Genomic DNA, 72,089 nt, shown 5'->3' on the forward strand with positions numbered 1-72,089 from the left:
CTTTCCTTTTTTTGAAATAGGGTCTCGCTGTGTTGCCCAAGCTGGTCTCAAAACGCTGGGCTGAAAGTATCCTCCCATCTCAGCTTCCCGAGTATCTGGCATGACATGCCAAAACTGTTTTTCTGTTATTGCTTCTGCTATTGATGATGAGTATCTTTGTTTTGTTCAGTTTCTCTAGATATATCTGAATGTAGATTTGTTTTTACTTATCTAACACATGGATTGGTATGATTCTATCTGTGTGGAAATCTAAAGTTTTGTGTCTTTGAATATTTCCTCTATTTTATTTTATTTATTTTATTTTTTGAGACAGTGTCACTCTGTCACCCAGCTGGAGTGCTGTGGTATAATATCAGCTCACTGAAACATCTGCCTCCTAGGTTCAAGCAATTCTTGTGCCTCAGTCTCTCAAGTAGCTGGAATTACAGGGGCGTGCCACCACACCTGGCTAATTTTTTGTATTTTTAGTAGATATGGGGTTTTCCCATGTTGCCCAGGCTGGTCTTGAACACCTAGCCTCAAGTGATCCACCTGCCTCGACCTCTCAAAGTGCTAAGAAAACAGGCGTGAGCCACTGCACTTGGCCTCCTCTCACATCTTTTATATTTACTTCTTTTCAGCCATCTATTAAATATCTATTGGGTTTGCTTATTCTTTCCTTCACAACCTCGAATTTTCTCAAAGTTTTCATATGTCATTCCAGGTAAGTTTCACAGATAAAGCTTCCAGCACAAATTAACTTTTTAGCTGTATTTAATATGGTGTTTAAACCAATCATCGAATTTTAAATTTCAGTATTTTTTTTCTAGATGTTCTATTCTTCAGAGTGAGCTGTTATTTTATTAAGGTTTCTATTGCATTTTTGTTTCTTTCATTAATATTTGTATAGTATCATCTTTCAAATTATTTGTCTCGTTATTATAAGTCTATTTTATTGTATAGTTTGTGATTATTTTTATTATGAATTCATTTTCTATTAGAGTTGATTCATTCACTCTTCCCACCCTAAATCCCTTGGAATAAGACATGGATGGTTAATGCTAAAGGCCCGAATGAAGAAAAGCTTTCCTATTTTGATGGCAGTTTTATCTTAATTTCTCAGTTTGAGATAACCATATTTTGAACAATATAAATTCAAACTCCACATACTTGTATGGTATAGGCTTTGCATTTTAGTTTATTTTCAAATGACTTTATTTTTTTCTTCCATACAGAGTCCCAGGCAGAGATAGGTCCCCATCTACTTCCCTGAGCTACTAGTTTTCTAGAGTGATAATGGATCCAGACTACAAAGGTTCCATCTTTATGCTCCCTGCCTCACCCCAGATTCAAGATTTTTTCTCTTTTATCCCTACATGACCATTAAAATAACAATCACTGTGTGTTAGGGCCTAAATCTAATAGGATCCTACTTGACCCCAAGGATAGGAGCTTGGTTACTTACAACTCTGGCTGTGAGTTTCTTATTTTTATTTCCTAGCATTGATTTTTTTTCTTTTTAGCTTGCTTAATTTTTTTTCTTAATTATATCTTTGTATTCTGTGCTTACATTGAGGTGGAGCTGCTCAGTCATCTTTGATGTGGCACTAATGCTCCTATTTTAATTCATGACCTCTGCTAATGATATGGTAACATTTTAAAATTGTTATTTTAAAAGCTTATGTGCTCTAAATTTTAGGGCCCTAGGATAAACTTCTGATTTTCCACAGACTAGCTGCAATTCTATTTCTTGTACCTTGAGAGGACTCCCAGAGGAATTATCTTAAAAATCAACATGCAGTGCCAGAAGTGAGAGAATTCTACATGATGTGAGGGAAATGTGTTCATTAGGGACACTGGTTGAAATCTATTGTGACTTTAGATTCTATCCTACCTCAAAGATTTGAAAATATGAAAAAAATGTAGGAAAATATTATCAAATGTCTATGTGGTAGAATTAAAGGAGTTTAGCAGCTTAGTTTTAGTATCAGGGCATAAAAACGGCTTAATATCTAACATGAGTTGCCGGTTAGCACAAAAGTTAGGAGCACGAGCTCTGAAGGACTTTTCCTGTGTTAATTCCAGCTCCCTCATGCGGCATTTGTGTGACTTTTGATGTGTTTTTTAACTTCTCTATATTTCAGTTTTCTCATCATGAGCATTTGAATAATAATGGTGTATTAGTCTGTTCTCACACTGCTATAAAGACAAACCTGAGATTGGGTAATTTACAAAGAAAATAGTTCTAATGGGCTCACATTTCTGTGGACTCTACAGACTTCTGCTTCTGGGGACATCTCAGAAAACCTACAATAATGGCAGAAAGTTGAGGGAAAGCAAGCACATCTTCACATGGCTGGCTGAAGAAAGAGAGAGTAAAGGGGGAAACGCTACACCCTTTCAAACAACCAGATCTCGTGAGATCTGACTCATTACGATGAGAATAGCAAGGGGGGAAGTCCGCCCCCGTGAGGCAATCACCTCCCACCCGGTCCCTCCCCTGAAACTGGAGATTACAGTCAACATGAGACTTGGGTGGGGACACAGAGCTAAACCATATTAAATGGCAAGCTTCTCAAAGAGTTGTTACGTTGAATTTATATAGCTAAAGTTCTTTGAGCAATCCTTTGCACATACTAATTAACTTTCAGGTGTTAGCTATTCTTATTACAACTTCTATGGATACTGTTAACTTAGTGGTTTCCCAAATATTCCACGGAAGAATATTTTTAAAAATCAAAGAAGGGCCTGGCATAAAGTGTCCAATGTTTTAGTTTTAGTTAAAAAATAATTACTACCATCTGTTACCCAGTGTATGAGAGAAATACTTTAAGATATAAAAGTCAGAAAAAACTCAAAAGTCGTTGAACATGAATTAAATCATTCATCACTGACCTAATTCAATAGAACATAATGCCCCCTCTGCACTCCATAGCCTATAGAACAATTGAAGAAGTTGGGGGCTAGTAAAAGCAATACAAGAATTATTAAGGAATTAGAAAATAAAATAGAAATATTAAGTAAAGCACATGGAATTTAATTTTTACTTTAGCCTGGAAAGAATATGGTTGAAGATCAATATAATGACTATTTTAAACTATAAATAGGTATTACTACATGTTGAGTCGAGGTAGCTATTTCTTGAAAGATTCAAAGTTGATTGGAATTTAACCTTCAGAGGAACTGAACTATCCATTACCATTCACGCACACATCTATTGAACTCTGTTGGTTATAACCTCTGTGAAGATACTAGGCCAGGCTGCTGGAGCACACGCAGCAATTACAGATTTGGATGAAATGATTGCTTCCTACTTTCATGGTGCTTCTATTTATCCATTAGGGACACTGACAAGTGCACACATTCTAGTAATAGAATGCATTGTAAAAGAAGCACTCTGCAAATGAGATCACAGAAGGAAAAGAACCTTTCAACTGAAGCAGTTAGAGTAAAATGCCTCTTGACATTTCAGATCCATGAGCCCCTTAACATTGGTAGAAAGGTATAAAAGTCAGCGCTGAATGAGTATTCAGCAGGTAAGGCATGTTTGCTAAACCATAGGAAGAATTAATTTGTTGGCAACATAGTGAGATAATAAGAAAGTATGGGAATATAAATTTGAAAAGACAGATTGGAGCCAGATTACATGTTGGATAAACTTTTAATACCTTAAACCTGGGAGAACCTTTTATTATTATTTTTGTCTAACTTCAAAAACGTCATTTAAAAACTCCAAATAAAATAGCATACTGTATTTTACCTAAACAATAATAGAAAATGGACTACCTGAAAATATCTTAATGTTTGACATTGAATATATACATAGTCATTGTAATGATATATATGGCTACATATATATTCAATGTATATGTTCAATGTACATTAAATATATATTGACAATATATAAATATATATTCTATATATGTATTCAATATATGTTCAATTATATATTCAATATATTCTATATGTGTTTGACATTGAATATATATTTCCATTTTATAGATATATGTATAGCCATTATATATATGTGTATATATATATAAAAAACATAAATATACGGCCAAATAAATGGCATATATAGATATAAAATGGCAATGGCCACATAAGTGGCCATTATACATATATACATAATGGCAAATGACATATATATGCCATTCATATAAATATAAATGGCAAATATATATATTATATTACATTATATGTAATTATGTAAATATGGTTATATATATTCAATGCAAACATTAGATTTATATATATAATTCTATGTGTGTCTATATATATGTATGTATAAAATGGCCTCTATAATCTTAAGAATTGAGAACACTTTTCACCTTCCAGCAATTAGCATTGACCGAGTTAGAAAATAAAAATACTATATCTTATCTGACAATCCTTTTAACAGTATACTTTGACTCTGTCTGTTCTGCATTTATAGCTCTGTCTGTTTTAAATTAATGCATTCATTGGTTGAAATTTTTAAAAATAGCTTTTCTTTGGTTTTATAAGATATAAGCAACTCGAACAAATTGATGTTTTGTCCTTTTGTTTTGGTTTTGAGTGGAGAGTATATCAAGGATTTGCCTTATAAATACATAAATCATCTCTATTTTACATCAAAATTCTCTATCTTAAAATTAGTGTACTCATGTTTAAAAAGCAACAAACTATGCAAAAGCATATGTGGTGAAAATTAAACTCTTTCCCACAGAAACAACTGCTTTTATTAGTTTGCGATCTTTGCATCATTATTTGCATATTCCATTAAATGCATGTACAGTAGTTCCCCTTTATTGATGGTTTTGCTTTCTGTGATTTCAGTTCAATGTCCAAATATATTACAGCATTTTGAGAGAAACTGAGAAAGAACATAGTCACATGACTATTTTTTACAGTATATTTTTATAGTTTTTCTATTTTATGATTGTTAATATTTTACTCTACCTAATTTATAAATTAAACTTTATCATAGGTATGTAAGTACAGGAAAAAAACACATAGGATATACAGGGGTCAGTGTTATCCAAAGTTTCAGGCATCCACTGCAGTGTCTTGGAAAGTACCCCTGGAAGATAGGGATACTGCTGTATGTATATACATATATATACACGCACATATATACATACACACACAGATGCATATACATACACACACACACACACACACACACACACACACACACACATGTTTTTTTTTTTTTTTTTGAGACTGAGTCTTGCTCAGTCACCCAGGCTGGAGTGCAGTGGTATGATCTCGGCTCACTGCAACCTCCGCCTCCCGGGTTCAGGTGATTCTCCTGCCTCAGCCTCCCAAGTAGCTGAGATTATAGGCGTGAGCCAGTGCGCCCAGCTAATTTTTGTATTTTTAGTATAGAAGAAGTTTCACCATGTTGAGCAGGCTGGTCTTGAACTCCTGATGTGAGATGATTCGCATGCCTCATCCTCCTGAAGTGTTGGGAGTACAGGCGTGAGCCACCATGCCCAGCCTTACTCTACATATCTTTGCATACATAGGAGCATATTATATACATTCTTCTGCACCTTGCTTTTTTATTTAACATATCTTGGAAATTATTCCATATAAACGCATTAAAGCACTACATTATTATTTTAATTGCTATATCATATTTTATTGTTTTGATGTACCTTAACTTATTTGAACAGTCACCTAATGAGAAACATACAATGGCCTCTCCCCAGTGTTTGTTTTGTGTATACAATTGAAATAATGGCTATAAAACTTTTGCTTGCTATCTTCAGTTAATATTTTTATAATCATGTCCCCACATTACTCCACAAATCAAGATGCCATTTCCATGTTTTACAAGTTCACAGTTTAGCTTCAGGGATAGCATGAACAGCCTGGGGAAACCGCTGTGCATTGATTGCCTACGATGTGCCATCCCACCTTCTCACCATCCAGAGGTAGAGTATGCTGTATGGAAGGCACAGCAGTGACCTGACCATGAAGATACTGCCTGCATGTCTCTCAGTAGCTTAGAGAGAACTGGTTTTTTGTCTTCCATTAAGATTTAGAAAGGGCAAAACACCGGATCACACTCCCGTAGTTTGCAAGCAGCAAAGCCCAGGTTCCAGAGCACAGTCTGATTTTAAAACACATTCTCATTGATAATAGGATGTCTCTGATTCCAATATTAGATAGAAGGGGGAAATGTTGTAAATAGCAAATACTATATATACACAAAATAAGATTCTCTATAAAAAGGACTCCCAATACCTATAATTTGCTGACCTTTGGCTACAGAAATAAAAACAATTTCTTTACAGGCCAGATAATTGTGATTATATCTCTGTCTCTGGAAGGATTCTGCCTCTATAATTTCAACAATTGCAAACAAACAAAAAACTTGCTTATCTGCCCCTCCCCACCCTAACATCGCTCTGAAGGTTTCTTATTAATATTTCAGGATGGATTATACTTCATCTTTCAAAGAGGAAATCAATCTCCATTTATCAAATATATAATAAATATAAAACAATTATAAAAACAATTCATTTTTATTTAGAGAAAGAAAACAGAGAGTGTCTGAGTATATTTTTTTAAACATCATACTTTAAGGAGGTTTAAGAGGCCGATAACTTGCTTCTATAAAACTTTCACTTGTAAATTTGGGTAATTAATTGGATTTTAAAGATTTCACTATAGAGAGTGAAGTCAGACTGGCATGAAAAGAATACTTACTTTAAATTAAGAAAATCATGAATGCGCAAGGGGAGGTGTACTTTTTTTCTATGCACAATTACACAATATTAAAATAGAAGAGAAACAGATCATGTAGTAATTCTCTCTCATCATATGGACAAGGAAACCAAGGCATGGTGATGGTAGATACTTTTGTTTGTTTGTTTGTTTTCTGAGACAGAGTTTTGCTCTGTTGCCCAGGCTGGAGTGCAGTGGCGCAATCTTGGCTCACTGCAAGCTCTGCCTCCCAGGTTCACGCCATTTTCCTGGCTCAGCCTCCCAGGTGGCTGGGACTACAGGCACCCGCCACCACACCCGGCAATTTTTTTGTATTTTTAGTAGAGACGGATTTTCACCTTGTTAGCCAGGATGGTCTCGATCTCCTGACCTCGTGATCCACCCGCCTCAACCTCCCAAACTGCTGGGATTACAGGCATGAGCCATCGTGCCTGGCCCATGGTAAATACTTTTTTAACATAGCTAACTAGTTAGCATCAAGGCTAGTATTCAGGGCTTCTGTTGCCTTTGAATGAAAAGTTTTATGCAAGAGCACTTCATACATTTCAGAAATTGTTTTTTAAACTTCTGTTCCCTGTATTCCTGTAACCCCTAAGATTTAGGTAAGTTTTTCTTAGTCAACACAGTTAAAGCTGACCTGTATGCAGTTGAATAGATCACAACACTGATTTGAAATTATCGTTTTGAAGGTTGAAATAACTGGACCATGAACTGGCTGGTGATATTTTAGCCAATATAATGACCAAATCAGCTATCAATCATTATGGCAGTTAAGAAAACTAGGCATGATGAGGAATATCACATGATTATAGTGCAATTTTGAACAGTGATGAAATAGATATAATGTGGGACTGCCATGCCATGAAGGATTTGAAATAAGATTTATACATATACATATCATTTTCTCATAGTGCTTAAATAGAGACTTGCTAACAAGCTGATGGTACAGGACTTGTTCACTGTTCCTTAAATTAGAGGAGTCTGTGAAAGAGTTATTTTTAACAGCTATGGTAAAATGAGAACATTAAACTTCAGAAAATCTGGATATAAATCTGGATTCTGCCATTTATAGGTCTTTTGACCTTGAAAAAGTCATTAAATGCAGCTGTAATTTTCTCTTTTTAAAAAATGGTGATAGTGCATTGGGTTTTTGAAAGGATTAAACAAAATGTATATGTATACATATAAACAAGTATGTACACTATGAGAACATTATATGTATATATATAATTATATATATAATGCATTGCAAAACAACTTAGAAAAGACAAGTGTTGTTATAGGTGGTAGTTAGTTCTGGTTAAATTTATGTGATACTATCAGATTATTAGTAAATGATTAGAAAATATTTATAGATGATTTAGTTTTTTCTGGGCTAGTGATTCTCAAAGCATAGGCCCAGATCTCTGAGGAACCCTGATGTATGTTTAAGGAGTCCTTGAGGTCCAAAACCACTTTTATATCAATACTTTTGTTATTTACTTTTTTTCATTGGGTTGAAACTTGCTTGCAGTGCTAGAGCCTTAGTAGTCTTGACTTTTTAGCATGAATCAACAGCACCAAACTTTGCTAGAAATCATTGTGTTCTTCATTTTGGGCAAAGATGATACACTTTCAATTAAAAAATAATAATAATAATGTTATTGCTCTTTGAAGAAGCAACTACTTTAATTAAATGTTTTCTCTTAGTTATGTATGTTTTTAATACTTTATGTGACAAAATGGGAAGTGCCCATAAAGAACTTGTGCTACACACTGAAGTACTAACTGTGGTGGCTACTTTGAGGTAAAGGAGTTGTGTGATTCAGTATGAGCTGAAATAGCCCCTTTTATACAAATATCTACTTGAATATCTACAACAAGTGAAACAACTCACAGTGTTTGTTGTCAATGATAAGATTTTAACGTTCAAGGAGAATTAGAATTTTGGAGAATTTATACCTGCCACCATGAGCATGACAGATTGCCAATACTTAATGATATTTCTGATAAGATCCTAGAAGTTATATTAATACATGTGATTATTGTTTGATACTAGATAATGAAATGTATCAAAATTTGCATAACTCAGTGAACCAATATTTAATAGAAGACCAATTCATGATGCTACAAAATTATACATGGGTCAAAGATCCATTAAAAATTCAAGATAGATGACAGATTTTAACCTAAGAGTGAAGTATTCATTGATATGGTTTCTCATTCCCTGTTGCAACTAACTTTTAAGAAATGACTACTTTTTGGTGTTTGGTGTATCAAAGAAGAATATCTACAATTAACTGAGAAGTTTGCTAAAATGTCCTTCATTTTTTTCAATTATATATTTGTGGAAATGTGTATTTTCTTCATAACCACAACCCAAATAACATATTGCAACACTAAATGTAACATCAGATATTAAAATTCAGCATCTTGTATTAAGCCATGTTAAAAAGATTCGCTAAAGTATAATACAGTGACATTTTCCTTGCTTTTTTATTTTGAAAAATATCATTGTTTTAGTATAGTATACTGTTTATGTTAACATTTAATGTGTTTATAGTTGTTATTTTAAATTAATTGAGGAATAATTTTAAAATATAATTTATGTTTTATTTTATAATATGATAGATGTTATTAACTATAATCTGCATAAACAAAAGCTGTTATAATCTCAGTGATTTTTAATAGTGTAAAGTAGTCTGTTCTAAGCTGTCATTGCTAAGGATAGTTGAACCACCACACGGTTACCAAATGGAATTACAATAGAAAGTTTATGATTTCTTTAGGTAGCATTTTGAATTGTAACTGAATTCCCAAAGACCTTCCATATGTGCATAAGAATGAACAAAATGTCTAACTGTAAGATTGTGTATACCTTCCTTAGTAGATTTTCATATTGTTTACTACTTTAACAGTTTGTTTACCTTCTCTGTCTAGCTCACCTTTATAGTCATAAAGCTTCTACAAAAGTGCATGACACAAAATAGAGGCTCCACGCATCTGTGTTGCATTGTTTTATATATAGAGAGATATATAATATCTATATCTATATCTATATCTATATATATCTCATAGCTTGTATGATGATATGGGAAGATGCCAGTGAATGAATATATATCATGTACATGTAATTCATGATTGTTGTACATTTTGCTGTTTGAAAATGGGAGAAATAGTTTTATTTTATAGCTACTTGATCAGTAAAGCTTCATGAAAGAGGTCAGATTTCTAAAGTAAAGGGCACTTTTCAGCATTAATAGCAATGAAAAGAACAGGTTAGGAGACAGTATAAAATATTCAAAATGATAAATAGTTTAGTGAAGGAGGAAGAAGGTAAATTCATTTAGAAAGAGAACTAAGGAGTGAAGAACACAGTCATTGATTGAAGATGTGAAACTGACTGAGCTGAGATGTGATTACCTATATGAACAAACGGAGAGTGAGTAGTACCTTCAGAGGAAACTGTGAAGTTCGTTGGGTGATATTTTAAAATTTAGGGCAGGAAGCCCTTCCCACATTACAGCTGACTAACCTAGCCCACTGTCTTGGAAGATTAATCAAAATCAGAAAATTAGAAAAAAATGTTTTTCTGAGAGGCTGTCCATTTCAAGTTGGGTCCTGAAATTGAGGCTTGCCTACTAGTGTCAGAATGTCCAATAGGTGAGACAGTAGTCAATCGGTGAATATTTTACTGAAAAAAAAATTGAAGTGGATGTAGGTAAGTCCTTGTAGAGAGAAAAGCGGGAGGGGTGTCTGATTTATGTCTCAGGTGTCTGGGAAAGAATGTAGTCTAGTTTGATGAAGATAGTAGTTGAAATAAAAATAAGAATTTTTTACTGTTTTCTTAACAGCTACCTAGATGAGTATCATTATACTTAGCAATTTTCAGTGTATTTAGAAATAAGACTATTATAAAAAAGATTTTGAATGATTATTTAAAATTATTTTACAGTAACAATTGGTAACACAAAGTAGGTATGACATATAAAATCTTGCTCCAATTAATTTTTAAGTAATTAGTATTTAAAAGGAACTCTTAAGACAAATAATTAAATACACATTAATTTAATTCTATCATGTCATTGTAATCATCATAGAATATGTTTTCCTCATGATTGAAGTAAAATATTCCATATGATCTCAAAATTACTGAAATATTAGCAAGTCTTTCCATTTATTCCTGGAATGGCCTTTTCTATGAATTATAAAAGGATCAGACTAAGTATTTAAATATAAAAATTAAACCTGTGTTTTTATTTAATTATAGAGACTATCAGGTGATACCAAAAGTGAGAATAATTTTTATTTGATCCTATGCTTTGGGGATTTTTTCTATCTTCTACTTTGATTTCTTCATTTCTTGGGATATATATATATGTATATATATATCTCAAACATCCATTTTTACCATCAAACACATTTGGTCATGTATACGTACACAAATACATATACCATATAAGTACACACACATTTTCTATTCTTAATTGAAAGAATTTGTAGTTATGAACTGTTAATTGTTCTCTAAGTAGCAATGATGTATATACAATTTAAAATCTGAGAGGAAAGCAATTATATCTGTATCTATCTATCCACATATAGATATAAATATCTTTATATGGCCTCTAGAATTAATACTCCAGTCACATGTCATTTTGTATCTTCAATTAGAGCACCTACTACTGGCTTTCCTTTCTTCTGCTTGAGATTGACATCATATAAGTATCTATATGTATATAGATATGTCTCTATCTATATCCATCTACATATCTTCCTATAGTTGAGAATAAATTATCCTATTTTGTATATCTATCCTGTTTATATATATTTTATATATTTATATAGTTCATATATAATTACTTAAATAAATATGTTTATTTTTATAATTTTATATATTCAAAGATATATACATGTATATTCTTATAGGTCTAGAAATTTCCCCTTCATTATTTGGGTAGAAGAAAATGTAATCAAAACAGTGCTGTTGATTATTTCCTTCTTAGTAAAAGTGAAAACATTAAACTGACTTTAAAGGTCAAGTGATGAATGTGCGTGTGTTCTAAATGTTGTGGCCTAAGTCTTACAATTCTGAGTGCTTTATAAATACGGCAAAGCCCTCAGCTACCCTACTAAAAAGACCAACAAAACACGTTAATGTTAAATTCAGCAGGGCTCAAGTTCTCAGTTTAACACACATGGGGCTCCACTGCTCTAATTTATACAGGACAAGGACTTACTGGCCCTGGAATGCCCCGCCCTGTTTTCTGGGTGTTGTTCCTCTGGCTAACAACCTTACTAGTTAGTATAACAGTGGCTACATAAGGTATGGTGGGAAAAATGTAATGATAATGTGCATTTTGACCAGTTAGTAAAAAATCCTCTAATAGAAACAGAAAGACAACACAGAGAAATTGCCCTGAACTTATGTCATCTTGCTATTTTCCTATGCAAGGGGCACAAATAGGCTTGCTCCCTTCTCAAATTTGGATGAGACACTTCAATTTTAAGTGGGCATTTTAGTGTGTTTTTGGTTTTGGTTTTGATTTACTGGCTTAAAATATGTACCCAGTTGTATTCCTACAAAGAAGGAAGAGATAATAGTCAATAAATATGAACCATATCTACAAAACACTGATAAGAAATTTTACGTGCTTTTCTGTGTGGATGCTAAAACAATATCATTAATATTATTTTGGATAGAATTTTCACTCCTGCTGTTTAGAAAGCAAATGAGCTAATGCTATAATTTCTCTTCTTGATCGAGGTTCATCAGTGTGTCGATTCCCAAAACTGCATGGTAAGTACATGCACAAACGTAATCAACCAAATCATTAGCATTTATTAAAGAAGACGGTTTCAAATTGATGGGCAGTGCTGAAGAAACGTATAAATGTAAATCTTTTCCTTTCTAAATTTTATTTGAATGACAACCAAAATATATTCTTTGAATATGACCAAATGTATACTTACTTTTTAAAAATAAAATGATCAACACCATCTATTGGAAAAAAATATCGTTTTGAAGCCTAATCAATTGAATTTCACATTTATATGAAACAGCAAACATATGTTAAAAATGATGCAGTCATGTCTTTGTTTCACATGTATAAACAACATTGTTTCAAACTAATATATCAGTCTCTAATCTTTGTTTGCATTTTGTTTTAAAGTTGATGGTTACACTTCGTCATCAGATGTTATCATTAGGACCCTAGAAAAAGAGTTCCATGTAAATATTGTTTCTAATTCTGATAGTAATCAGAGATTACTATTATTATTAGATCAAGGCAACTTTATGTTAGTTATCATGCTTCCATCTTTTTCACATAAAAGAGTAAATATAAAAGTACAATATTGCCAGATAGTGGCAATACTCTTGTTTTTCAGTACAGAGGTACTTAGTACCAAACTATCTAATAGTTTATTTTCCTTAAAAGTTCGATTGTGGAATACAAGCATATAGTTTCCCAAAAAGTCATAATTTACATTTTTCTTCTCAGATTTAAAACTCAGTTACTAAGAAAAATAGCTAAAACCCTACTTTAAAATGTGCTACATTGTGATTTATTAATATCATACCAGTGTACACTATGGAAAGATTATTATACATAGTTTTACAAGTTTATGGAAGCTTATAAAGTATGACTCCTCATTCTACATATTTGCTGGTATGTTTTTCAAAAAAAAAGTCTAGCATCTTTCATGAAACATTCTCCAATTTTTTTTCCGTATACAATTAAACTTTACCTCAACCTAGAGTAAGACTTACCTGTCAGTTGCTTATGGTAGTTACTACAAGTTCATAGTTCCTTGCAATATACCATAAGAAAATGTCTTTATGAAAAATTCAGTCTACATGTTATCATTTACTCTATTTACATTTTAAAAAATAGAATAAAAAGAAAAACCACTATTAAATGTCCATTGTAAGTTTGTTAGTTCTAATATGTTTTATTGCTCCCCACTAGTGAAATGTTCTAGAGAGAAAAAGGGATGGCAAGAAGTGAGAGTTTGTTAATAGGTCATAGATTTAGGCTCTGTTTACAGAAATCTGAAACACTGGGGTAATGCATGAAAAATTAAGTTATGCACAAATGTTTCCGATTACTCACTTGTTTGGCATCACATAGGGTGGACCAAGCATGGAAATTAAAGTCTACATTTTTCACCCCATTGTTGGCTGTGTTGTAGAAATGACCTTACAGGTCATATTGCTGAATTTAAAAGTTTGCTTACAGTAAGTATAACTATTCCTATTTTACCATTTCAGAATCAAGCAAAACTCAGGATTAACTCAGTCAATCCATGGAGGCTTAATAGAATGAGGCATTTGAAATATTCCAAGAATGGGCATGAGCAGATCAGTGAGGATGACTCAGAATGGTGTAACTGCATTATTTTGTGAGTAAAGAGCTACCTTGGTCCTCCTCCAACCTTTAGAAGCTTTAAAAAATGAGTGTGAACTTTCATGAGGTTAATGCATTTTGAACATACCAGAAAGATCAAACCTTAGCCCACACGTGAGAATTAATTTTCTTACAGCTTCAACTACTTAAAGACACCTCTTGTGATATATGGACTCTAGAATTAATGCTCCAGTCCCATGTCATTTTGTACCTTCAACTAGAACACCTACAACTGGCTTTGCCCGTCTTCTGCTTGAGACTGACATCATATAATGAAAGATGAAGGAGCCAATACGCTTCTTAAGAAGCAAGTAGTCATGAGACTTCACCTGCCATCACAGATAGAGAGAGAAAAAAAGGGGAGGGGGTAGTTAGCAATTTCAAGAGCCACAATTTACCATGGAAGCCTCTACTTAATATTCCGCTTGATCTGCCAAGTTTATAGCCTGGCAAATCTGAATACAAATGTCGATGCAAATGAGGATTCATTATTCTTACAAGGTCTTTGTGTTGAAGCTTAATGTAACTTGGTTCCTATGGTTGCTCAGGGAACGTAGATTGCAAGACAGAAAAAATGATGAAAAGAACAAAAATGGAAAGGAAAATAATAGAAATAGAAGGAAGTGCTTAAAATGCACTTTAGCTTGAAATATGAGGATGCATAGGAACAAAGCATTGTCATTACAATCTCTGCTTATTGCCAGTCCTGGTATTTACTTCTCATCAGCAACAGAGGAGTTAACCACTCAAGAACATTCTACACAGACAGAAAACATAACAAGTCTCCTTTTACTGATTATAACACATTGTTCCCATTATAAAACCAATTCTTCAAATTGCCAAATTTTTTACCATTCTTTTATAATTACAGAGCTCATGGGCTGGTGGGACCTACACATTCCGATCTCTAAGAAGACTGCAAATGCATTAAAAAACCCCACCCAGCAATTCCCTTTCTTTCATATGGATTTATTGCAAATAATTCAGAATCAACATGTTAAGAAAGCTAAAATTAATAAACTACACATTGAAAAATCACAACACTTTAGCATCATTCATTTATTGTTTACCATAACCCATTGCACACAAAGGTTGCAAAATCTCCAAGTTAGAGGAAATCCTGAGAGGCTGCAAAATTATGATTATATCTCATATACCACAGTATATTGTTCCGATGAATCTTTTGCATGGTTAGCTGTTGTTTACATATAAATACCTTCTCCGGAAATAAAAAATGTACTGAAGGTAACAGGAGCTGCAAAGCTTAGCAGATCCGATGATCCCAAGATCATGCAGTAAGGCTTGCTTCTTCATCCATAAATAAAGCACATTTGCATCCATTCAGTCAAATTAGCTCCATTAAAAAGGTGGTTATAATTAGCTCCTTTTTCTGGTTCACGGGTAAAATTCTTGCATGCCTGCTGTTTTGATTAAATCCACCATTGTCTTCCAATAGCTAGTGCTAATTCTTCCAAGGAAATCTTCAGTTGAGGTGTTATTTTATTCTGCACTTCCGTTAGTTGTCTAATTTACGCCAAGTCCCTGCAGTGTTTCCTTAAGCCATCCTCTTTGTCTTGCCTTTGAAATTTACCAAATCTTACAAGAAATCAATACTTAATTGATTATTCACTTTTCTGCAGCTTCAAACAGCAAGCACGCATAAGATCCTGGAGTAGTCCCCCGATTTCCAATGCAGGAGGTTGCTTGGTGGCAGAGCTCTGCAAGTGTCCAACAGCAGGCATTCCATGGAGCCGTGCACTGGCGTGGAGTGCCAGCCAGCGTCTGATAAAGAAAACGAAGATACTCTAACGAAGCAGGAAAACTTCCTGGATGAGGCAGATCCATCTCAAGGCTTTGGATAAAAGGCTGAAGCAGGAGCAATTGGATACCAGAACATTATAATTTTTTTTTTTTTTTTACATTATTCCTTTTGCTTTTTGCTTACCATTTTCTTCCCATGGCACTGAAGTGGAATATCCCAAGTGCCACCGAACTCAGAGAATTCCACGCCGGAATGGGGGTGAGACTGGTGTTGTATCTCTGGCATAGGATAAGGATGGCAGGCACGTAACATTACGAAATGTAGGACAAATTCAAGCGAAAGAGAGGGAGAGGGAGAGAGAGGGGGAGAGAGAGAGCTAGAGACAGATGGCGGATCTGGCTAGGAGCCAAAGCCAGTGAAATGAATTACATTGCTGAATAACTGTACACCATTGATTCTGCCACTTGTTGCTGCATGGTTAAAAAAAAAGGAATTTTTAAAAAGCCCCAGTGTATGCTGGAATCCCCTTATTTGTCATGTGTGCAGCAGACAACTTTCACACATAACTCCATCCTGACAATGATGTGCTGTGGGTGTCTTGCATAGGTGTGTAGATGCGCGTAATGTAGTTGTGTGCATGTAGGTGTGCCCAAGAAAGCAAATGTGAGCATGTGTGCATAAGTATGTGGAAGAAAGGAAAAACAATCCCTGCAATCCAGCCATTTTTGTTTAATGAAGAATGGAGGACTGGCATTCAGAGATGTGGTTATGTGCTGCATATTAATGTGTGCTTACCAGACATTCTCCCCCACTTTAAAAATGAGAGGCACAGGAGTGAAGCCCTCTATAGATCAACCACGTGGGAGAAGCAACTCATGAGGTAGCATGTCATCTCTAAACCTACAAATGTGGCACAAGGAATTCCGCAGAAGAACAAGTTGCTCTCTGACAAGAAGAAAAGCTGGTCCCAGGAATACGATGTTTGGGTGTTTTGGAAAAGACAGCCAGTCTCAGCAGACTGTTCAATAAATGCTTCATACCCAGGATGAAGGGAGACATTATGGGATGCCCAGGGGGCTTTGGAAATCAAATACAATGTTTGAGTAGCACAATTTGAGGTACATTATAAAAAAGCAATTTGAATTGCCAATGAGGCGACATATCTGCATGCTAATTAGACCTGTGTCAAGCTTAGTCTGCAGGCTTCTGTTGATGGGGAGGAATGTGCATGTAGCTCTGCTGAGAGATTGTTTCTGCATACATTATCAGCTTTGTCCTACTGATCATTTTCCCAAACAAACATGAAATGCAAGATCAAAAAGCGATTCTAAAATTAAAATTATTGATTGACAAAGCCTAGATTTCAGAATCTAATTAGAGGACACACAAACAAAAGCTGATATTATTACTGACTATGCCTGAGCTAGCAGCCAGATTGTGCAGGGTTTGTAATTTATCTTTGTTTATGCAGCCAGGATATTAAAAATGTAATTAAAATGGTAAAATGATCTGATCAGAAATAGCCACCTAGTGGCAAGTATATTATTTTAAATGGATTATAAAGGCATTGGTCTGTGCAAATAAAAAGCTTTTTTTTTTTTTTCTTGACAAACCTAGCATCTCATTGAGATTGTGCTGAGCAATTTATCTTTGGCTAATAAGTTGTCTTTTGTGTTTTTTTTCACAGATAAGCAACATCATTTATAACCCTCATTTGTGCACTAATAAACATTCTCTTATTACAGGTGGCATCCTGTTATTACAGAAATATCTTTCATAAATTATGATTTTTTTTTCAACAAATGGAAGTAATGCAACACCTATTTGGTATACTCATCATATACGTTAAATCTAACAATGACATATAATTGATAACATCAGCAGGTAAGGTCATTCTCCCTTCTTTTGCACTTTCTGATTTGAAATGGATCTGGATATCTCTGGAATTTGGCATTGATGGTAATCTAGAGCTGTAAACCTGAGATTATAAAGCAAACACACTTGCCTACTGAGAAGCTTCAACTCACTACTACAGAACAGATTTAGTTACTTAGAAGCAAGAAATAAGGTGATTCAAGTGATTTATAGGCTGTATCATCTCTCATTTAGCAACATTTTGGAAGTGCCAATGAATTATTTTAGGAACAAATTGTCTAATATAAAATTTATTAACCAAAATGCATCGGCTGTCATCAAATTGTACATTTTGCAGCCAGCCGCTAGATCCAGTCTTGCGATTCTCTAATAAAGCAACTAAAAATGCATGATAAATAGTTTTAAGAAAAATGAGAGCCCAGGCTTGTGAGGTCTACATAAGAAATGTAGAAACACATTTATTTTCCTTTTCCTTTTTATTTTTATTTTTGATGAAATCACTATGGACCTGCTCAATTCCCTTTTAAGAAATTCACAATTTAGGGTCCTGTCAGCAGCTCTAGGGTCTTTTGTTAAGTGCACTTAAAATGCCAGATTAAATATTAATATGTGGTTAGAATTGTGCTATTTTGCAAGATCTGAAATCCTATTAGTAAATCATGATCTGGTGACTGATGCAAGAAATTTCAAGGCGCCAACAGTGCAGATTGCTTTATGCCCATTAATCTGACGGATCACTAATTTTTAGTAAATTGGGCCTTTGGAAACAGAGCTGTGAGCAGGTACATGTTTTTCATCAACAGAGAACACAGTCCACATAATATAGCATTTTTTTTTTTTTTTGCAATACGTGCACCATAACAGGCAGATTTGTTTTGCATAATCAATAGCAATGCTTGCATGAGCAATACTGTATTTCAAAATATACTTTCAGTTGTATTGCAAAGTGCCCAAAGAGAAATAATTGTAGATTTCTTAGGCTTCCAGAAATGTTTTAAAGGGAAATGAAGAAGGGCAGAGGCTGATGCGGGGGCAGAATATATCAATCCCATTTGCACTCTTTATAAATCAGAAACTATGAACTAACAATGGCATTCTGGAAAGATTCAACGGTACCTCTGAATCTGTGGTGAACTAACAGATAGAACCACACACATAAGATCAATTAAAAGACTGTGAAAAAGAAAATAGGAAATAATGAAGCAACTTCCCTATTATTTCTGAAAATATGACTACATAACACACTACTGCCTTTGAGATGTGAGAGACCTTTTAACATATGGCTTGTCTCTGAACTGTGATTGAAATTACTATTTGATCCTTTGATAATACAAGTGGGAAAACATCTTTATTGGCGATATTTGTTTCACACAGATGGGCCTTGACTTCTAAATCCTTGTAATGTGCATTAACATATTTCATTATAGTATTTACCAATTATAAAGCATTTTCCTCCTGGTGGATACCATTCAAACTTATGCTGGGTTCTGCCTTGCCATCTGTCTTCTCTTTCATTTTTACAGACCATCCTACAGTACAGATATCATGACTTTAAAGGGATAACCATGAAGGACTAATGACTTGTTTCTTCCTCTCTGCTTTATTATTATTATTATTGCTATTGCCTTAGCAATAGGTAGAGTTGCAATGTTCAAACCAACATGTAGGCAATATATGCCTTTAGTCACATTCTCATTCAGTGCCTTCACCGAATTCTCACATCTAGTAATATGAAACTCATTATTATAAGTTATTTCAAATTATTGAAATCAATTTTTAATCTATAAAATGAGTTTTCTATATCATAATGGATACATTCTATATAAGATTCATTCACACGCACACATACAAGCAATATTTTATTGTTTCAATAACCCTAAAACTCAAAGTTATGACAATCACACACTCAAAGCATTACATAGTTATATAGTTCTGCTTACTTAACTTAGATAGGGCCAGTTGGAAAGAGGCATTATTCTCTGGATAGACAGCCAAAAACTTCTTTTGTATGTTCTTCTCTTTCACTTCTGGTTGTGGTTCGATGATTCTTCCCCATTCTGTCTTACACATAAAGAGGGTGCATGAAATTCTTCTGTTATTTTTCTCTATCACTAGGATTATTTTCACCGCACCATGAAAAATGTCTTGCTTTACACTCCTCCTCATGCCCTCAAAATTTTATTGATCAGCCAAAATTAATAGTATTTTGCCACTATAACAGATTACATATAAAAATAAGTTTAAACAAAAAGTTCAGAATTCTTAACACCAAATTATGTTAGGTCCTCCTGTTTAACACCCCAACACAAGTATGTGCTTTGCCTTAGTAATGTTGACTAGACTTGCTAATTTAATTATTTTAATAACTTTTGTTTTTTTAAATCAAACATGAGGACAAGAATATTGTCCAAGCATGGTTCCTGTTAGGTAGCAATTAGTTACTCATTAACTATTTGTGATCCCATGTTTGAATAAACAGTTATAAGAACATAAGGAATAAGTTAACTTTGGAGAACAAAGTTATATATGCTTCAGAGGAACAGTACATTGTGCTACAGCATGACTTTCTCTCTAAGTGATGTACACTTTCATTTGCTGCTCTCACAGTCATATATTTTTAACATGATGCTTTAGTGGGGGAAAGCTTGGTAAGTTAATGACAAGATAAATAGTCTGCAAGATATTTCTCTTGGAAGTACTCAATAAAGTTGCAAGTACTCAATGAAATTGCCTAATTGTATATCTGTCAGCAAGCAGATAAGTGATTGGATCAGGAATTCTTTAAGGACTCATTTACCACTAAAATTCTGTGTTCTATGTATCCGGATAGCTGGCCTGAGGGCATATTAGGGCACAGACTACACTGCAATCAAAAGACATCCAAAAATACAATGTTTCAAACATTCAGAATATTATTCCTCATGCAATAATCCAGGTATAAGAAAGCAATTCAGGCAAGTAGGTAGCTATCCTCCATAAGCTCATAGAGGCTCCCTGTTTCCTTCTCTATTGTTGTTTTAACCCATTTGTGCCCAACCCTCTTGGCACCAGGGACTGGTTTCATGGAAGACAATTTTTCCATGGACAGGGTGGTGGAGGTGGGATGGGCATGGTTTGAGGATGAAACTGTTCCACCCTGTATCATCAGGTATTAGTTAGATTCTCATAAGGTGTGTGCAGCCTAGATCCCTCACATGTGCAATTCACAGTAGGGTTGGTGCTCCTCTGAGAATCTAGTGACATGAGGTGATGCTGCCTTGCCGTCTGCTCCCCTCCTGCTGTATAGTCTAGTTCTTAACAGGCCACAGACAGGCACCGATTCACAGCCCAGGGATTGGGAAACTCTGCTTAACCTTTTCAGATTAAACTAGATCTGGATCCCAACTGGTGGGAAGGTATGAAAACAGGAAGAGAAGAAGTCCAAGCAATTTAATCTCATTGCCATACCTATTTTAAAGGATGCTTCAAACGTAGTCTTTAGATGAGTGATCATGTGCAGCTAGTAGGAAAAACAGAAGAATGGCAATCAGGGAGAAATTAGCAATATGTATTTCAAGGACTTCTCTCAAAGTGCTTTCCCTTCTGACTAGGAATCCCACTCAGTTCCCCTTACAGCTATTGAAATTCTGGCTCTTTTTGGTCTTGGGAGTGCAAATTTCTCTGTGTTAGTTTTCTTTTTGGCAAAATGAAAAGTGTGAGCTTTTATTGCAAAATATTATTCTGCTTCTAAAATTTCATGATTCTTGTTTTTCAAGATAAATGGACAATTTGTTCATTGTGTTTGCAGATGCATAAAAATCTCCCCAATTTAAAATACATTATTGAGCAATGTCCAATAAAAGACAAATTTATTCTTAAAATTGACCAAAATGTTAAAGTTTATCAATAATTCTCAATCTTCTCTGTGACCTTCAAGAACTCTGAATCTTCATTTTTTAATATCAGGTTATTTTAGGACATATTTTCAGTTATGAACCAATCATGACCAGAATAGCTGTCCCTAATTTCTCTTTAAGTCAAGAGCCAAAAAGACAGTAGCAACCCTATTGTGGTGTCATGAGGTAAAAAGGGATAATGAATGGAGTATAAAACTCATTTGATAAATATTTGAGTACCCTCTTTATATGAACTAATGTACAAATTAGAGTGAATTATTCAATAAAATATAAAACATACTCCTTTTCCTTAATAAGGTCATAGTCCCATGGGTTTATAAGAAATAGATAACAATTAACACATGGAAGCTTGCCATATTTGTTATAAGAATAAAATGAAACATATTCTAGAATATTTTAACAGAAAATATATCTGCAGACAGAATCAATAACAGTAAGCAGAGTAGAGGTTAGATCTGGTATTAGATTCACCTTCTTGGGGGAAACCCATTCCTCTTATTGAAAACAAATTTCCGTTTGTGAACAAATACACTTTGATGTTCAAAATTCATGGTAACTTCTTGTCATGATGCATATGAAAAGAAAGAAATGTGCAAAGGGAGATAACAGGAATGCCCATTGTTTTTGAGGGAGTTCATTCTAGCAGTGCATTTTTTTCTTAGGAATTGTACAACTCTAACTCACTGCCTTAGAGACAGAATCAAAGTTCTAATCTCTGGAAAGGAGATTGGCAAGACTTAGGTAAGAGTTCTAGTCTTCGTAAGGACTGAAACATTAAATAAGCTAATAGCAGAATTCCAGAATGAGGAGCAAAACAAATGGGATTAGGGTTCAGAAAAGAACGTTAGTGTTGGAAAAAATTGTGGTGTATTAGACAAAAGAGCTTGGGATTTTGTTCATTAAGTAATGCAGAATTATTGCAATGTTCTGTTTTCATTTTAGCTGGAGTAGGTTTTTTTCAAAACTTCTTTTCAGTAAGAAAAATTCATTAGAGGTGGTTTGGAAAGGGGTGGGATTATGTAGGAAAATTCACTAGTTTTATACAATGTCTATGGAACAATTACAGTATGCTATACATCGTGTTTTGCATCAGGGTTTCAGGGGAAAACTAAGCCTGTAATTTCATGCTTAAAAGGCTGAGAAAATGCACTGTTGATGTGAACCATAGTGTTATCAGTGAAAAAAACACAAAACAAAATACAGAGGCAGAAACTTCAAGATTCCACGTCTAATTGGAAAGTGAGAAGTTTTGACAAAAACTGAGATGTTGAGCTTGAATAACTGAGATATAAGTGATATAAACAAAAATAGAAAATGTGATGATCAGGAGACATATTGAATTTAATCTATTGGTGATGAAATTGTTTAGGGAATTTTTAACAGGCATTTGAACATCAAGATCTAGAATTTGGTAAAGAATACTGTAGAGAAAACAGTAAGATAACTAAGCATCATCTAGAAAGGCAGAAAATAAAACTATGTGTATGCATCAGATGGCAGAGAAGAAGGACTTAAAAACAGAAAAGGTAAACGACGAGAGTATAAGCATTCATTCGTTTATTCATTCAACAAATAACTATTTAATTTTAAGAAAGCGAGAGATTGACATGCAAGTAGCTGCCAAGTAGACTAATGTATCCTACTAATGAATCATACTAAGACAGTGTATCCTGCTAAGAAATAATTGGTGACTTTTAAAGTAAGCATTCCTGGCAAATGAAGGCATACAAGCTAATTTGCAGTGAGATAAAAAGAAGGAACAATGAAGAAAGTGAAGGCAACAAGGTAGTAGTTTTTTCTACATATTGTGTGAAAAATCTTAAGAAACTTTCATTTCACAGATCAAAATCAAAGTCATCATGGCTAAAGAAAAATGGAAGGATAACTTAGGTGGGTCAACAAGGATAGTTTAGTATTTCAGTTCCAGGGAGAATTCTTTCTTGTATGTGAGACACGTACCCTGGTTTTTAAACATTATTTTTGTGAAGGCTGTCTTCTTAATTTTGTAGGTTACATTCCTTTTCAGAGCAGAGCAACACTATAAGATCCTTGACATTTTTAAGGATGCTAATGAGTCAAGTAGATGCTTGTATCTCGAGGATAGGCATCTGGCCAATGGTCATGAAGTTGTAGGGCTTATTCTGTCCTTGGATCCCAGTGAAAAGTGAAATATCCCTAATTAATCTTTGGGATACTAAAATTCAAGCTTCAGCAGTACAGAAAAGTATTAAAGAGTTTTATTAGGTTACAACTAGTTTTACCCAATCTAAAAAGTTACCTTGCCCCTAAGTAAAGAAGATTATTTATGTAATTATCTGCACATATATCCCCATCAACCACTATATATAATCATTTCATGGCATTCAAATTCAGCACAAAAACATCAAGTCCTAAGTACAAATATTATTACTGTAATGGGTTTTCATTTCTAGAGGTTGTCAGGGGAAGGGATTAATTTTGCTTTCTTTATTGTACACACAGCACAGCACACAGAGTCATGTTACAATGTCTCTGTCTAAAAATTGCATTTTGATGTAATGAGAAAGGTACTTTTAAAAACAATTTTATAATTTTAGATACATTTACTGCATTTCACTCCACTCTTCTTTGCTAACAGATTTTGAGGCCTTTCATTTGGATGAAATGGATTTTTGTCAATTTTAGAAAGAAAATGTTTCAAATGTTTTCTTAAAATTCTTTTTTCATCCTTTCTTTGATGATTTTGATTGCTCATCTAGGTCAATCTACAAATATTCTGTATCATGGCATTTCTGAGAAGCAATTTTTAATTTAACAACACGGAGAATCTGGTGTGAGAGAGACCTGACTTACTGATCTGAGATGCAGTTTTTCATTGTCATGGAATTCTTAAATTTCAGGTAATAGATAATGTTTAGCAGAGTCTTCAATCAGGTTTTTCCCATGGAGACATTATGGGCATTATTTTTTAGGCATTATATAATTAGAATGCCATATTAATCTTGTGACTCCAGGAAATGTCTATTTGACATATGTGAACAACAGTACTTATTCGGTGAAGCACTAAGTTTTGAAGAGGTCTGTCTTAAAGAGATTGTCTATCTTTACAAAGGAAAGGTAGTCTTGGTAAAGCTGCTGGTCTTTATGAAATGACACAATATAGCACTTAAAGCAACCTATAAGTTGAATATATAGTTAAAAACATGTCAGTCTTTGCAGCTATACATCGATACTAGTCAAACAATGTATGTGTATATATATTTTTCCTCTTTGAATCAAACTATTTTACATCAAGTTGAAAGCTTTTTAATTATTTTTAAATGCATTGTGTTATTAATTAAATCACAAATGACTTATTTAGTGTATATTAAAATCACTAAACAACAGAACTGAAAGACTTCTTGGAGATGATGCAGCCCAGTTGACTCAGGTGAAGAATCTGAGGCTTACAGAATGAGTTTGTCATAGGTAGTGTGAGGCCTGCTGAAGACTGAATTCCTGATCCAAAGTTCTTCCCATCCCTGATACTGATATAATTATGAGCACTGTGCACATTGTCTTCGATTTTGAAATTGTCATTACTGATATATTTGTGCATACACAAAAATAACATGTTCCTTTGACAAAAAATAAATTCAGAATTTTCAACATTTACCAGAATGCAGTTAATTTTAAACTATTAATGACTATTTAGATGCTTTTTCTTATGCATTAAGAAGGTAAAACAATCCCATTTCTAAAACTATCGACACTTTTGAACAGTCTGAAACTTCGCACATCTGTATAAAAGATTCTTAACCGTATTTTTTTTGTATCTCCCATCCCGTTGATAGTCTAGTGAAGCCATAAGCCTCTTCTTAGAATGTGTTAAATTAGTAAAATGAAATATTGCAAAGTTACAAAGAAGATCCATCATAAAAGGTATTATGATGTAGTCATGAATATAAAAGATATTTCAAAATAGATGCAACAACTACAATGTGATACAAAAATATCTGATTTCTCCTGCTAATAAAGACACCATTACAGTTAATACTAATGCTTTTGTGGTTTTTGCCTACATTTATATCGAATACAATGCTCAATTTCAGTTAGAAATTTATAAAAGTAAATACTTTTCCAAATTCTAAGACTCCATATTAAGGACTCCTGATCTACCCCAATTTCCATGGTTTTGGTGCTTCAAAATGAGGGCTAAACCCACTCAGCAGGAGGGTTAAGAACTAGAGTCAAGGCCTGTTTTAGAAAACAACTCTGGTCTCTCTTCCCAGAGGCAGTCACTGCCCTAGCTCCAAATCGTCTACCTGAAGACAGTGGTAGCTGAAGCTTGCCTGGTTACCCTAATGTCAGTCTTCCCTCTGGCCCTTCGTCTTCATTTAATGCATGTCTGTACGGATTTTCAGTCTCCACATTTTCTAATAAACTTTGACTCGACTTGTCCCTTTAACTCTGAGATTCACTGTGTTGTCTGCCCCTCTCCTAACTGTGGGCCTTCTTAACTCAATCCCTGATTTAGATGGCTTGACTACCACTGGAGCCTGGAGCACTAACACACTAATAAGTAAATTTTCTCTTTTTGACTTAAGAGTTTAAAATGTATGCTTTTAATCTCTCTCTCCTTCTCTCTCTTTCTCACACACACACACACACACACACACACACACACACACGCACATCTCAATTCTAAATTGAAGGTCAGTAAGTAAAAGCATTTATTAACCACATATATTTACCTTATGCTATTATTTGACTTTTTAATTTGATTGAAATACTTCCAGATTTAAAGAGAAATCCTTCTACTCAGTGCCATTTCAGTGAGAAATTTGACTGTAATTCAAGAAAATTTAAGATAAATTTGGTTGTCTTGTATGAATATAAAGAATAACTGGCTTATATTTCTCTGTTTCAATCATTTTATTTTATAAGCAGTGTGTGTGATCTCAAACATTTTAGATAGAGAAAAATATAGTCCAAGCAAATATTATGTAAGAGGTTGAAGAAACATTCATATTCCAAACATAACACCTAAACTTTTAGGGGGTTTCTCGGCTAAAAGAGAATATTCTTATATCATATCAAGTATTATACTCAGAAAATAATGTTTTTATTAATAGGAAAAGTACCAATTTTCTTTCTGGACTTTCCATCTTCCTGGCACATATATGTATATTTCCTTTTGTGTTTTTAAAAAAATACTCTCTTTCTGCTTAGACATTAATGGAAATTCAAAATATCTATACATGGGAGCTATAAAAACACTGTTGGCTTATTTTAGAATTGTTCGGGTTATAGACTCTTTAAAATCTCATAATGTGTCACAAGCTTTCTAGCTAAAGAAAAATGTGTTTGTCACCGCATGTTCTCACTCATAGGTGGGAACTGTACAATGATATCACTTGGACTCGGGAAGGGGGACATCACACACCGGGGTCTATCATGGGGAGGGGGGAGGGGGGAGGGATTGCATTGGGAGTTATACCTGATGTAAATGACGAGTTGATGGGTGCTGATGAGTTGATGGGTGCAGCACAGCAACATGGCACAAGTATACATATGTAACAAACCTGCATGTTATGCACATGTACCCTAGAACTTAAAGTATAATAATAATAAAAAAAAGAAAAATGTGTTTGTATATACTTTTTATATATGTGCAATTTTTCCCTATAGTTCTGGAAGTTTAAGGAATTTCTAAATTTCATGTCTATATTCCTATAAAATCAACAGATATAGATACACTATTCAGAAAAGTCTAGATTATGCTAGACTACGGGGTAATAAGCCCCAAATCTCAGAGGCACACAATAACGAGAATTTAATTCTTACTCATGCTAGATATCTATTGTTGTTTGACTGTGTTAGGTGACTATTGTTAAAGGGTCTTTTGCATTTCTCCATGTCTTGCAACAGGCATTAATTGTGTCTTTTCAAGGAAAGAACAGTATAAGGACACTGCTTTTCTCCAGGGCAAATGTTGGGCAGCCTTGCTGCCCATTAAAAAGTTTTGGGTTCCCTAAGCTAGTTGGATCCTTCCCTGTAAAGCATCCCACTCCATATGCAGGTATCCTGGTCTTCTTTGGGCTGCCCTGTAAGAACCAAAGCTCGGGGAACATGGGCAAATAATGATACTCTAGCTATTGTTATTACTGTAATAAATTAAGTCCACAGAGCTTAGGTTTTTTTAGGCATTATTTAATTAGAATGTCATATTGATTTTGCAACTCTAGGAAATGTCTGTTTGACATATGTGAACAACAGTACTTATTCCATGAAGCATTAAGTTCAGAAGAGGTCTATCTTTAAAAGATTGTCTATTTCTGCAGAGCAATACATTCCTTTGTCTGTAATACAACATCTTTGCTTTATTTACTATATATATATTTTTTTTTTTTTGGGCCAACATCCATAAAACTGTGACAGGCTTCTGTGTTAGCTTGTAAGTAGAACAAAATTTTAGACCCTTCACAAGTTATAGCATTCTTCCCGTTTAACTTCATTTTGGAACTTAAACTCACAGATCAACCTCCATCGGGAACATTGCTGGCTCTTGTGACAAAGGGTAAAAAGGGAGCCTGCTAGCCATGTTCTGGCCTTGACAGCTTCTTCTAAACCCATAACCTATGCTCACATTCATTTTTCAAAGTAAGTCAAATGGCAGAGCCTGACAGATATGGCATGGGAAATGTATTTCTCCTCCTGGGATGGGCAGTGAGGACTTGGGCATAATAATACAATCTGCCAGAGTAGGTTAATAACTGTGCACTAGCCTTTAAATTTTCCACTTTTTCCTCTGGTAAGTGGATTTACTACAACATCAAGTTTTCAGCTTATCTTAGACCAGTGTTCTCATATTTCAAAAATGTATAAGCTACTCTCAAAGCTTGCACATAGCTAATTCTCACCTATATTATAACATATCCAATATTTTCTCTCAAATTCAGTGATAATATTTAGTGATGTCCCATGCATATTATCTGAAAAGTTGTAGGTTTCAGAGCTGGTCTATATTTTCTAAGCATATGAAAATAAATGCATATTATAATTTACCTATGTAATTTATAATTTATTATGTAATACAAATATTTATAGAAAATATAATTTATAATATAATAAAGTTGTATATTTATTTATTTATTTTTGTAATGTAGTCTTGCTCTGTCACCCAGACTGCAATGTAATGGTATGACCATGGCTCACTTCAGCCTCAACCTCACAGACTCAAGCGATCCACCTCAGCCACCTAAAATGGTGGCTGGGACTACAGGCCACAGTTATCTTTTTTATTCTTTTAAATTTTAGAAATGAAATCTTACTATGTTGCCCAGGATGGTCTCAACCTCATGGGCTCAAGCAGCTCTCCATCTTTGGCCTCCCAAAGTGTTGGGTTACAGGTGTAAGCCAGCATGCCTGGCCTATTTATGTTTTTAAAATAAAAAAAATTAATGGTTTTTCGTATGCCATCTAAGATCATATTGTATACCAACAGTGAAAACATTCCACCCTATGAGACACACTAATTGTATACATATGTATGTGTGCGTGTGTATATATACACACACACATAAAGATAATAGCCATTTATTTAATGAATATTAAGTGTCCACCATATATAAGATGTGAAATTAGTGGGCTGGATTACTGTGTTGAAAAAAATGGTATACTAGTGGCACTAAGTTTTAATAGGCTACTGAAATGATAAATAATGATAAAACAAAGCAAGTAAATATTAAATAAATAATAGATTTGATAAGCTTTTGAAGGAAACAAGTTTTTCAGATAGATAAAAAATGAAGAAAATATATTTTAGAAAGTATGTGTAGGAGAAAGGGTATGTAGGGATATGTATAGTGAGATGTGATATATAAGATGAAACAAACTCCGCAGAGACTGGGCTCAGGGGAGTGGAAATGTCCTTAGTGCAGCTTGAAAATACCACAACTGGGAAACAGGACTGAGGAAATGAATGAAAGCCAGTGTGGCTGGAGCAGAGTGAGCCTAGGGAGATGGTGAAAACAAAGATGGAGTTGGAGCGTGAAGACGATGGAATGTGGTGAGACTGAAATTCCCTCAAAGTGGCATGTATTTTTATGTAAAACCAGGGAAAATTCCATATTTTATTATAAATACAATGGTAAATTATTATGCTGGGGAGTATTATAATCCAATTTTTATGTCAAAAGATGACTCTTGAGAGGAGGAGTAAGTTATGATGTTGATTGGACTAGGATGGAAGCTGACTTATATGACACGAAGTGAACAGATTTCAGAGACATTTAGAAGATAAAATTGATGATATAGAAAAGCGTGATGGCTGGGTTCCTGACTTTAATCACTGGACAGATGATCGTGTTCATCATTTGCTAGCATGGAAAAAGAAGTCTCTGTGGGTTGACTGAAGCACCATGATCTGAATCAAGTGTTTCCGTCTGAACAAGCTAGGTTTGAGATATCTGTGAAATATCTCATTAGAAATGTTAGACAAGTTGAATATATTAATATGTTAACCTGGAGCTCATAAGAAAGATCCTGGGTAGAAATACAAAGATATGAACTGTTACCAGGAAATAGCATTGAAAAATATGAAATTAGATGAGCTAATCAGGAAGAGAGTACAGGAGTAAAAAAGAAGAGGAACCAGGTCCATATTCATAGGAATATAATTATTTACAGGCAGATAGAGAAATAGAGACCAGGGGAAGACGCACAGGAATAACAGAGAAAAAGACAGGAAAATGTGGTATCACAGAAACAGAGAGTAGAGACTCTAAAGAAAAAGGGAATAGCTGACAGGTCACTTTAAACAAAAGATTTAGTACATTGAAGTTAAGACACTTCCAGCTGGGCGTGGCTCATGCCTGTAATCATAGCACTTTGAGAGGCTGAGGCAGGGGTATCACCTGAGGTAAGGAGTTCAAGACCAACCTGGCCAACATAGTGAAACCCTATCTCTACTAAAAATACAAAAATTAGCTGGGAGTGGTGGCGGGTGCCTGTAATCCCAGTTACTTGGGAGACTCAGGCACGAGAATCGCTTGAACTCAGGAAGTGGAGATTGTAGTGAGCTGAGATCACACCACAGCAGCACTCCAGCCTAAGTGACAGAGCAAGACTGTGTCTCCAAAAACAAACAAACAAAACAAAACAACAACAACAAAGAAAAACTTCCTTTTCTATTTAGCAAGACAGAGGTGATTGATATTTTGGAAAAATAGTGTAATAACATGCAAAGGGTGGAAACCAGATTGGAGTATGTCAAAGTCAATATCACATGAGGAAATTGATTCAGTGAATCAAAACAACATGTTTAAGAAATTTTGCTTAGACAGAGGGCTGAAGAATAAAGTGGAATTTAAAGGATATTAGGGATAAAAGGGAGCTTTCCTTGCTGTTTTGCTCATGAACGCGGCTCATTATGCTCATTATGACTTGGTTGTGTGCATATAAGAACACTGAAAATGAACCAGAAGAAGGTGGCGAGATAGGGCTTGGAGCAAAGAAGAGGCTGGTGTTTGCTGCAATAAACATGGATGCCATCTCTTTTAGTAGCAAAGAGAAGGGGAAAAGTTCTTGGTGATATAAGTAGATTTCTATGTTTGGTGGTGAGAAAAGATGAGGAAATTCACATTTGAGGACTGTTGCTTTTTCAGTGGAGTGTAAGATTAGAATTAATCATCAATTGAAAGTGAGGGTAGAGAAAGGGCAGGTGGTTTTAAAAAAAGAGAAGAAGAGGGTTAGGAATGCTAGGCTTTGGGGAAATTAAGAAATAGGGCAAATTGTATTGAATGCTGATTGGTGGTATTTGATCTTGAAATGAGAATGCAGCACCTAGTGAGCTGGTTGTGTGATTTCTCACCAAGTCTAGTGATATTAAAAAGAAGACAGCTAGTAAGAATTATCCCAGTTTTGACTTTTCTCCCTTGAAAATAATGAGTGTAAAAGGCAAGAATTTGAGAATATTTGAAAAAAACAGTGAAGATGATGATAAATTGTGAAATCTGTGTTAGATAAGAAGGATAGTGATACCTGGAGGGAATTGAGAGATCATAAGAAATTAATGTGGTCAGTGGATCAGAGATCTCTGTAAAGTCAAAGGTTGCATCAAAGTCAGGATGACTTCATCAGTTACTAGCCACTCACCTTCTAGATATTTTGTTCAAGCGAATAGTCATTTCCTTAGCTGATGCTTTTCAAAGGATCATTTAAGGTATGTAAATATCATAATCACCGGCTATGTGTGTAATAATGATGATGAATGGCTTGGTCCAGGCTCAGAAGTGTAGATAGTACAAATATATGAGAGATGCATATGCCTAAACACAATATCTGCAGGTAGGCTGTGTTCTTACTATTTTTTTCTGGCATCATACGCTATCACCATGAGAGAATTTGAGCCCTGAATTAGACAATCCCCAAAGAAAAGCAACATATGTGTGCTTAATAAACGTTTTGGATGATGAGGGTGACATGATGATGTCCTGTTTTTGAGTAAGTATTGGTTTTCTCTGAATGGAAGAAAACAGAGACTTCATTAATATTTATATGTACAGTTCAAAGTCATGAATGTAATATGATATTTTTCTCCTGTTATACAAATTAGTGCTCCATAATATGACATGACTTTAGAAGGAGTGCTGATATTTAAAACAATGCATTATATACTAATGACCTCATACTTTAGAAGTCCTTTTAATAAATGTTCGAAGAGGTGTGTGAAATAATTATTTCAATGTAAGAATACTAATATGAGTTAGTGTTTACTTTTAGCTACTCCTTGATACTCTTTTGTTTTCTTTTTGCAGCATTACTGAGTTTTATGTTACTTTTTTTTTTTTTTTTTGAGACGGAGTTTTGCTCTTCTTGCCCAGGCTGGAGTGCATGGCGCGATCTCAGTTCATCGCAACCTCTGCCTCCCGGGTTCAAGAGATTCTCCTACCTCAGCCTCCCGAGTAGCTGGGGTTATAGGCATGCACCACCATGCCCGGCTAATTTTGTATTTTTAGTAGAGACAGGGTTTCTCCATGTTGGTCAGGCTGGTCTGGAACGCCCGACCTCAGGTGATCCACCTGCCTCGGCCTCCTAAAGTGCTGGGATTACAGGTGTGAACCCCCATACAGCTGCATGGTAGTTCACCTTTCCCACTGCCCAGTGCTGTCTCCCTTATTCCCTCAGAGATGTTCAAAGTGAGATGGATTTGTTCTTCCTATAAACTTACCTGTTTATTCTATCCCTGTTTTGATGCATTTAAGTCACCCCATTCATTCTGAGAATCTACCTTAAATGAAATAAAAATGTTAAGGGTGTATACAGTTTTAGCTAAAATAATGTTTATTATAGCATTATTTATAATAGCAAACAAGTCAGGATAAAATTTTTAGAAATTAAAGTAGGGGATAGATATGTGCCAAAAGTCAACAGATGATGAGAAAGTGGAAACAAAAAATGTGGAAAACACCTAAGAAAGTATGAATAGTGCTTTGACTTAAGCATCATTGTTCTAATGCTGTATTTGCTTCCTTCCCCAAATTATCTATATTCTGTATGAATTTATTATTCATATTCATATTCATTCTTCTATTTAACAGTATTCTACAGAATACTCTTCCATGTTATCCAGGAAAATCCCTGGATAACACATACTTAAATATCTACAGCAACAGCTGCAGTACCATAGAGTTAAATATATAAACAAACTTCCACCACTTGCTCTGGTGCCTTATTTTCCTCTAACATTAGAATAATTTAATAACCTTCTTTGGATTTTGAAAATTTCCCTTGAATCTCTCTCCCAATCTCCCAAAATATAGGTGGGCATTTAGTTATGTGTGTGTGTGTGTGTGTGTGTGTGTGTGTGTGTGTGTGTGGCTTTGAGAGTCTTTTTGAATTTTCTAAATTATGCTACCTTACTGCTTCTGCATGAACTCTGTGGCATGGACTGAATAAATAAATCAAAAAATCAAGTCTTTCTTGTCAACTACATTCCAAGTTTCTTCCCAAAGGTGGCAGTAATCCATGTGGCATTCAAACACTTCTAAATATGTCTAAAGTGTGTGTTTATTGCTCTAATTATTTTCCGTGAAAGCAGTTCTACTTTATTACCCAAATGAGAGTTATTATTGTCTTTCCTTCTGATAATTGCATTTGTGGTATTTATTTCGGGGTTTTTAAGATCCTTTAAAACCTATTTAGTTTTTTTTTATGAATTTAATGCTAATTAAAATAATGGATTAGTAGGCTTGGAAAATCAAATCACTATTCAGCCAGAACAATAGAAGAGCTTATTTAATTGACCACCCTGAATCATATTAAACCAAACCTGAAAGAATCATCACACAGATTCAGATATTGCAGATAATGTCGTTCTTTCTATATGAGATACTAAAATATTTTTCCAGATATTTTTAAAGAGTAAATTAAAGGCTGATTAAATTAGTAAGTGGTTAATCTCTGATCTCATATAGAAGGCAGATGGATATTTTTTCAATAAACTTGTATCATTTTTAAAGTTAATTTCTGTGGACATAGTTATTTCAACTGATGCTATGGAAGTCAAGCAACATTCAAAGTAGGGATTATTAACACCATCTAATGCTTTGTTTTTGATAACAGGTGGCTATGGACAGTGAATCAAAGCTATTATACAGTTTTCAACCAGGGTGACAATTTGCCTATCAGGATTAAGATTATAGTAGAAGGGTAGCACTTCTTTATTAGAAAATGAGTGACATTTTTAAATAAAATGGCAAATTATTTGCCATGGTTTATAAGTTTATAAAAGTTTTAAACTTGTAGTTTTGCAAATATTTCTTTATTATCAAATATTTATTATTAACATTTATTACCTTTGTTATTAAATATATCTGTATTATCATGTCAACTGAATTTATTTCTAAAAAGTAAATCTATAATAAATTTAATTTGTTTACTGAATTTTATAAGCTGACTAAATGTTTTGGTGTTTACAGACAGATTCTGCAGAAAGAAACCAAATCTAACTCGGTTCAACAAATTCTTGATTCATCAGATTTGTTTTAAGATGTGACTTCCGGCTGTTTCAACAGAACGACACTACCTGCAAGTGTGCACTAACCTAGAGAAGGTTCAGACATAAACACTCATGTGCCATGTTGACGATGTACTCTAATACAACCTTTTTGGCGGACAATTTTTAAGTATGGTAAAGTCTCTAAAATGGGCTTAACTATTCGTCCCACAATATCTTTCTAATTGTTTTTTGGAGACAGGGTCTCACCATGTCTCCCAAGCTGGTCTCAAACTCCTGGGCTCAAGCAATCTGCCCAATTGGACTTTGTCTTTAGTCCCAGCTGCTAGGGATGCTGAAGTGGGAGGATGGCTTGAGCCCAGGAGTTCCAGGCTGCAGCGAACTATGATTGTAGTACTATACTCCAGCCTCAGTATTTTGAGACTTTGTCGCAAAATAATAATAATAATAATACATAATAATAATAACATGTTGAAGTTCTAAGAGGCATTGTGGGTATTGTGAAATTGGACTTCGGGGAGGTAATCAATATTAGATGACACCATGAGGGTGGGGTCTCAGTCTGATGGGCTTAGTGTCTTCTCAGAAAAGACACCAGAGAACTTGCTTTCTCTCTGAGCATTTGCATAAAGAAGAGGTCATGTGGGTTCACAGTGGATGGTGGCTCTCTTCAAGTCAAGAGGAGATACTTCAGAATGAAACTTACTTAGTGGCCAACTTGATATTGGACTTGTTAGCTTCCAGAAATGTGATAAATAAATTCTTTTGTTTTATCCTCCTGGTCTATTGTATTTTGCTATGCGGCCTAAGCTGACTAATACATTTATCACAACTTATTATCCTAAACATCATTTTCTCTGTTGATTGTTTCACCAAAGCTTTAGGCCTGTATAATATCAGTAGGAAGCAAGTTAATAGTATTTTATCTTAAACATAGATTATTAAAATAAAACATATCGAGGGCCTTTGCCAAATATTATTTAATATAATAAATGTATGATTTAGCATCGTTCTATCATAACTTAGAAGGAGCATATTATTTCAAAAAGCTTCTAAGAGTATGGCCTTATATTCTGTTTAGTTATGAATGGGAGCCTATCTATTACATAAAATTTAAGAATGTATTCTGTATTAGTATTAGACCTGTTTACAAGTACTTTCTTTTTTACTCTGTTTTGTTTGATGTACTGGTTTAACACTTGAATCCCATAGGTTAATTTAAACTACCATCGGACTGCCAAGTTATGGGAATATTTATGGGTTTTAGTTCATATGTCACTATATCTGAATTCTAGCTGCATCAATTAAAACATAAATGTCTCAATGAAATAAAAATTGGATTAGAAAAAAAATGTTTCATAAATGCTCAGAACACTCTTCCATTACATTGAATACAAAACTGCTAGACTATACCATCTGCATAGAGATGCCAAATAGGTGTAATGCAAATCAGGAACAAGTCATTGACAGATAAATTAAATAGTCATGATCTGAATATTGAGTTTAGGCAAGCATCGCAGTCTATTGGCGCCAAGCTAGATTTCTCGTCCTGTACAAAAATGTTATGTTGTTCTCCATAAGCAGTCATCCATCTAAGTGACTTCGAGGCCCCTAAGACCTGAATAGACAAAGCTCATCTATCAGCCTCTTGACTTCAGTCAGAGCCACAGCAGGTGCCGTAATAAGCTGAGTTCCACATATACTGATCATTTTGTTCCAGGAGCACATTTAAAAATCTCAATTTTATTGCAATTTTATAGTGAGATATTATAATAGCTGGCCTTCATTAAGAACACTTTTTGATGTGTTAACTCCTAGCTGTGGACTATGATATAAAGAACAGCAGAATATACGTTTTTGAAGGGAGATATCTCACAATTTATGCTTAGCCTTTTGTTTCACTTCAGTGGGAATCTGGGAAAAATGATTTTCTAATAACTAAATGCAGCGAGGTTTGTCATCTACCGACAGAATATTTCCAAAGCAGACTAGAATGGTAGGATCTATAAGATGGAGAACAATTACAGAAGCAATTTTCAATTCAAAACAGGTGATTCTATTACACATATTTAATTAGTGTATCAAATCCAAACTAGTATAGTAATTTCAAGTAACAGATTTAAATTTAAAAATTAAGTTAAACCACTCATTTGGCATCATATTCAGAAGTAATAGTTCGGTAATATAATTAAAGTGTTTTTTTCTGATAAAATTACAATGTTAATTACTCAAAATAAATTCATAATGATAACATTTCTCCTTTGAAATAATTTGAAATTTGATGTAATTTCAATGAAAATAGCAAAGGCATTCTGTTAATGACTGTGGGTGGAGAGACCAAAACCCCTAGGAAGAATAGAAAATACATTTGGAAATCAAGAATAATAAAGAAGGAGGTTTAAGTGATGTATTTGCAACTTATGAAACTGTAATACGCTTTGTAAAATTTTGAATAATGGTGTATACATGATAAATCAATGTAATAGAAACTCCAAAATATGTAAAATATAAAAGCAAATATTCAGTGAGCACTCACCAAGTTATAGATGCTTCTCATGCATTGTCCAATTTTTCTCCAAATTTATTGAGATATAACTGACAAATCAAAGTTGTATATATTTAAGGTGTAAATGTGATGTCTTAATGTTAAGTAGACTTTGTAAAATGAATACCATAATCAAGCTAATTAATTCATTACCTCACATAGTTAACTGTGTGTGTGTTTTCCTGTGTGTGTGCTGAGAATACTTATAATCTACTCTCTTAGCAAATTTCAAGTATATAATACAATATTATTAAGTATAGTCACCATGTTGTACATTAGTTTTCCTGAATGTATTCATCTTATAATTGAACATCTATATCCTTTAACCAACACCTTCCCATTTCGCTCAACCCATCCCCCCTGGTCACTACTCTTTTGCTCTCTGTTTCTTTGAATCTGGCCTTTTTAGAATCCACATATAAATGAGATCATTCAGTACTTTCTGTGCCTGGTTTATTAAACTTAGCATTATGTCTTCCAGTTTCATCCATATTGGCATAAGTGGTATAATTATCTTCTTTTTAAGGTTGAATAGTATTCCACTGTGTATAGATATCACATCTTCTTTATCTATTCATTCATCAAGAGTCAAGATTGTTTCCATATTGTGACTATGGTGAATAGCGCTATGCATTGCTTCTTTTGATCATAATTGCCGACTTACAGAGAAACTATAATTTTGCCTGTTTTAAATTGAGAAGAAACTGAAGCAAGTAAGTAAAAGAGGTGGATTCTCTTTATTGAGACTTCATTGATATACAATAAACAAAGTGCATTTAAAGTGTAAGATTTGATAAATGTCATCTGCAGAAACACTACCACTTTCAAGTTAGTGAGCACACCATCATCCCCCCAAAATTTCCTTGTTATCCCTTGTAATCCCATGTAATCCCATTTTTCTATTTCTCCCCATAGCCCCTTATGTGCCAGTTACAAGAAACATACTTGAAATGTAAAGATATGAATAGGTTTAAAGTAAACATGTGGAAAAAAATATGTAGCATGCAAAGAGTAAACACAAGAAATCTGGTGTGGCAATGTCATAATAAAAGTAGACAACACCAAGAGTGTTCTAAGTGAAAAGGAGAAATTGTTATAATAATAAAAGGGCCAAATCAGAAAATTATCATAATACTATTAATAATTACATATATACCCAATCATTGAACTTCAAAATTCATTAAGCAAACAAATAATCAAACAAAACAACACAAAACTAGTAGCTACTCTACTGGATATGGCATGTGTAGATCAGAAAGTTTTACTGGATGGTGCTGATCTATAGTTTTCTGAAACATAACCCAAGAATCTTATATTTAGCCACATTTTATCCATCTATAACAAGAACAGACACCTAAAAATATAAAAAATTCAGATAATAAAGCACCCACGAGTTCTCCTTGAAAAATCCTTCTCAATAAGGTGCGCTATCTGACCAAGATTTGGTGCCCAATAAGGAACTCTGAAATGAAACTCTATCATGGCATAGACTGGAAGGGAGCGGAGGGAACTGAAATTATTACATGGGCAATAGAATCAAGATGATTGGTAACTCTTATTATAAAATGAAAGGCCATGTAACATATAATTCATAAAAGAAATGCTATAAATATAAAATTCTATAAACTGTAAGCAACTAATTTAAAAATCGATTTCAAATAAAAGAATGAGGGAGGAAGCATGAAAAAATTAGGAGGAAATTTAAATCAGCAAATGTCTGTATATAAAACATTTCAAATAACAAGCAACCATAAAATATAATATCTAATAGTCTGACATTTATAGTCACGCTTGTATGGTAAGATCATAAAATGGTATAAAATCAAGTATTAAATTAATTAAAAACTCAGTTTGGATAATAAAACAAAATACAAGACATACGCCTAAGAACTTTGAATGTAAAAATATGAGCATAAATACATGAGGCAAATATAACCAATAAAAAAGTTAGGGTCATCAGTATTGACAGCAGACAAAATTGATCTCAGAATCTAAAGCATTAAATGAAATCCAAGTCATGTAATTCTCAAAAAGCATAGTTCCAAATAAAACAGCATAAAAAAACAAGACACAATAACTTCAGGAAACACAATAAGAATTACACATCAGACTATTTAAACTGTCTTTGCACATCACAGATCAAGTAAGTGACAACAAAATTAGAATTATATAATTAACAACATATAGTACATAAGTACTGTAGTCTCTAAAGAGTAGATAATATCTTTTCTTTTCAAGGATTTATATTGTATTATAAATGACCCTAATACCTTCTAAAAATTACAAATTAGAAACAAGTCATGAAATAAGGAATAAAAGCATAAGTAAACACCTATGGAAAAAAAGCCACAGTATTATCTTGGGCATTTAAAACAGTCCTCTAAATAATTTAAATCCAGTAGTCATAAAAACTAAAATTCAAGCATATGAAAACATATGATATATAGTTAAGCTAAAATCACAGAAATTATCTGAGTCAAATGTTTTCATTTTTCAATAAGAAAATAATGAAAACTTGAACTAAATATTAGATTTTCGATCAGAAATCAGGGAGAGTATATTATACCAGAATGCCGGAAGATTTAAATGCTGTATTTCAGTGCCTCAGATTTAACATTTTAACTCTTTACTGAATTACAAGAATGTTTAAATAATATTCATATTGATAGAGGCAAAATATTTTGAATGACTTTATAAACTATAAAGCCTGTTGTTATAATTGTCAAATAATTTACTGTATCAATGTTTTTATTACAAAAATATAGAAACTCATGTTTTTACATAGATAAGTCGGTTTCTAGAATTTTGAAACATATGTTCAATATTAAAAATAACTGAAACTGTCGTTTAAAATGTCTATCTATATTTAAGTTTTTTTTAACAGTAGTTGCTTTTAAAGAATTATTGTAAATGTATAGTTTCTGATGAAGAGTATTTAATTATTCATATGTTTATAATCACTATTTTTCATTCCAATTTAGTTATCATTTTCTAATGGAAGTTTCTATTCTATATTTTTAAAATTGCAGTGTATTAAATATACTCAGATGTTTTATTTTATTTGGTCATTTATTGAGAATGACCAACTAACTATCTCATGTTATCTATACACAATGAAGCATTTAAAATGAGTTATCTAATGCTATCTTCTTTAGTAGAACAGAACTTTTCTAGACTTACCAATCATTGTTTATTTTTCTTTCTGTGTGATAAAGTGTTGCTGATTTAGGAACTATATTTTTAAAGAGGTGTTAATTACATTGTCTTCTCTATGCTTTTGTTTTTGCTTTATGGGATTACAGAAAATATTTTGGAGAAATATATACATTTTCTGAAATTTAACTTAAGATACAGTCAGGGTGTTAACATTTTTGTGATAGCACAGTTCATATCAATGAACACATTGTAGTTGTTAGAATAATTTTGATAACAATTAAAAATGTCGTAAATAGAACAGTCACATGAAATTTAACTTTCATATGTGCATACTCTTGACTATTATCATTTAGAGGAATCAGAATGTATCACTTGTATACCTGTTTTTTTAATGATAGTGCACTATTTTTAGGAATATGCATCTTAGTACTCTACCTGATTAAATTTTCTTCCACATGTTGTGAGAATAAATGTATAATGTGAACTCTGAATTACAGAATTCGAGTGTAAATTGCTTTGCCATATTCTTTAAGGTTAAAAACATATTCTAAACTTCGTAATGGAATGTATGTAGATAGCTCTTCCCCTCAATAGATTGTCTTATGCATATTACATGATTATTAGCACTTCTAGTTGCTGTTGTTGCTTCTTACCTGATAAAGAAAAATCATCATCATATTTCATTTATATATAATTCATAATCTAAATTAAGACACACATTTGAGGATAGAATTTCCTCTCATTAGAATATATGTGAACATTTTATGATAAAATTACATGTGTATATATGGATTGTAGAATAAAATATGATGAGTTAAAAATAGAGAAAAAACCTCTATAGATTAAATAAGGAAAATTATAGGTCTTTATACCTCATAGATGGAATGGTTGATTGTACATCTTTTAGTATAAGACATTCTGGGTGTGAATCCTTTACTTCATAGTTGTGTGTCTTGGACAAATATTTGCCCATATCATCTATGATATGGGGTAGAAAGCTAGCATCTACTTTATAGAGTTTTTGTATTAACTTCATAAGTCCACGTAAACCACTTTAATTAATGTTAGAGACCATTGTTATTCTTGAAAATAGGGTTAGTTGAGGCCAACATACAGTGTTATCCCTGTTATCAATTCTGGGATCCATCTTATCTTAAGGCTTGAAAAATAATATGGTGCGGGGAGGGCAACAGGGTGGTCTGTGCGGTACATACTGGAGTTTATAGATACAACTTAATATTGATATTGATAAAATATAGATTCAACTATGTTTTTCACTAAAAATAGAACCCAGAAATTTCAAATTATGGGAACAAAGTAAATAGAGCAAACAAGAAAAATTCTGCTTTTAATGTATTTTTGTCTGTATATAATAAAAATTAAGTACTTGCTCTATGTCTCTACGTCTCTTGCTCTCTTTGCATAAAAGTACCTTGAAGGATAAATTTCACCTTATTAAAAGGGGTAATTTCTCTCTGTGTGTGTCTCCCTGTCTCTCTCTCTCTCATTCTTTTAACAGATTTTTTCTTCTGAGAAGTTTTTTAGAGAAAGGACAAAAGGGAACTCATAAAAGCACTGGGATCCTGATCGAGGTAACTATAATTTTAAAAATTATATTATCTTACATTATCTTTTAAAACAATGAGCTTGAATTACTTTTGTGGTCTTTTTATGTGGACTTGATGTTATTTATTTTGATTCGGATTTGATTTTCTGGTGCTTCATAAATTTGAGGCTTTCTATCTTTCATTAAATTTGGAAATATTTGTCATTTGAATATTGCCTTTCTCATATTCTCCTTGTTTTCTCCTTCTCTCCTTCAGGGACTCCAGTTACTTCTTTGTCATTGCCATTTTGTTCTCCATCTCTCCTAATCTTTCTTTCATATTTTTCGTCTTCGATGCGTCCACTGCTTGGGGCAATTTTTTAAAGCTATCATCCAGTTCACTGTTCTTTTTCTAGGTATGTTTGATAGAGAGCTTGACCTGTCCATTGTGCTTTTGTTTTTTTAACTATCAGAAGTCCTACTTAGTCTTTTTCATATTCTGTATTTTTATTTTTATAAGCTTCCATAGCACAACCGTGATTTTATTTTACTTTCATTCTTGTAAACATTTTAAAAATCCAGTATATGTAGTTCTTCAAAGTCTAATTTTGCTCTTTATTCTTTTGCCAACTCTTGATCATAGTGAATTTGTTTCTTGGTTTGCTAATTATGTTTCTGAGCTCATATTTGCTTAATCTAAATCTGTGGACATTCTGTGAGGTCCGAGTTGAAGGGATGTTTTCTCAGAGAGAATTTGCCTCTTTCTAGGTTATGGAAAGCCAAAAATACACTAGCTTTTCTGTTTCAGGTTTCCCAGTCCATCCAGATAGAGCCATTTAAACATAAGTCTGTGCAAAAAAATAACCTGGCTTTTGAAGGGAGGATGAGGCAGAGAGTAGCAAGACTTTTTTTTTTTTTTTTCCTTGTAAGTGTTACTAGGCTGAGAGCTGTGTTTTCCTATTTTCTTTTCTTCCATGGCCAGCAGACAGACTTTTTTTTTTTTTTTTTTTTTTGTCTAGTTCACTCTTAAACTATAGTCCTCCAAGGATCCTGATTTATGAATGGAGTGATGGTACTAACTCTCTACCATACGCGAGTCCCATTCTTCATGCTTTCCAGGAAAACTGAGACTGTTAATCCGCAGTACGCCAAGCACCCGTAGCCCAGAAGTAGCTTTAGTGCTCACTCAACAATTTATTACTTTTTTCTTTATGTACTCTAAAGACTCAGGAATTTCCATTTATTTCTTGTGCTCTCAGAAATGCACTTAAAAATACCTTTTTTTTCCCTGCATTTTAGGCATAATTTCTAAGCATTCTTAGGTGTGAGAATTTTTAATATTCTAATCTGACAGATTTCCAGAAGTGGAAGTCAACCAGGTGTACTTGTTTAATTAAAAGTATTTAAAAATAAGCTTAAAAAACATTTCTTACAGAACAAACTGACACTAGCCCCATTTTGCTCTTAGGAAATTAATTTTCTAGACCTGGAGCAGTGTCTCATGCCTATAATCCCAGCACTTTGGAGGCCGAGGCAGGCGGATCACGTGAGGTCAGGAGTTTGAGACTAACCTGGTCAACATGGTGAAACTCCATCTCTACTAAAAATACAAAATTAGCCGGGCGTGGTGGCAGATGCCTGTAATCCCAGGTACTTGGGAGGCTGAGGCAGGAGAATCACTTGAACCTGGGAGGCAAAGGTTGCAGTGAGTTGCAATCACACTTGCACTCTAGCCTGGGTGACAGAGTGAGACACCCGCTCAAAAAAAATAAAAAGAGAAGAAATTTAACTTTTTTTTAAAAAAAATTTAAGATTGTTATGGCTAATGGATACAAAAATCAATTAGAAACTTAATTTTCTTGTACATAAATTTGTTATTAGTCTTCTTTTCTTCATTATTATGTCTCATTTCCTCTGACCCCAGGTTTCCTGTCCCAGAATAACAAGCAAATTCTTGTCCTAGCTGCAGAAGAGATTGCCATTTCTCTGTTCCTGACTACCAGATGCCACTGTTACCTTTATTATAGAGTGTTGGAGTTTCATCCCATAGCCTCCTTAACCCAAAAGGGAGAAAAATCTGACTTATCTGGAACCTAGTTTGTACTTACTTTGATGGCATTAAGACCCACCTGCCATTTCCCTTGATGACTAAGGCCCAGGTTTTTGAATTATCTTTATATTCATATATCTTTGTGCTTAAACCTTGAATCACTAAACCCTGGCCTTATTCTAATATTTTGAAACTGCCTTTTCCCCTCCCCTAGGTTTTCCCTGGGTTCTTGGTCTTTGTTCTTCTATCTCACACTGCCTGTCACACGGCCACCTACTCTTTGCAGGGACAATAGACATTTGCCTCAGAGGATTACTTTCCTTATTGTTCTATATTTTTTTCAAGAAGGAAACATGTTATTTCATTTTTCTTTTTCCTAAAATGGACTTGTTTTTGTTTCAGAGTTATAAAATAATATATCTTCATTAAAAATTTCCTCCAAATTTGTAATAAACTATAAAAGAAGAAAGTGAATCTTCCCTGTAATCTTACATAGCAGGGAATATCACAATTAACAGTTTGCTCATTCATATGAATTTATGGATACAAAACACAAACATAATGACAAATGTTATTATGCCTTAAATTTCATTTTGTAACCAGAGTTTTTCACGCCAAAGTTATTATGGACATATTTCTATATTAATGAATAGAGAACTACCATATTGTTTTTAATTACTACAAAGTATTCAGTCATATGGAATATGCATAATTTATACATAGTCCTTGCCTGGAGAAAATATAAATTTTCTTTAAATTAGAAAAAATGCTGCAGTAAATTATCATATGTACAGTGCACTGTATGATTTATTTCTATGGTATAAAGTTCTATAAGTGAAATTGCTGAATAAAATGATATGCCCTTTTTAAAATTTGATACATATTGGCAGGTTGACCTCTAAATAGGTTTATACTTCTCAGCACTGAGCATTACGAATCCTATTAATCTTCGTCTATATAATTGGTAATTTATGATATTTAATTGTATTTGATTTAGTTAGAAATATTTAACAGCTTTTAAAATCTGATATTTAAATGAAATGTCAGCTTTTTCAAAGCTTGAAATATGGATAAAGATAGATACAGATAATGTCAATTTACATGTAAATGACTTACTAACAGTAATACAGTGCTTTATTCTTTGCTAAAACAATTTACAGGTGTATTTAGGAAAAATGGTGAATTTTTTCTTTTGACTTCCACCTTTTATCCCTTTTTTAATCCTCAGGCTTAAATATTATTACTATTTTGCTATGTGTCCTAAGAAAGCTTTTATTTTAAGAAATAAAAATGAAATGCTCAGAAAGGATTGTGGGAAGGGTTGGAGGCAGAGAAAAACAAGGAAACAAGGTTTTTTTGTTGTTGTTGTTGTTCTGTTTTCTTTTTTCCCCTTATCAGTGATCAGGCTGAGAGCTGTGTTTTCCTACTTTCTTCCTTGGCCAGCAGATACATTTTATTTTTTTCTAGCTCACTCGAACTATAGTCCTCCAAGGATCCTGATTTGTATAGACACTCACATACATCTTGGTGTTTGGGGGTTTTTTTCCAACATAAACATTTGTTTTTGAGAAGTGTAGATATAACTAGCTGCTTTAGATGGCTCTAACATATTTAATAGTGAGGTTGTTGGACTGTCTATTTTAATATTCCCCTGATGGTGTACCTGTTTGCCTTTCAAGTTATTCACTCTTACAAAGGGCTGTGATGAGCATTTCTGTACCTATCGTGCTTATAGTGCCTTTTCTTGGCAATGGCTCACTCTTTCCTCACCACAACCCAAGATATCAGAAATAAGATCAGAGAGGTTATTACCTTGTTGAACCAGACCCTGGTGGTAAAGGGGAGGATGCACTTGAATGCAGGCCCAGATCCCAAAACTAGTGTTCTTCTTACACAAAGTAGGTCTCTGGCCACCATATGCAATATGTAGTATCATTTTTAAGTGCTCTAACTCAGCAATAACAGATTGTTGGTAACCAATGTAGGAAAATCACACGCTAAACACGCTAACATTTTTCTCCTAGCTATTCTCCAACTCCAACATGTGATGCTTCCCTTGCTTTACGTGTTTGAATGTTGTCCAGTTTTTACCAAACTCAGCACGCATTCTCATTTTTTGCTCGATCCTTAGCTATGCCATTTCCGTGGTATGTCTTGCTTTATCTCTCTGCACTTTGTTCTCCCTCATCCTTGTTTGCAGAATCTCCCTACCATAGATCAAAGCCAGAGATTTCATTCTGGTGTTAGTTTAGCTTTCTAAAGCCAGCTTTTCATACAGAGGTAAGAAAGGAGGATCATACTTCTTTATAAAATGAAGCCATTTTGCATAATTATATGTTAAAATTTTCTCACTTGTATAAACTGAATATAAGAAACAGACGACCTGGCGTGGTGGCTCATGCTCATAATCCCAGCACTTTGGGAGGCCCAGGCAGGCGGATCACCTGAGATAAGGAGTTCAAGACCAGCCTGGCCAACAGGGTGAAACCCCATCTCCACTAAACATACAAAAATTAGCCAGGCATGGTGGTGCATGCCTATAATCCCAGCTACTTGGGAGAATAAGGCAGGAGAATGGCTTGAACCCGAGAGGCAGAGGTTGCAGTCAGCTGAGATCACACCACTGCACTCCGGCCTGGGCAGCAAAGAGCAAAGATCCATTAAAAACAAACAAACAAACAAAAACTGACAAAAACAACAAAATAATAATAGCTAATAAAAAATAATGAGTCTAACTCACTTGCCTGATAGTGGGCCAAATTCTTCACATGTATTTGTTCATTTAATATTTCCAATTTATCTCTGAGGTTTTTAGTATTAGTGTGCTCGTTTTATAGGTAAGAAATTGATTCTTAGAAAAGTTAGATAACTTGACAAAAATAATTCATTTATTAGAGAAGAAATAAGGATTTCAATCAGATGTGCCTGGTTTCAGAGCCTTACACTGTGTTTTCTTCTTCAGGTGAATAATCAGATGTGTAAGTATGATTCCTATTACATTGAGGGACAAATTATCTTTCTACACATGTAATCTCTGAAATTATAATGAGAGTAAATGTTGAAATAGACTTTAATATACATATTCATTTGACTTATAACTTTTCAGGATTTTATCCAAGGCTTAGGGAAAGGAGATATTATGTATAAAACTATGATTGTGTCTGTTGTGTTAATTTATTTTGTATGCTATGGTAATATGTAGTTTCTAGGCTTCAATAGAAAACTATTGCTAATATATCATACTGACTTATTTCGGATATTTCTTATTTAAGATAAATACAATAAATATTCAAGAGCCATAGATCTAGGGTAAAATACTTGGGACATATATTGAGATAGAATAATAAGATCCATTCAGAAGTCAGATTTAGCATGGGAAGTAAAGCTAAAGTAGGAAAATTAAAGATAGCACGAGGTCAAGACGAGGAGACTTCTCATCATAAACATTAATAATAACACCCCACCTGTAGGTCAAGTAATTTTCATATGAATACAGTCTATGTGACAGTCAGCCTACTAGAGAAACATCTCTCAGTGTCCGATGCTGCCTTTGATAAAAGTGTTGTTATTGTTTTAATACTATTTTATCAGTCTAATCGTCATTGTATTTGTTTATATTCATTCTATTTATTTTATTCAATGAATTATGAAATTCTTTTCAGAGTGTCAATAAACAAAAAGTCGTGTGAAAAAGAGAGAAAACATCATCACCATGGATAGAAAAACAGTCAGAATGTGGTAGGATCTGAGAAGGTATAATTGCATGCTTTGATATTTATGATGAAAGACCAGAGCTGAAAGAAAAATGACAAAAATGCTATCTTAGCCCTTTATGAAACAAAGAAAACCTGAAGGTCGTGCAATAGTAATTTTCATCATTCCTTCCAAAGCTTTGGCAAGCTTTGAAAATTCATATGTAATAGCAGCTAGCATTTCTAAGTGAAAATACTTTAAAATCATCTTGGGACATATAGTCTATTAAAGGAAAAACTTCATTTTCTTTCCATAAAGAAAATATAATTGTATTTCAGAACCTTATATTGAGTCTATTTAAATAAGTGTATTTTTAGTGCATATTTTTATTGCATAGTTTATGGTAATTTCTTCCTTTCTCTTTTTGTTTTATTTCAAAGCAGGAAGTGTATTTAGTTAAAAATCAGGATCATATATTCAACAAATTTCTGAAAATTATTTTGTTAAAAAATGACTTTCTGGACAAAGAATAGGTTGAAAAATCTAAAAGGCTGTTGTACTTTCTCTTATTCTACAATGGATATTGTGAAAATCACGTAAGTACAAATTTCCTAGAGAATTAAAGGGGAGATGTTTTAAATATTTTAAAGTTCTTAATAAAATCCAATTTCTTTTTCATCAGTTGAACATGTTGTAAGACAGAGAGAGCTTTTGCCTTATAGAATTACTTATTTATGCACATTCATATATTCTGTCATGAAAGTATGGCTTTTGTTGTTCCATTACTGGGAAACATGAAATATTTTTAAATTATTCCAAAACTAGTTTTCTTCTGTCTAGGAACATAGAAATGAATAAATTCCACAGGACAATTAACTGAGCTAGCCTTGTCCCAACATATGTCTAAAATAACTACCAAACAAGTAAACTATTAATTTCCATTCATGATATATCGTTTACAGTGATGTTTTTAAAAATACTTATTACTTAAATATAAACATCTATTTGCTCTCTCGAATTCACCCCACAGTTGTAGGAAATCATGAGAGAGAATGAATCGGTTCGTTGTTATGTTGTTGATTGTTTTTTCTCTCCATTTCTGCCTTACTTTTACCAACACTCCTTATTTTAAAAGAATTTTTAAATAGGGGAAGCATAATGATTATTCAAAAAAGGAAAGTATGACTCTTACTTACTCAGTTAATACTATGTGAATGTGCCAAACATCTGGGCTTTATATTACCTTGGTTAAAACATCTGTTACCTTTAGCTCTTTCATGTCTGTCATTCTTATAAAATTTCCCAGGAAAGTCTTACTGATTCTTTTTCCATCCTTTAGTTAAGATGTGCTTTAGCTATGTAGTACTACAGTGAGTTCCTTCCAGGAACTTCTTTAGTAAAAAGTAAAAAAAAAATAATAATTAATTCAATTAGATACTTCACTTGGATGAAAATTCAAGAAATGATTATGGCTGAAGTAAGGTGGAAAGAAAGGCACATTTAAAATCACAACTTTAGGGGTAGACAGTTTTTTTTTTTTGATGCAATAAATTTACAATGTATAGAGATACAACTGTCCTAATTGCAAAGAAAAATCCTTACCTACCATCCCGGGAATCAAGAACAAAGCTAAATTTCTCATTTCTTTTCAATTATAAGGCAATCATAACCTTATATAAAATATTGTTGAGGTAAATTCTACTCACTAAAGCAGAAATTTTACTTAAATAATATGCTAAGTTACCAACTTGTCAATCTATTTTTTTCTAATTGAAATATTTACTTGGAATATTTTTTTGGTCGCTAAAAGTATTATTTTGAGTCATATTTAGTTCTCTTTAGTATCTGAAAGCTGTCTAAACAGCTTTCTGGTGAAAATGATAGCCCACTGCTAGCCCACTGCTGAGAGACACTATGTAGCAAATAGAATTTTGTGTCATTGGCTATGCCAGTTAAGTGTTATTGCCTATGTTTTGGTTTTGAGTAATAGGGTATATGTTCTTATTACTCAGTAGACTGTGTTTCAAACAACACAAAACACTGTATCTCAGCTTTAGTAGATTTCCTGTTTGCTCTGAACATATTGCCTTAAATTATTCTTTTCATATTTAAAAGCTGAGTCACAAGTATAATATCAAAGACTATACAAAGCACAATGTATTCACATCAGAATGATCTTTGTCCCATTAACCCTGAGAGTGGAAGAGAGGTCATGGGTTTTGGGAGGCAACATAAATGGCCATATTTGGACTTGCATGTTTGAATTTGTAAAAGATTTTTAAGAAGAGCCAAGGAGACAAAATTCTTTTAACACTATACTAAACCTTATAAATTATAAATCGCTATTGTTTGGATTAAGTAAAAATACAGTTATCTTGAAGACAAGATTTTGTTTTTTTCTACAGAGTCAAGAATCATGAAGATCGAAGATAGAATGATACAGAAATCAAATAAATAAAAAATAGGTTATTTACATTCAAAAATATTTCACGGTGAGAATTTTGCAAAGTATTGTAGGGAAAAAGCTAAAAAATAACTGTTTCTCTTCGATTTGGACATGCATATACTTCTGATTGTTCCCAGAAATTTACCATAGATAATACTTTCGTTACTATACTTAATAAGAACTAACTATTGTGGAATAAGTTTGGTAGAAGCCCTGGTCTGTTTGAGACAATTAATAGAGTGAGAACTACTTAATATTAAAGAATGTAGCAAGAATTTACTCTCAATTAAAGCTGGGTTCCATGATGAGAAAGTAGTTAACTATTTTCATGGACATGTTTTGCCATAAAAGACCGTAATTTGTTTAGGGTGGCATTTGCCATTTCTGAGGTCTCCAAATCAGGAAAAACAGGTGGCTAGTTTATGTCCCAAGGGTGCCAGAGTGCCATCAGTGCCATCTAGTGGCAGTCATCGTGAACTGAAGGTACCTGGCCCCCATGATGTAAAGAACTTAACAACAGGAACCAACATTTGAACGTCTTTGTCTTTTACTGTTGACAGAATTCACATCCAAACAACAGTAATGTTAAATATGAATAAAAGTTAAATGAATATAACATATTTTATTACATGACTGATTCCATCATCATGGAATGGATTTTCTTGGACTCCTCAATATCCTTATTTTTAAATTACAATGTTGATTTGACATAAATTTGACATGATTTGACAATTATTGTGGCACAAATGTCAAATATAATAACACTCGGTTTATATATTTCCTATTTTTTGTTTCTCTCAAACTGATTTACAATAATTATATAAGCATTATATAAATCATCTGATCTCTCAATTTAATAGTCTCCTTTAAATCCATCCACTTTAGGTAAAACATTGTAACAAATAGCCTACAGAAGTATTTCCTCTCCCCAAAATACTAGCATACTATTCCTAAATGTATGAAAACCATTTGATATTTGGAGCTTTCTACATAGATATGATGACTTCTTTTTAAAATGTATTAACAGTGAATTCCCATAAAATAGATTACAGTTGTTAGTTTTGACATTTCCATATTGACCTCTTATTCTTCACAATAGTTTTTGAACAATCTTATCATAGGTCTAACAAATGACTACCATAGGCTAAGAGGCCAGTAAGTTCCATTTGTTGTTATTGTAGAAAAGTGAGGCTGGGCATGGTGGTTCACCCCTGTGGTCCCAGCACTTTGGGAGGCCAAGGTGGGTGGATCACGAGGTCAGGAGTTCAAGACCAACCTGGCCAAGATGTTTGAAATCCCATCTCTACTAAAAATACAAAAATTAACTGGGCATCGTGGCGAGCAGAATAGCATCTACTCGGGGGAGTGAGGCAGAAAATTACTTGAACTAGGGAGGCGGAGGTTGTGGTAAGCTGAGATCACACCACTGCACTCCAGCCTGGGCAACACAGCAAGACTCTGTCAAAAAGAAAAAAGAAAAAGCCAGTGACCTGGAGTAAGGCGACTCATCCTAGTCTTGGTTAGCTTCTGACTTTATGGCTATGGTCACCCAATTTTTCTTTTTACCACTTATTTCATCTGTAAAACGAGGTAACTTGTTCTCAGCAGAATCACTTAGGGAGCCATAAACAAGACCTACTCTATCTGAGAAGGAAATGGCTGGCATAGAAATTTTGACTGAGATTTTTATAGGATTCAAAAAAACTCAACTTTATTGAAGTTTAATTTTCATATAATGGTATTAACCTATTTAAAATGTACTTGAGGAGTTCATAAAAGCCTACACCCATGTAACCACCAGGAGAACAAGCATGTGGAATACTTGATCACATCCAAAACTCTCCTCCTTATTCCTTGCAGTCAATACTTCCTCCACCCCAGTCTCAAGTTTTGATTAATTGTGTTCTCTGTTTATGCTCCCTACATATCCCTTAATCTCTTTCCCTGAATGTCTGAATTTGAGAACGGTAACTCTCAGGTGACTACCACTGAAAAGTGCTATGATTTAATGAAGTTTATGTGATAAATTTGATCACTGTGTTGGCCACCATTTTCTTCCTCCTGCATGGCCATAGACCTTACTGGTAATCAAGATGAGTTAACTTGATAAGGCACATAGTTAATCACAAAAGAAAGAGCAAGAAAGTCTAGATAAATCACTGAAAAATTAAACATGACTTTATGTCATATTAATGATATCAGTAGCATTATCTTTTAAAGTAGGTTAAATAGTTACTTTCTTACAAATCAACAAAATAAAATCAACAAAATCTAAACTTAAATGTGAATTAATAATAGCTTTTTCCCATGAAAAAGGTATTTACTAGTGCTAATACTCAAAATGTGGTCTCTAAATGTTACTTCCCATGGGAAAAAAAAATAGAAAAAAAAAAAAAAAAAACAAAAAACAAAACAAAACAAACAAACAAAAAAAGAGGTTATTAACAAGTGGCTAATTCCAGATCTAGAGCAGAAAGTATAGAAGATAAGCTATCTTCTTTTTTTTTTTTTTTTTTTTTTTTTGCCAAAAAAGAAAAAAGTTACCCAATACTGATGAATTCATATAAAATGAACTAGGTAGTCCAAAAGATTTCTATGGCCTAACGAGTGACAACTTGAAGTTTGTTTTTTATTTAAATAACAAATGCAATGTATTAAAATATATCAAATACACTTTTAAAAGGGCAAAGAACTTTGAAAAGTTAATATTAGGTTTTAAAAAATCTCATTGCTTCCTGTTGGATGTTACTAGAATACCAGATAATTATTTTGAAAATTGAAAATACTAACAAGCGGCCGGGCGCGGTGGCTCACGCCTGTAATCCCAGCACTTTGGGAGGCCGAGGCGGGCGGATCACAAGGTCAGGAGATCGAGACCACGGTGAAACCCCGTCTCTACTAAAAATACAAAAAATTAGCCGGGCGCGGTGGCGGGCGCCTGTAGTCCCAGCTACTCGGGAGGCTGAGGCAGGAGAATGGCGTAAACCCAGGAGGCGGAGCTTGCAGTGAGCCGAGATCGCGCCACTGCACTCCAGCCTGGGCGACAGAGCGAGACTCCCTCTCAAAAAACAAAACAAAAAAAAAAAAAAAAAAAAGAAAATACTAACAAGCATTTAGTTTGCTCTTCCTGCATAAAATGTATTTTAGGTTAACAAAATAGTGGGTAAGTGTTTTAGTCTGCTTGGACGCCATGACCAAATATCATTGACTGTGCAGCTTAAGCAACAGAAATGTATTTTTCACAGTTCTAGGGGCTGGAAAATTCAAGATTAGGGTGCCAACTGATTCAGTGTCTGGTGAGAGCTCTCCTCCTCACTTCCTGGTGCCACCCTCTGCATGTAGTCTCATATAGCCTTTCCTAAGTGAGTGTTATTGGAGAGAGAACATGGTTCTGTCCTTACAAGGGCACTAATCCCATCTTGAGGGCCCCACCTTCACGAACTTCAATAAGTCTAATATCTCCCTAAGACTCCCAGCTCCAAATATCACATTGGGGGTTAGGGCTTCACCATATGAATTTGGAGAGGGGGCATAAAAGTATTCAGTCTATAACAATAAGGGGAAAGTCTTTAAAAAAGAATACTGGTTGTTAAAAGCAGAAGAAAGAGTAAAATAAAAATTAAGCATTTTGCATGCTTTTAAAAATTAAAAATAAAAATATGCACCTAGATTATAATCACCCATGGATATTAAAACCTTGAGATAAAAGGCTTATGGGCATATTTTTACTAGAAGAATCATGCTAACACCACATGAACCCAACAATCCATTTGAGCATCACTGAAAGTGTGTGGTGGATTCAATGATTGGCCCCAATGCCTTTTTTTCTTTTATTCATTAATTCTCTTTTATTAATATATAATAATTTATATACTTATTGGGGGCATGTGAGTCTTCCTTACATCCAGAGAACATATAATGATCAAGTCAGGGTAACTGGGGTATCCATCATCCCTAGTGTTTATCATTTTTATGTGTTGGTATCATTTCAGAGCCTCTCTTCTAGCTACTTCGAAATCTACCAAATATTGTTGCTATGTATTGTCAGCCTGGTCTGCTCTCAAACATGATAACTTTTTATAAAAAGCCCACTATATGCTTGTTCCCATAGCCAACTTCTCTTCATCCTCCCCTCTCCCCACCTACTCTTATCCATTTCTGATATCTATGGTTGTATTCCCTGTCAATGAGATCAAGTTTTTTAGCTCCAACATGCAAATGAGAAAATGCAATCTTTGTCTTTCTGTGCCTGGCTTATTTCACTTACCATAGTGACCACCAGTTCAGTGCACATTACTGTAAATGACATGATTTTATTCTTTTTATGGCTAAATAGTATTCCATGGGGTATCTTTATTATGCTTTCTTTATCCATTTGTCTGTTGATGATGATCTCAATTCTGTAACCCTCTTTTAATGCCAGGTTTCACTTGGTCTGGACATGCGATTTGCTTTGGCTGAGGTATATTTGTGGAACTACTATGCCCATTTCAAAGCTGGGCTTTAGGAAGCTTTATGGGTTTCCACTTATTTTCCTGTGCCTTTTCCATTCTGTGGAGAACAAACCTGATACTCTAAGGTGGATGAGAGAAGTTTCAAGTAGAGCTCCCCCAGCCATCAGTGCCTATATCTAACCACCTTCCTAATGTATAGATTTGCTGAAACACAGCTGACACACAGATCCATGAGAATAAATGCTCATTTTTATATACCACTGAGATGTTGTGGCTTTCTTTTGTTTTGTAACATTCCTGTATTAATAACTCACTGACACAAATGAGATAAACGATGTGCCTCATGATAAATGTAATAGGAAGGACATTCACAACCTGTGAATCATTCTTCTCCAGACAATGGAAAGTTAATCTACTATTCAAATATTAACAATAAAAACATGTTAAATTTTGTCACAAAGAAACAGTTGGACATTCTGCAAGTTAAATGACAGTTTTTACCAAAAAGTGGGAAAAAATAAAAGAAAGAAAAGAGAGAAAAATGGAGAAAGAGTTACAAAATAAAAGAGACTTTAGAAATACAACTAATGCTGCAAGTGGACTTTGGACAGTCATTTGAACCAACCAATTATAAGAAAAAGATGTGTGAGACACTCAAGAAAATGTGAATAAAAATAGACATCAATGAATTATCATCAATTTAAATATGACAATGCCATGATAATTGTGTTTAAAAAGTCCTGAAACAGCTAACAATGTTAACTGTTAATAAAAGTCTGAAATATGAGTATTTCTTCATACTAAGAAAGCAAATATTCAGAAATATATTTGGTTCTTAAAAGTTGTATTGTGGATAAAAATTAAATTCAAAACTGGTATCAAGAGTTCATTATTCTACACAATTGAATTTTGAAGCTCAATTTTACATTGCACCATACATGGATAACATTATATGAACAGCCAATATGTACCCTTCAGTATCAGTTCTATTAATAATATGGGTAGTATTCACATAAACACTGAATGCTGGAGAATTCACACAGTAGGGAGGCTGAACATAGAAAATATTCCTGTTAACTGTGATGCTGTATAATATGCATGTATCTGTGTACGTGTATGTACATGTGAATATAGTCATCCCCTAAAAACGGCATAGCATTTTCATATAACCTACACACATCCTCCCATATACTTTAAATCCTCTCTAGATTACTTATGATACCTAATGCAGTGTAAAGGCCATGTAAATAGTTGGTATATTGTACTCTTTTTCATTTGTATTTTTATTATTGTATTGTTATTATTTATTGACTTCCAAATACAGTTTCTACAATTGGCTGAATCTGCAGACGGAGGATTAACAGATAGGAAAGGCCAACTGTACCTGTATATTTATATTATTTGTGTGCTTTTTCATATTGGTTATCATAGAAAGGAAAACTCAAAATTAGGTTGTGTTAAGTTCGTGTTGATAGAACCACTCCTAGATTGCTATCCCACCCTCGCCGCTGCTCCTTTTCATTCTCATTAGTTTTTCAGTGTAATTACCAAAAACAACTTTGAAACACCCTCTCATTCCTTAAATTGCCTGTTAGAGCTGGCATATCCTATAGGCACCAATGACTTTTATTTCAACTGGATAAAGTTATCTAATCACCCAAAATCACGCAGGATCAGTCAGTGGAAAAAATCAAAATAATGCTCTTATTTCTGACAAAACCAAGTAGGTCTTGGACTTTTCTTTTTATAGTGTCATAAACGAATTAGCTAAAATATTTGCAGCAACTAAATATTTTTATTGACTAGTTTAAAAAACATCTCCAAAGCACTGAAACTATAATGATTGTCTACCCTTCGCTTAGCTTCCCATACCCTTGCAGGTCATCAACATACTCTTGGCTGCATCTCAGCAAATGACCAGTTACCTGGATTCATTCTACTGAAGTGTCCTGCTAAGTCAGAAGCAGACCATGTGTCATTTTGAATAGATGATAGTTATCTTGACTATGACCTCCACGGGAAAGTTGTTTAATTCCTTCCTTCTTTGGGTTCGTAGTTGGGACAATGAAATTGCTGATTCTTATTGCTTACTCTAATAGTGACACATGAGAAATAATGGCAAAGTCTCTAAGGAGTTTTGAAACTTTCAGAAATATATTTTCTAACATTTTAATGGCATGTTCTCACCATTCATTTGAAATTAATGAGGAATTCTTTTGTTAATTTCTTGAATTTCCCATCTTATTAAGTAGTAAAATCTCAAATAAGAATGACTCCAAACTTTCTAAAAGCATTTGTTTCACAAAATGAGAAGTCATGGAATAATTTTGGACTTAATTATAGCTCATTATTTATCTATGAAAGGTTTCTATTTTCACAATATATAAAGAAATAGAGTCTAGAAATAATACTTTTCAGATTTATTGAATAAAGTCTTCAGCAGAAAGAAATGGCTAAACACAGAACAAAAAAAAATTTCAAGTTAAAATTATTTTCTTAAATATATAAAGCTACTTTATAAGTCTGGGTGATTTGGTACTCATCTAGCTTTTTAAAATTATACAGCTTTTTATTGAATATTGCCAATTATAATTATATGTATTTGTAGGATACAAAATGGTGCTATGGTATATGTATACATCATTTGGAATGGTGGATATGTTAATTAGCTGATCTAACCTAGCTTTAGAAATCATAGCCTTCATAATAATGTTTGACTCAGTGATTTTTACATGAACCTATAGTATGTGACAAGAAAAATGCTTTTGAATATTTTGCAGCAGCAATTTTACCAAAGGAAAAATTTCCTGTTATTTAGTCATTTTAATGAACTGTTTATTTAAAAAGTGTGCATAGACGAAATTCACCATATAAGATCAAAGTTTCAGAAAGAATTATAGATGTTACTATAATGTGTTTAGCATATGAGACTGTTTTAGATAATTTAGATTAGATATTATGTATATGGTCACACACATACATACTTTTTTCAGTTCTGCTTAATATGGCTTTAAAGTCATTGTGTTGATAATTCATCCTGTCAAATAATATCATCTTGTGGCTACAAATGTGTATGTTGAAAATCTGTTTTTGCTTTCTCATATATTTTAAAATTTTTTTATTTTTTATTTTTATGCATACATATTAGGTGCATATATTTATGGGGTACATAAGATATTCTGACACAGGCATATAATGCATAATAATCTCATCAGGATAAATGGAGTATCCATACCTCAAGCATTTTATCCTTTCTTTTTGTTACAAACAATCCTATTATACTCTTTTAGTTTTTAAATGTACAATAGATAATTGTTGACTGTAGTCATCCTGTTGTGCTAACAAATACTAGATCTTATTCACTGCTTTTTTATGCAATTTCCAAAATGTTCCTGTTTAAGTTTGGGAATTTTTCAAATGCATACATTATATGTTTATCCAAATTTTGGGTACTATTCTACATTTCTACATTATGAGCATTTTGAAATAGGATTATTCAGTGTTGATACAGCAATTAGGATTGAATAATTGAGAACATATTCTAATATATTTATCTAGGAATTTAGTCATAAATGCATTATGGCAAGAACTGAAAGATAATCAAAATTATTTTGCTTTACTGCATTATTGTTTTGTTGTACTGAATATTTCTGAGACTATGTAACAAATTAGGTCTGGGAATTCTTTAACCTGAGATTATCATTGAACTCGTGTACTTTCCTTAGTATAAAATCATATGTTATCAGAAAATAGCAGTGTTGTATGTATGATTTTTTAACCTAATAAATATCAATTTGAGAGAGAGACACATATCATTTCTCTGTATGATGGTATTATATAATTATACCATCTGAAAGGTTTAAAACCATCTTTATGATTAGAATAACAACCTTTAATAAGCAATGTCTTGAAAAGTATGCTTTCTAATACCAGGCATTATTACATTAAGAGCAGTCATATAATGACATTGTTTACAGTGGAATTTTTCTGTGTTACGGAAATGAATACTAATCTTATTATTCGCTTTCCTCAAGTAGTTGTTTACTTAATTGCGTACCATATGATATTCTTAAAAGTAATACCAATTAATAATGGAAAAATTACACATGTTCCTTGTTCAAAAATTATTGAGAATTCTATAGTGTTTACTGTTCTCTTGTGGTGGTTAGGGGAAAGAAATTACCAGACCTTTTTAGCACTTTTTTTATTAAAGGAAACGATGGGAGAAAAGGATGATATAATTATTCAATTTTTTTTGTCTATAACTTGATTGTTTACAAAAAGAAAATATTGTAATCATGTATCTTGACACCTTAACAGACATAAACTAATTTATGTCCATAAAACATTCAAAATAGAATCTTCTCAAAAATGAAAGGAAGTTGATAGATGGGGGTGAGAAGAGAAAGACCAAATTCTATGAGAAGTTTGAAAAGGGAGAATGGCCATTAAAGAGCACAGGCATGCTATACTTCTAGCAACGTTTCTGCTTACAAGACCCAACTATTTGTGTTCACAAAGTTCTAAGTTTAAAAAGGACATAAACCAAAAAAAAAAAAAAAAAAAAAAAAAGGAAAATGAGCTTCTATTTGAAACCTCAAAAAAAGAAAAAGGGCAATACTTCTGAGAATTCTTGGTTGTTTACAAACTCAACATTCTAATGTTTTCATCAAAAGCTTATTCTGGGAAGTTAATGAAGTAATCTTTTTGGAAAGTAATAGGATTTTATTCTCATGAGATTCCCCCACAGAGAGGTGGCCACTTCCTTAAATCAACCAGTCAGGTATGATGATACCTCAAGTCCCAACTGCTTGAAGCAAATAAATAATAAATGAAGATGGTATTTGAGTCTGAAAAAATCATCTGTGAGGTCAAGAACCTCCTTTTTGTGAAGTCCGTAAGATGTGTCATGCAGAAACAAGAGTTAAAGGTGGGGAGCTTGACCACACACTCCACTTTGGCTTGTAAACTGAAAGTGGCTACTAACCCAGCACCAAGTGCATCACTGGTGGGAGTGTTTTCTTTTCTATTTTTTTTTTTTTTTTCTGTCTCTCTTTCTTTTAAAGGTATGAGTTCTTCTTTCACACCAGGATAGCTGAAAGTGAGAAATACTGGGAAGAAAAGTTAGCATTCTTACTGAGCACAAACCTGCTGCTAAGCTGGTATTTTGTATTGATTTTTCCTGTAGCCTGTAATCTTGAAAGTTTGTAACAGAGGATGAGGTAAATATCATTTTATTTGCTCAAATAGGTTTAGATTAGATTGAGATGAAAAAGTAGGGACAGGCCAAATTAGGACTGAAAGCAGCAATTACAGATTATTGTTTCCAGCAGTAACTAGAACAGGTTATTTCACTGATAAAAAGGCTTATTGAAAAAATTGGTGATTTTCTTTAATTTTTAAATAAATAAGTAAAAGGAAAACATGAAATTAAAACTATGCTTAGGTATTAAAGTCATTGCTCTTTCAAATCAAAGTAGAACTTAAATGGTGTAAATTTACCTACCAACGTAGCCCCTTACAATGAGTTCTTACAATGCATAAAGTAGCAAATCAGAAAAATACATTTTTGATTATGCAAGCATATTATATGTGACATTATTATTTAGCTTAAAAAAATCTCTGGGCCGGGCCCGGTGGCTCAAGCCTGTAATCCCAGCACTTTGGGAGACTGAGACGGGCGATCACGAGGTCAGGAGATCGAGACCATCCTGGCTAACACGGTGAAACCCCGTCTCTACTAAAAATACAAAAAACTAGCCGGGCGAGGTGGCGGGCGCCTGTAGTCCCAGCTACTCGGGAGACTGAGGCAGGAGAATGGCGTAAACCTGGGAGGCGGAGCTTGCAGTGAGCCGAGATCGCGCCACTGCACTCCAGCCTGGGCGACAGAGCGAGACTCCGTCTCAAAAAAAAAAAAAAAAAAATCTCTGAACCCTAAAGTCTGATAGTATAAAATAGGCTCTAAAATTAATTCCCTAAATCATATGATTTCAGAAAAAAAAAAATGTGTACAAAACCATTCAAATGATACTGACAATAGGGCATGGAATTTAAAAGGTTTAACCATGTCTTATCTCAGAGTCTGTTTTATTTCTTCATCTTCTGAGCACTTCAAACATATAAGCTGTTATTCCATCTTTAGATCAGTAACTTTGAATTGTTCTACCTGTCATTCTGCAGTGACTAGCCCAGCTAGATGTCATACAATGATTGTTTGCACTTTCATTCTTTCACATTAAATGGCAATCATTCGGTCCTTTTGATTTGTTTCTTTTATTTAGCCCTGAAGTTTTTACACTAGAATCTCATTAAAGCTGAACTAGTGTACTCCTGTCAAAAAACTAATGGAAAAAAGTTTAAAAGTGAAATGTGTCCTCTATATTGTCACTACTGGAGAAGTTGCATCTATCAAGATTTCGCAAGTTTAGCACTTTGATTTATGTTCTATTGGGTCTGCTTGTCTCTTACTTTCTCTCTTCCATCGCATCTATAAAATGAGGAAAACCCAAAGAAACCAAGTTCATTTATGTAAAAGGAAGGGCAAAAATATTTAGAAATATTTATGTTACCCTAGGTTCTCTACTATTTAAATTGTGTGCGTGTGTCTACAGCTGAAAAAAACAACATTAATGTGTTTTGACATTTAGATGCTTTATTAGCAAGGCAAGTTACAACTGAAATCTGTTCAAAAATAAATGCATTAAAATAGATCACTTAATGGCTTATTATATAAATGCTTATAGTAAACACTTTTTCTTTCATAATTAAGAAAATATTATTCATATAAGGTAAATAACTTATGATCAAGGTAAGGATATCAATTATGACTAAAAATGAGAACTAGTAAGAATGATAGTTCTTAAATTGCATAGGATTTATTTATGCATAACTATGTCCCATTGTGTTCAGAAAAAAAGTCTGGGTCATATTCATATAATCTAGGAACCATGGACAATGACAAATATATTCATTCAACATGAATCTCCTTTCATCATGTGCTGCTGTTCTGAAAGATAAGTGAAATAGATTGTGTGGAGGCTGATCCCTTTCTGAATTCCAGAAAATAAGATAAGTGTCTTCAGAATGCTGGCAAATTAATCCCAGTGAAATTATGAACCACTGACTAAAGATCCATCCAGAAAGGGATATAAATGGCAAGGGTGATAGCTGTAATTTTACAGGCACCTTTTCTATTCCTGCTGTATTTGTTCACTGATACTATAGTGTATTTTGCTCCTAAATTCTGTTTCCAGAAATAAGATGTCCAATATATCTCAATTGAAGTCATAGGTTATATATAGAAAATGTGTGATTCTATCATGGCTTGCTTTGTACTCAATATATAGATAGGATTTGAGATTTGGAATATAATTTCTTTGTCAATCTCAAAAGTCTTTACATTTTAATTATGCATCTGTAAATAATTTTAATGGCATACAAGTGAATATAAGCTATCTAAATATATTGCCTGATGAAAAAAAATTCAGAAAATCTGTTTTCTCGTCTTAAATATTTTCTGGACTGCCTAATGCAAATGAATATTTTGCAATGATTTATATAAAGAAGCCTCTAGATTACATAAAACTAAATTATTTACTAAGAATTATGACCCCAGAAAGAGACAAATTTAAATAATATTTCTTATATAATACCATAAAACATGAGAAGGTTTACATTTAAGAAAATATACCATGTGACTTGAAGTGGATCTTTGCTTTTATATAATAAATATACATTACATATAAACACACACACACACTCTTATATATCATGTTTTTAAATAAATACTTTAAAATAAAATTCAAAGTCATCTATTTTATGTGAGCTACTGAGACAAAAGCATTTATTTAAACCTATATGTACCTTTTATCCAGAGTTTGAAGTTTCATATGTAAGCATGAACAGTATTTTATCATTTATTTGAGATTAGAAGCAAGTGCTTGGAATATGATTACATGTATACTTTCACTTGATTACACAAAAAACACAAACGGCTCTATTAAGTGTTATAATCTCCTTAATGCCAAGTCCCCATTCTTTCCGTCTCTCTCAGGGAGTTGATTACATTGGCTCGTTCCTTCGCCCTGTGCTAGCAACACAGCCTGCGTGAGTGATTAGTAGGCTCATGATTAGACTTAAGAACTTTCATCTTCGAGCCTTGGTGTGGGGTCTATCCACTAGGTTATGCTGCTGCTCCTCTGGAGAGCGGAGCTGGACCCACCTGGTGTGGTCTGGGAGAAGATGCTTGTTTTCAGGGCCTGTGCCAAAGAAATGAATGCTGTGACTTTATTTATTTATTTTTTTCCACCTCAGAGCAATCTTGTTTGAAAAATCAACATTGCTACTGCAACATTATTTGGATGAAATTTTTTAAAATTGGGCATGCTGTGCCATACACTTTGAAAAACTGAAGAAAATAAATTTTTATTTGAATTAAGAAAATGCAAACAAATTGCTTTTCTGTAGTTGGAGGCCTGCTTGATTTTGAGTGTGTCTGCAGGTTCCTGAGCTTGTTGCTGTATATTAAACAACAAGAAATTCAGGAACAAAATCAGCAGGCAAATAATATAAACAGAACTGGTGAATGCTGTGCCAATTTACCCAAATCACCATGGCATAATAATCTTCCATTATGCCATGGTGATTATTTGAAATATCCCTGTTGTTTTCAATAGTTTGCTTATTTCATTGTAGTATATGTGACTAACACATTGGAAGTATTGGCTCCAGTTGTGGAAACCAAGCAGAAACACAAAGACTACAGATTTTATGATACTTGAGGTAAAATTACAACCCAGAGATAATATTGAAAAGACAAAATGAAAAAAAAAAATTCTTGTCTAATGGCATATATGAAGTTGTGTTTAAATCTTATTTTTTTTTTTTAGTAAATTGTGGTTAAAATCAACTTTTAAGTGGCTGTGTTTTCTCTGATAAAGCTCTATAAAATTTTCTTAGAGCTCTTTCAAATTAGGAAAATTAAAATGCATTTATTGGACCAAATGTTCAAATTTGATATAAATTAAAACACTCACTACAAGGAAACTATCAAGGAAAAAGTCCATCAGTTGGAAATAGATCAGAACTAACTTGACAGGTTTTGTATGAAATTACAGATTATTCCTAGAGATATGAACAAGAATTAAAAAGCACAGTTCCTTTTGACAGATCCAGTGCCAAAAGGAAGCTTGTAATAGGCTTAGGATAGATGTTTAACTTGTCCTGTGAGGATACCAATCTTCTTGCATTTTTAAATGCAATGAGTTAATAACTGTTCATTGAATATACTTCCTATACACAAGATTATAATCAACCTTTCTGAGAACCTGAAAAATGGCAAACTATAGAAAAACTACACAATAAATTGACGACTATACTTTTCACGGTGACAACAGCTGGAAACTGATACAGCATTTCAAAGTATCTTCCACTACAACATAACTCCTCTGGTCGAAGCCAAATTTCCATTTGACACATTGCCAGTGGCTCCAATATTTTTAGAAACCAAAAAAATTGACTATTCAATTTGATCCGTTCACTTTTTTTAAGTTATGGATGAATTTAGGAGCTCCTGCTGTGAACAAGGCATGTGCTGGACGGTATGAATCTGGAGGAACCGCACGCAATTCTAAATATGTTTGTAGGTGATAGAGGAAATTAAGCCTGCCAACTACTAATTTCAATACCATCTTCTATCATGAAACTGACACATATAACAAAATACTGAATTTTTACATGAAGGAAAGTTATTTTTTTGTCTAAACTGAGAGTTCAAATAAGAGATGCTTCATGCAGGAGATAACATTTAAGTTTAGCCTTGATTGATGGATAGATTTTGAAGATGCAGAGTTGAGGCCAAAAGACATTAGAAACATTCTTGGGAGATAGTGTTATGAAGAAATATGAATAAAGGAGAAGATTCCCTTAAAGAGTATCATAGCTCTTACAATTCTAGAGAAACAACTTAAAAATAAGGTAGACAGTCATGTTTCCACTCTGATTCCAATTTATATTTGTGAAAAATAAACTTGACAGCACTTTTCTACTCTCTGCCTTGTCCATACTTTTGTGTTAACTCAATAAAAATCAACAATGGTCAATACTACTATGATAACAATAATAGCTATCAGATTTTGAATGCCAGATATGTTCTTCTTTTACTGATGCTCCTGATGAATCACAAAAACGATGATGATCAGGAAGCCTGCAAATTCACCTTTTTAAAATTTCAGTTAGACCCTCAACTGCCGAGGCTAATATTTTATAGTAATCCTTGGTCAATGCCTCCCCTGCTTCTTTTCAATGACTGCTTCAAGTCTTTATTACTTGTCTCAAGCAGTACTACTCAATATCTATCTCCCTCATTTTCTATGGTCCTTCTACAACAAAAAGAAAGAGTGATTATCAGTCTCAGTGAAAGAAGGGACTCTCCCTCTAACTATTCATGACCAACCTCTTCACTAGAGTTTCTCTTTATACCCCAAGCTCTGGACTCCAATCACCTATCTTTAAATATTTTCTCCCATCTGGCTTTCAATCAAAACACATATTTGGGCCAGGCATGGTGGCTCACACCTGTAATCCCAGCACTTTGGGAGGCGAAGGTGGGTGGATCATTGGAGGTTGGGAGTTCGAGACTAGCCTGACCAACATGGAGAAACTCCGTCTCTATTAAAACTACAAAAGTAGCCGGATGTGGTGGCACATGCCTGTAATCCTAGCTACTGGAGAGGCTGAGGCAAGATAATTGGTTGAACCTGGGAGGTGGAGGTTGCAGGGAGCCGAGATCATGCTATTGCACTACAGCCTGGGCAACAAGAGTGAAACTCTGTCTCAAGACAAAAAAACAAAAAAGAAAGAAACAAAAATACATATTTGACTCTCTTCTTGCTACAAACTGACAACGGAAAGCAGAAAAAAAAAAAAAAGAACTGCTAAGATTCAGATTTTGTGTTGCATTCTGGGGAAAACCTTTCTTCTGTCCAGCTTACACGGCATTCTGTGATTCTGTAGCATCCATAGTATTCTGTTTTGAAATGCCAACTTACATGTTTGTCTCCTCTGCTAGACGTTGGAAGCCTTAAGGTCAGCTATGGTATCTGATTCACTGTTAAATTGCCAGTTCTGACTGAGTAGAGGGTTGGTAAATATTTGGAAAATAAATCAATAAATGATGGGTTATGATGTTCTGTTCCTTTATACTCCTTGAATTTTCCAGACTTTCAAATATGATCATGTATATTTTGGGTACAAGACAAACTAAATTAAAAATATAAACAGGAATAAGGATCATTTGCTATTTAAGATGATAAACTGAATGAATCTGTCAGCTACTAGCATCCATAGCAGTTGTTAAAACTTTGCTTTTTTTAATGGAAAACAATACTGATGTTTTTTATTTAAAAGAAAAAATACGAGAAAAAGGTATTTTTTATGACAAAATATAGCAAAAGTCATAGGTTTATTTTAAGAACAATTGCATGTAGACATAACAGATAGCTCATAGTAAATCTATATTATATATTTCATCCAGTCCTGCTTAAATTGGTATCTCCTTTATTACATTATTTTCATAGTTTTAAGTATTCAAATGGGTTTGCCAACAAATTGGCATTAATATTTATTTTATTTGTGAAATGACAAAATTAACTCTGGAAAGTTTATTTTTAAATATAATCAGTTAATTTTAAATATTTGATCTTGAATAACAAAATAGCACCATCAAGTGGAAGTAAATTCAAAATCCAGTGATAACTCCCTCTTGATAGTTTCACAGTTCTTCTGGCGTGAGGCTGGAGTTTACATCTATTTTCAGTTACTCATCTGTGACTTATCAGCATTTGAGATGCTCCTAAACCAGCTCTACTCTCCTCACTGTGGGAGAAATCTTGGCTCTTCTTTTTTCCCCAGTTTCCTTGCATCTTTCCCTTCCCCATGCAATTTACCCTCCACCTATCTTTATCTTACTCTTATATTCTTAATTTCAAAGCTTATGCCACTTTTCTCCAGTAATCTAATTCTCAGTAATCAATTAATTTTAGTATATTCTCCATTTGTCTTATAGTTTATGGCTATATCTCAAGCTGAAAAGTAGCTTGGCTGCTGAAAGTTTTGTACGTTTCCTGCAGCATGGTTATTGGCACATACTAAGTGCTCAATAAATCCTAACTGATTTATTGACTAATACAGCACCTTGAATTTTCCTTCACATTTTGTCTTAGAAATGAGTAAGAAAAAGCAAATCACTTTTTTCTTAGCAAAGATTCCACCATTTTTAAGTTAAAGTAGACTAAAAGAAAAAAAGGTTTATTTGTAATAAAGTTAAAACAAAGTTGAGCATGACAGTACAACAAAGACTACTGTATCTACCAAAGATATTGCATTTTCCTTCCCAAAAATCAAAAACCAATTATATAAACATAGGTCAGATACAAAAAAAGAATAACTAAAGGGAGCTAAGATATTTTAGGGCAAATTTAAAGAAACTTAAAGCAAAGGTTCAATTGGTCTCCCATACATAAACATTACTTTGATTTATTCTTATAACTTTTAAAGTCAGAGAGAAATTCAAAATGATTTTTGATTAGCATAATAGCTAGTTTAAAATATTAAGATAGGTTGCAGAACAGGTATAATCTACATCAAACACTAATGTAAGTTTCTGCTTGTATCACTCACATTTCAATACTTGTATGACATTTTCAAAAACTCCAGAAAGTTGTTTGAGGAATACTGTAAAAACCAGAGTGAAAGCAGAGAGCTTCATTTACTAAACTATGTTCAGTATTGATTTAGTGTTATTTACATCCTTTGCTACTGAGATTACTTTAACAGAGAACTCTAAATAGGTAACATCCATATGTAAAAACCGAGAAACCCAGACGACATAATTTAAATATCTACCACTGCCAGAAATAGGATTGGTTCTTTTGCTTCACAATACTCCTTGAATATTTAGATATTATGCTTAAATTTGCCTCCCAAACCCATTGGATTGCCATCTTCTAAAAACTGAGAAAATATTGGAACTTTTATGTAATAACCTGATTAAAAGTTGGCCTTATAATTTTTGCCTAAGGCAGGAGTTTGAATAATCCTGTTTACAATGCAAGGCAATTGCTTTTTTTTTTTTTTCCTACAGCCCTAGTAAAAATTATGATTTAACTTCCTTTTTTTCTGTGACACTGTAAAACACAATGGCCCTTGTAAAAAGCCTTAGAGATGCCTCTAGAAATATTAGCTCATCTATATGCCTTAGCCCATCTAATTAAATAGAAATTGTATGTCTTCAGTATAAAACTCCCTTTGATTATAAAGTTAGTCTGAGAATATGGCTGAGAAGATAATGAATTTCAGTTACCCTATCTCCAAGAGATGCAGTGAAATGGCCCTTTAAAAAATTCTTTATAACTTGGATACAAACAATTTAATGAAGAGAACTTGAATTTTTCAAAGTATTGCTGAATTCAGCTTCGAACTCCCTGTCTATTAATGAAGCTATGTTTCCTAAAACAATAAGGCCTTTTGTAGCCTTGCAGATGCATTTCTGAAAACGATTCCTATTTAATACTACATTCCATTGCCCCTTCTTCCTCCCAGTAACTGTCACTGACTGTCAGTTCCTGTGTGGTGGTGTTGCCTATGCTGTCAGATCAATTTTTAGAGATAGGGCAAAGTCACAAAAAAATTCAGTAGAGTAGAAAACCCATTAATGTTGAAGGGCCTGTGTATGTTATATTCTCCAATGAAGCAAAACTAGCAAGGATTTTAATAATGATTAAATCAAACATACAAATCGTCAAAACAAACATCATCAACAAACTCTCTATGTCTCAGTGAAAGATCAAACGACACGAAAGAGTAAATATTGTCTCTGAAACTTTGGAAAGCAGCACTATAGGACTGTAGAAGAAAAGTATAAGGCTGTTGCAAAAAGCCAACAGGTCAAGGTCCTGTTTAAACCTTTTAGGATTGATTTAGCCAGTGATTCCAAGTCTTCAAGTTTTTGCGAATACCCTTCATAGCTTTTGCTGTATCACCTGAGTTAAATAAAAACTACATTTACACAATAATTTTCTTTAGATTTACTGACTTTTTAATCTTAAGTAAATTTGGCCTCCACCTAAATATCAACATGTATAAAATTAGAAGTTTGATGTGATAATTTTTATATATATAGTACATACACTTTACAATAAAAAAATTAAATTAAAAATTTTAAAGTTCATGTGCCTAATTGCTCTTGTGTGCCACTAGCTCTACTGATACCAAGGTTTGGGAAAGCAGCGTCCAATTAACCATGTTTCTACAAAGAGAGAATATAGTCTTCTATGCCAAGGCAGAAATAACAATACCCAAATGTCAAATCAACTTAGTCTGGAAGTATTCTGTCTTGTATAGAAGCCTCCCTACTGAAGGCACAGCACACGTGGGATCATTGAGCATTGGAGCAGGAAGGCTTTCATGAACATTTAGCCTAAATCCCTGGTTTAAGTGAAATAAAGTAGAGAGGCATGAGATTTAAATGGCTCCTCCTCTGCCCTGCAGCTGGTGGGAGGAGCTCCTGAGAATCCAGCTCTCCTGGGTCTCATTACTGTGCCTTGCACACTCTAATGCTTATTTCAATGTCACAAAAAAATCATGAAGCATTAAACAGAACTGTAAAAATGTCAATTTTCACACCAATAAATATCAAAAATATAAAACACAGTTTTAAAATACATGTTATGGTTAAAACAATAAAATACATGCAATTAGTAATTTGAGTAAAAGAATACAAAGTAATCATATGGTAACATCTGAAGATGAGGGCATAAACATATAAGTGAGTTTACTATAATACAAACTCTGTAGTGTTTAGCACAAATACAATGAAATGGTTATACAACTACTGCCAATTTAAGAGTATACAAGACAGAACAAGAGTGAAACCAGCAACATGGGAATGAGATTTGGATACCAGGAAAACTGTACAAGATACAGTCTAAGAGGTAGTGTGGAGTACTGGGATAACATAAGGGGTATTAATTAATGTCATCCTCACTAGGTTTCACTAGTGGAGGTAGTAGGGTCTTGGCTGTGTGGAAAGATATTAAAAAATTAAAGAATGAGAAAACAAATGGAAGAAAAAAGAAGCAGAATTCTAGAGAGAAATACCAGGCCAAGAGACTATTACTGGTTGTAGATTGGTTTAAGGTTGCTTGTCAGAAGCCTGGCATAGTAATAAGCGTCCCTTATCACTGACAGTATGCAACCTTGATTCAGAGACTGTTTCTACTATTCTGCATCTATTTCTCTATTAACTATTTCCTAGGATTCTTCTTCAACTTACTTTTACCTGGAGCCATTTCATTAAAACAGCAATTTAAAAAATACAAACAACGACACAAAGCCCTACAGTTTAAAGTTTTAACAGTTACATTTTTTCCCCATGGTTTGCAAAAGTCATAATAACAATGATTTACCTTGTTATTTAGTCTGGGAACTTTATTGAATACTTGTTGATTTGCCCTGGAGTTAGCTTTATTGTTACCCAGCTAATAATAATTATGAAGAGAATAACAAAGTCTCACATTTATAAAAGGTTATTATGTAGTTTGCAAAAAATTATATTAACTTTCTCATTAAAATTAGCATCACTACCCATCCATTTATTCACTCATTTTTTGCACGCTTTCAACAATAAGTAGTGCATACTTCCTATGTAGCAATCACTGTTCTACAAGTTAAAGATACAGCAGTGAACAAAAGGGAGAAAGTTTTTGCTTTCATGAAGCTTATGACATTACAGTGGAGGCAACAGTTGTTAAAATAATCCCACCAGTAGCCATGAATTATATATTCATATTAACATAGTGATGGATATATTGTAGGAAAGTATCAGTGCTATTAAATAATAAAATATGGGATGAATTTCAACTTCATTAGATGCAAATAATAGAACAGATTTTGAGAAACTATTTTAATCTGACACCAAAGAATGAAAAGGAATAATGTAGAGAGAAAAGTGGAGAGTAGGGGGTGGAGAATCAGAGAATTGGGATGAAAAGATAATTTCAAGTAGAAGAAAAATAATGCTCCAAAGTCCTTCCCTGGACGAGAGCATAGAGATTTGGAAAATGTAGAAGATTTATGTGTTTAAAGAACAGTGAAAAATGAGTTATGAAGAAAATAATCATGTGAAGGCTAATAAACTATGTGAAAGAGAATTGAATTTTTAAAACTACTCAATATTTACTTTCAAGAACCTCAGTAAAATCTCTTAATTTTGTTTGAGGGTCCATCCTCCCTCTTCATTTCTTGTTCAGATAGAGCTGCCTACTACTAGCTTCCAGGCAGAATGAAGTATTAGCCACCACTGACTCATCAGTATCTCCCCTTCCCTAGCCTCAAGGACGGATTTAAAGTAGGCAAGTCTTTTGAAATTACTAATTGAGCTTATTTACACTTGAAGGAAAAGAGAAATGGGGGTGAGGGGAAAGTACAAAGATACACAGCATCCCAGACAGACAACAGAAAGAGGAGTCAGTGAAAAAGACCACAGAAGGAGGTTCATGTAGCTCTCGTTATACCATAATGTACTATTTGTTATAGTATTTGCAAATAAGCCTTACATCCTCAATATGATCATTGGTCCCTTGTTATGTGGTTTATGTGTTGTGTATTACATGTAATTGGCAGCATGGCCCTAGATAAGCAGTGGATGATCAATAATTAATTAATCGGATGTTTCTAGTGTGGATGAGATGGCAGGTTGCAGGGTGCTACCCATACTTAAATTGCCAATGAGCAATAGCATTGCATTCACAAATATGCAAAGCAGGTCAAGACTGCAGTAGAGAAAGAGCTGGTTCTCTTTTCTTCTCTCTGCCTCAGCGTATCTCTCTGCCTCGGTGTTCTCTCTCCACAGAAGTCCCTTTCTACCTGTCTCTTTAGTCTGTCTCTATCTCTCACATATATTTACATTTATCTGTATGAATGACTAAAAGTTGGTAGAGAAATACTGTGGCTTAGTGAATTTCCATTTTTTTAAAAGACCAAATGATTTTTCTGAGCATACTAACAGTAAAGAGATGAGAAAAATAGAATGTTCTTGGATCAACTGAAGAAAGAATAACGTGTGTCTTTTTAATCGCTGAAGAATAGAAGTGTTGCTGAATCTCTCCGCTCTTCCCATTTTTGCCCAGTGAAGCAGACAAATTCAAAAACAGCCAACATTTATGACTTGGATGTGAATGGTACTGTTTCATAGTGACCATTAAAGAAATATGTGATCTTAGGATAATATTCCAGAATTGGTTCTTATTATTCACACTATAAAGTGGCTAGAGATCCCAGTGAAATCCACTTGAAGATAAAAGATACTCAGAGTCCATCAGATACAAATTCTCTGTTAATTTTGTGAAAAATGCTTGATTAGTCACAAATTATTAAGTGTGCTTCTAAGTTAAAGAGTCAACTAGTATTAATTATTTTAAATATAGAATGATAATTTAACCTTACTTTCATATTGTTAGGGAAGCTGATACATTTTCTAAGAACTGCTACTTTAAACGTTTTTTAGATACTTAAATAATTTATAAAGGGAATTAACTTCCAATGGAGGA

General features: G+C 33.7%; 2 long non-coding RNA genes across 4 annotated transcripts; both read left to right on the top strand.

The window, feature by feature from the left end:
- Window positions 1-15,867: 15,867 nt before the first annotated feature.
- Window positions 15,868-36,702, top strand: LOC139355823 (uncharacterized). Of its 2 annotated transcripts, none has more exons than XR_011606945.1 (4): window positions 15,868-16,101; window positions 17,589-17,727; window positions 24,353-24,493; window positions 34,556-36,702. It is a non-coding gene; the product is annotated as an uncharacterized lncRNA (long non-coding RNA). The 2 variants fall into 2 exon arrangements; XR_011606946.1 differs by lacking the exon at window positions 15,868-16,101 and adding an exon at window positions 16,204-16,961.
- An 8,556-nt stretch (window positions 36,703-45,258) lies between these two features.
- LOC139355669 (uncharacterized) lies at window positions 45,259-54,730 on the top strand. Of its 2 annotated transcripts, none has more exons than XR_011606502.1 (4): window positions 45,259-47,643; window positions 48,024-48,179; window positions 49,989-50,075; window positions 54,453-54,730. It is a non-coding gene; the product is annotated as an uncharacterized lncRNA (long non-coding RNA). The 2 variants fall into 2 exon arrangements; XR_011606503.1 differs by having other exon boundaries at window positions 48,027-48,179.
- The last annotated feature ends 17,359 nt before the right edge of the window (window positions 54,731-72,089 follow it).

This window comes from Macaca nemestrina, chromosome 8 (assembly GCF_043159975.1).
Source record: "Macaca nemestrina isolate mMacNem1 chromosome 8, mMacNem.hap1, whole genome shotgun sequence".
Classification (NCBI taxonomy): domain Eukaryota; kingdom Metazoa; phylum Chordata; class Mammalia; order Primates; family Cercopithecidae; genus Macaca; species Macaca nemestrina.